The 71,471-nt window shown below is 34.4% G+C and overlaps 6 protein-coding genes and 2 long non-coding RNA genes across 20 annotated transcripts in view; 4 read left to right on the top strand and 4 right to left on the bottom strand.

Annotated features, from left to right (window-relative positions):
- The window catches only part of LOC126877243 (venom serine protease Bi-VSP-like), a 48,058-nt gene extending 45,649 nt beyond the window's left edge, over positions 1–2,409 (bottom strand). For 2 of the 7 annotated variants that reach the window (XR_007694875.1, XR_007694874.1), the window contains exon 1: positions 958–1,375. Coding sequence is in view for 1 of the 7 variants with exons in the window: in XM_050640056.1 (XP_050496013.1) it covers positions 1,870–1,972 (103 nt within the window). In the remaining 6 variants the exon portion in view is untranslated. Of the gene's footprint in view, positions 1–257; positions 451–521; positions 777–872; positions 1,376–1,869 lie in introns of those variants that run through there. The other 5 variants (XR_007694876.1, XR_007694871.1, XR_007694872.1 and 2 more) reach the window with 5 other exon arrangements.
- Positions 2,410–26,271: 23,862 nt separating this feature from the next.
- LOC126877256 (omega-amidase NIT2-like) lies at positions 26,272–28,822 on the bottom strand. The gene is made up of 6 exons (XM_050640068.1): positions 28,738–28,822; positions 28,504–28,683; positions 27,756–27,940; positions 27,202–27,370; positions 26,738–26,971; positions 26,272–26,586 (listed from the first exon to the last, which is right to left on the bottom strand). The coding sequence occupies exons 1-6, from the start codon at positions 28,820–28,822 to the stop codon at positions 26,495–26,497; spliced, it is 945 nt and encodes a 314-aa protein (XP_050496025.1). The 3' UTR covers positions 26,272–26,494.
- An 11,276-nt stretch (positions 28,823–40,098) lies between these two features.
- Positions 40,099–41,277, top strand: LOC126877252 (uncharacterized). The gene is made up of 3 exons (XR_007694880.1): positions 40,099–40,360; positions 40,498–41,144; positions 41,243–41,277. It is a non-coding gene; the product is annotated as an uncharacterized LOC126877252 (long non-coding RNA).
- Positions 41,278–42,290: 1,013 nt separating this feature from the next.
- Positions 42,291–45,793, top strand: LOC126877244 (dual specificity tyrosine-phosphorylation-regulated kinase 1A-like). The gene is made up of 3 exons (XM_050640060.1): positions 42,291–42,600; positions 43,455–43,579; positions 44,647–45,793. Exons 2-3 carry the CDS (start codon positions 43,457–43,459, stop codon positions 45,181–45,183), a joined length of 660 nt encoding a protein of 219 aa, XP_050496017.1. The 5' UTR covers positions 42,291–42,600; positions 43,455–43,456; the 3' UTR covers positions 45,184–45,793.
- A 2,191-nt stretch (positions 45,794–47,984) lies between these two features.
- LOC126877246 (adrenodoxin-like protein 2, mitochondrial) lies at positions 47,985–49,787 on the bottom strand. The gene is made up of 4 exons (XM_050640064.1): positions 49,498–49,787; positions 48,984–49,096; positions 48,687–48,819; positions 47,985–48,319 (listed from the first exon to the last, which is right to left on the bottom strand). Exons 1-4 carry the CDS (start codon positions 49,644–49,646, stop codon positions 48,229–48,231), a joined length of 486 nt encoding a protein of 161 aa, XP_050496021.1. The 5' UTR covers positions 49,647–49,787; the 3' UTR covers positions 47,985–48,228.
- On the top strand, positions 49,780–52,557 carry LOC126877245 (survival motor neuron protein-like). 3 transcript variants are annotated; one of them, XM_050640062.1, is made up of 6 exons: positions 50,361–50,696; positions 50,765–50,844; positions 51,034–51,216; positions 51,342–51,456; positions 51,846–52,312; positions 52,381–52,557. In XM_050640062.1, exons 2-5 carry the CDS (start codon positions 50,800–50,802, stop codon positions 52,106–52,108), a joined length of 606 nt encoding a protein of 201 aa, XP_050496019.1. In that variant the 5' UTR covers positions 50,361–50,696; positions 50,765–50,799; the 3' UTR covers positions 52,109–52,312; positions 52,381–52,557. The 3 variants fall into 3 exon arrangements, with proteins under 3 accessions (XP_050496020.1, XP_050496019.1, XP_050496018.1); XM_050640061.1 differs by having other exon boundaries at positions 50,765–50,853; XM_050640063.1 differs by lacking the exons at positions 50,361–50,696; positions 50,765–50,844 and adding an exon at positions 49,780–49,899.
- Positions 52,477–56,810, bottom strand: LOC126877242 (katanin p60 ATPase-containing subunit A-like 2). Of its 5 annotated transcripts, XR_007694870.1 has the most exons (8): positions 56,228–56,810; positions 55,947–56,154; positions 55,614–55,803; positions 55,214–55,502; positions 54,859–55,027; positions 54,688–54,800; positions 54,282–54,481; positions 52,477–54,131 (listed from the first exon to the last, which is right to left on the bottom strand). XR_007694870.1 is itself a non-coding variant. In XM_050640054.1 (7 exons), the coding sequence occupies exons 1-5, from the start codon at positions 56,229–56,231 to the stop codon at positions 54,730–54,732; spliced, it is 723 nt and encodes a 240-aa protein (XP_050496011.1). In that variant the 5' UTR covers positions 56,232–56,805; the 3' UTR covers positions 52,477–54,131; positions 54,282–54,481; positions 54,670–54,729. The 5 variants fall into 5 exon arrangements, 3 of the variants coding, with proteins under 3 accessions (XP_050496011.1, XP_050496010.1, XP_050496012.1); XR_007694869.1 differs by having other exon boundaries at positions 56,098–56,806; XM_050640054.1 differs by lacking the exon at positions 55,947–56,154 and having other exon boundaries at positions 54,670–54,800; positions 56,228–56,805.
- Positions 56,811–65,474: 8,664 nt separating this feature from the next.
- On the top strand, positions 65,475–67,287 carry LOC126877251 (uncharacterized). Its single transcript, XR_007694879.1, has 3 exons — positions 65,475–65,760; positions 65,824–65,975; positions 67,075–67,287. It is a non-coding gene; the product is annotated as an uncharacterized LOC126877251 (long non-coding RNA).
- Positions 67,288–71,471: the final 4,184 nt, after the last annotated feature.

Genomic DNA, 71,471 nt, shown 5'->3' with positions numbered 1-71,471 from the left:
CTCCCGATCCAGCAACAAGGGGGTTATAGCCGACGAAGTTGCTCTTTCGTAGGGGCTCTTTCGTACAAATGGGATATACGTACCCTGAAAAATAAAAAAATAAATGAAAATGCAGGAAACGAATGACCAAAAGTATGAGAAAGAATTATACACGCTTTATGACACAATATATGTGTACAGTAAGAAATTTCAGGATATGATACTTCAGTAATACTCAATAGCATATATATATATATATATTTGAGGACTTACTCGAAAATGGCACCTCCTCCACCAATCTAAGAATGGCAATATTATGATTGTGTATGTTTTCTATTCCATCCATATGTGCACAATGTGCTGCGGTCAAAACATGCCTAGCCGATATCAGGGAACCTCCGCACTTCCATAGTGGTTTGTCTGGGTTTCGGGGATTACGAAAACCTAATGCAGCGATCCATGGCCAAGCGCCTAAAATGCAATAGTCATAGTTGTGAATATACATAATTTTTTCTCACATAACGGGTAACAACGATTATTACCTATTCGATATTCGATCATACAGCAGACGATAAGTACATACGTACAAATACTCTGAAATAGAGATTTGATAAAGACAGAAATTAAATTTTTATTCCAGTGGAATACAAATTATTAAATAATTCTATATAATTTCTATTTGAACTATACTGAACTATAAAGTTCAAACGTGTAATTTCTGCCCTAACAGTTTTTGATCTCTATCCATATTATTACTCCTATATCAACTTTTCATTTCAAGCAAAAAGATACTCTTCCTAACATGAAGTAAAAGAAAGAAATAATTCAAGTTAATAAGTAAAGTTACTACCGATAAAATCATAGCATTATTATTTAGTCTAATTGAAATGTACATTGATGTGCTGTTTAATGCCTTTAAAGTTCATTCTTTGCAGTAAATGGCTTATTATTAATCGGAAAGAAAGACATAAAACGTACCAAGTTCAGCTGGTTTACCATCGACCACCCTGGTATGAGAGACGCTGCTAAAACCACAGTATGGTGGTCGCAAAGCCTTATACTTATACACAGTTTTTATTAAAATTTCTCTCTTCTCTTTGTTTGGATCGTTCGGACAGCAAACGATCGTAACATTGCCCTGGTATCTGCACACTGATCGTCTATAAAAATCGGTGGCTGTACGGTACTGTATCTGCCATATTTCTTGCAGAGGTTTACATTTTCTGTAGTCAAGGCACCTGCCTTCTTGATTGTCCGGTGTGGTACATTCTGGATCAAACAATTTTAAAACATTTATACAGTTCAAAGATGCGTAAGAAAGCGACACCGATTACTCAACTTTCGAAGTAAAAGGCCGATCAAGTCCACCGGATTGCCCTACAGACACGTATTAATCCGTAAGAGTTAGTCATCATGTTGATAATAATTATCTAAAGAAACTTTTCACGTGAAAATATAAAATTTTAATTGATTAGATATTGTGTTAGCCATACTTAAGAAAGAAAATGAAAATGAATGAAATGAAAGAAAAGGACTACCTTCAACCTCATGTTTTAAATAAACACTTTGTCAGTTTTGCGGTAAATAAATTCTTAGGAATTCAGGACAGTTTTTAGTGTGAATCATTTTGTTTCGACCGTTCGCGGAGAGACGCGATCGCGAGATAGCACGTCAACGAGAGTTGTAAGTTCCCGTTACGATTAAATAATCGACGCCACGAACTGATCGATCCCCTTATTTCGATTATGATAATAAGGGTAGTTCAACGAAATTCCACAGAATTAACACAAATAAATTAATGTTTATTTCAACAACTTATTAACTAGAAAGATATAAATGGAACAAAAAAAATGTAACTGCGTTTTGGTTGATAAGTAATGCGCGACATACCACATGTGTTGACGGTTCGACATCTCGAAAAGTTCTGAACGCCTTTCGATTTTTTTCGTTTTTTCTGGAAGGCGACCCCCACTACGTTCGGATCACGCCACATTCTTTTACGCGAGGTAAAATACGGGCCACGAGTCGACGTTTCTGGAAGTCGCCCTGCTTAATGAACCATGCGCTTGCCACTACAATGTTTGTTTGCCGGGCAGACACGACGATCCATCTGCGACATTATAGTGCCGCGATCGATAGTTAAGAATATGACCTATGGTAAGCCGCATGGCGTAACATTCTCCCCCCGTTGAGAGGGTACCGATCAAACTAGGGAGGTGTGGTTGAAGTTCCCATCTTATTTCGTCTCGGTGGCTAGTTGTTCGGGTTTCTCGAGATCGGGTTGAATTGGCAGTGGGACAAGCCTTTTGACGCCCCGATCCAAAATGCTCTTTGCCGTCTGAACTGTAGCTGTCCGGATGACACCATCGGCGCCTGGATGAATCTTGATAACTCGGCCCAGAGGCCAATGCATGGAGGGAACGTTGTCCTCTCTGAGGATGACGATTGTGCCCTTTTGGATGCTGTGTCCACCCTTGCTCCATTTATTGCGGTTGGTTAGCTCGTTCAAATACTCCTTATGCCAGCGGTTCCAAAAATGTTGTTTAAGCTGTTGGATATGCTGCCATTTGGAGAGTCGGTTCGATGGAATGTCCCTGAAATCTCGATCACGTAAGCACATTAATGAATCGCCAATGAGGAAATGTCCGGGAGTGGGGGCTAGGAGATCATTTGGATCGGTGGAGATAGAAGTTAGAGGGCGGGAATTGAGGACTGCTTCTATTTCTATGATAAGAGTATTACGGTGTTAAGCTCATATGTTTCTGTTTCTCCACTCGCGCTGCGCCATAATATCCTTTGATATTTCCGATCCTCTGGTCGTACGAGGAATTGCCGATACAGGAATTTTCTCGATGTCGCCAGTGAGTACGTACTGATGAGCGCGGAATCTAATTAATATGCAAAATAAATTGTGAATTGATTCGAGAATATAGGATTTCCCCATTTTCATGATTATCGTGATTTTTGTATAAATATATTTTTTAAGATACTAATAATTAGGTACTTATAAATTAGTATTATCAATTATTTTGCATTTATAATTCCGCCTCTAGTATAAGTGTTAATTGAAAACTAACTTTATGTTTGAAAAAGTACTAGCAAAGTCGTTGAGTAACAAGCCACTGATGCTAACACAAATAGCATTGTCGTAATTAAATATTTCTAAATATTCATTTTTCATTTTGAACCTGTAGAAACAATTTATTATATATACTATTAGCTAAGTAATTGCATATTTAATTAAGTCGAAATATAAAACTTAGTTATTTTAATAATTTAAAAAATAAAAAACTGACAAACATTTCAATTTAATTTATGGTTGGAACAAAAGACAGTTATTCTTCATTAATTGAAATATTGCAATGCAGAGTACTTTCCAAAATACGCCGAGAGTATTCCTGATGGTGAAACGAGCGTTGCTTCATCGAACGCAGCTAAAGAAAACAACATCTATGTAGTTGGTGGTACGATGCCTGAAATAGAGGGCGCTAAATTGTACAATACCTGTACTATTTGGGGTCCCGATGGAACTTTGATAGCAAAACACCGAAATGTAAGTAATATATTCCTTTATGGCTTTGAATTTGAAAATATTGGGGTGAAGAAAGTGACTCTATCTAGGAATAATTTAGGAATATACATATGTACATACGTATACTATAACCAATTCTATAATTTACGGTTTATAAAATACGTTATGATACGGGAAACGCCCATTTTTGTTGTAATGTGTTTGTGTTGTATAAATTTTTCACATACTTAAAATATTATTATACTTATTTTTTCTCCTTTTTAAACATTATTAAATGATAGGATTTTTTAATAAAAGAAAGTGATAAAAACGCTGTTATAGTCAGTTATAGTCGCCAGTTGTCCTTGCTAATGGTTGCTTGTTGTCGCTAGTTAGTTCTCGTTATCGTTATGTATTCCATCAATCACGCGAAATTTAACGTATGGGAATTTATTCTTCTTTATTCTTTCTGTAGGGAGATTTTTTAAGACGAGGAAAATATAGAATATTTTAAGACGACGGTAAGGTTTGAATTTAAGTAACTGTTTTATGATACAACAAAGTGGAAAGACGATTTAATTTTATAAAGTTTAGGGTAATTTTTTAAAAAACTTCGAATTTAAAAGATTCAAATAGATATCTTAAACGTAATTAAACCCTCCATATCGTAAGAAATTAAATGAAACTGCGCAACAAAGTTGATACATTTAATGTATTATTTTAAACATTTATTTAAAAACATTTATTTAAAATTTAAGTGTAGGCGTCGACGCGCGCGCGCCATTCGAAGCATTTGTCAGTTCGTTACATCTGCGGTAAAAGTTGTAACTACGAAGAAGCTTAACATATGGTGCGTCTCAAGACGACAGTAAAAAGTATTAAGAGATTTTTCGAGATTTTTTCTTTTAAGTTTCCAAGTACTTTTTCTATTTAACTTCTTTTTTTTTTTTGTTGCATTTTCTAACAATATTCGATAAATAGAGACGAAATATGACAGTTCTTAGTTCGGGGATTTATTGGTTCGAAAGTTACTTGAAAAGTGTTTCTGGAGTTCGTGCGGTTAATACTTTTAAACTTTTACCGAGTACGACTTATTCCGTATGGCTGGACAAATCTTTGTTGATACTGTAAGCGTAACTGTAAGCGTCCGGATATTGTCTTGTGGAGATAGAAAAATACACGAAGTATTGATTGAACTACATATTTTTTTAATTCTTTTTTAATTCTTTTAGTTCTTCATATATTGATAATAAAACGATATTCCGCTACTTTGAGCACAATATAGTAATGTTTAAATAAATAATAAAATTTACGCATTTCGTCTTCATGCGTCGATAAGAAAATGCAAAAAAAGTTAAAGAAAGATGATGCGCAGGCGCGAAGTTTAGTCAGCAATAATATTTAAAACCTCTAAAATATATTGTACACATTTATTTGCAAATAAGCTCAATGAAATTGAACTGTAACTGTGTTTCCAATAATGTCTTCGATGTATTGCTCGCCATTATGTCGGATTAACAGCTCTAAGTGATCGACCTTAATCACTAAATGTCGGCCGTGATTCAGTGGTATAGCTTTACATATGACGGACATCGTAGGCGCTTGTAAGACGTCCATTGTGAAACGTTTCCAATAGCACCGTTTATGCACCGTTTATGTGATGGTGAAATCTGAATATATATATCGCTGAAATATATATCGCTTATCACTTGAGTCTGACACGATCGTTTTTAAATAGAATCACAATTTTTTATTCTTTACAAAATCAGTCTTTAAAGATTATGTGCAAATAAAATAGATAAATAGATAAATGGTTGTAGAAACTTATAAAACAGATATTACAAGTATATCTAAATAAATGATATATTTATAAATTGTAATATTTGATCTAAAGTTTAAATAAATAAAAGAGATACTCGTGACTTACAATAAACGTATTTTTTTTTTCAATTTTTAAACAAAGCAAAAGTGGATAACAATTTTTCAAAATGTAAAAATCAACACAATGGTTGGTTTCTTTAATTAATCAATAACGTTTAAAGTTAATTAATGTCCAGAGTGGTTTGTACATTTTGTATTTCGCCGTATTTCAACGTTCGATGTGTAAATAGAACTTGATGCCTGAAATATCGAAAAAATAATTAAATCCGATCGTTCCGTCGAATTTGCAAATTGTATACTCGTGTAAAATCGAGTGCGCTTGTGTATGCTGATACGAAAAGTGGTAGTATATTTTTCTTTTTTCGATTATCGTTATCACTTTTTGTGTGGAAAAATTAATTCCGTGAAATGGAAGTGCAATCAATACGGCTTATCACGAAATAATAGCACAACGACGGTACATATTGGTATTGACGTCAGCTTCACAAAATTTCCCGAGTATCGCGGTCGACTATTTGGGTTAAGAATTCATTTTCAAGGTTCTACAAGCACGAGTATCTTATGGATATGAAATTTTCAGTGTACATTTTAATAACCATATTCCATATTGCATGCTGCGGTCCAAGAAAAATCCGCAGTTAATATTCTGCTAATCCCTGCTGCTTTTAAAGACCATAAGTAGTCGTCCGTAAGGTTTAAAAGATTTCGAGTAGATTTGTATTACGTATTTTATCTTCTAATTTTTAAAGAGAGGATCGTGTTTAATTAATTGAAAATGACGAAACTGTAATGGGACATTATTATCAAATATTAAACGTGGTTCCATTGGGTACTTTTATGGTCTTTGCGAGATATATATGCATTATACGTTGCTATTGGCAACGCGTAGCGATGAACGATGGAGAGCAATACCTTCGTTATCTCGTCTCGGTTGTGTACATATCAGTAATGCACAGTACTCGTACTAAATATCTTACAAATTCCATACAGATTTTCAGATTAGTTTCGAATAATACCAACACGACCATGATAGTCACAGTACAGTATTAAATGGTGCCACTATGCATAATACACTCCTAAAATGTTTCTACAAATATATTTGTCCGAATATTTTTGTCAGCTACTATATCCTAACCACGATTTATTAAACAATATATAGATTTAAAAAAGAATATATAACGACATTACTTGTTTAGGCTAGATTGGTTTAACTTGTATAGTTTTAGTAACTGTGTAAGATCAAACAAGAACTTATCGTTAGTTTGGCGAGATTTGATTACACGAAGCAACATAATTGCTTTGAAACTCAGGACAGAAAACAATGTCAACCGGTAGACGCGTTTGTCTGGTGAACGTGTAACGCGTGAATAATAGATAGCGACAATCACGCGAACGCTAGTTACAGCTGACTTGGCTTACATTGTAGCATTCAAACTAGAGTATACGAGCCGTAAGCACTATTGAAAGTTCAAAGGCCGACTAGTGAGCTTCATCCTATCTCATTTTTTAATCAGGCGATGGATCGACGAATCGTATTGATTTCGAGGATTATTATAGTTCTGTGGAAATTTTAAAGCGCGGTTTGTCTAATCTTGTCTCGTTAGCTACAGACTCTTTGGCGAGCAGCCTGAAACTTGATCCAGTTTCGAGAAAATGAAAAATTCGTTTCTTCTCTTTGCTTCCCTGTTCCTTCTTTCCTCCTTTTTCCCTTTTTACATCGCGTTAAGACCCGTTAAATAATATTGACTGCCGTGGACGCTGGCTGAGAAGTGCACTTTATAACTAGCTTTAAAATCACTGACGTCGATGAGGACAAAGGTAAGTTAGAGGGTCATTTATCTGAGCTGGTGTTATTCGACCTGAACTCTGCAGCTTTTCACAGTTTCTTTCGTTTTTCTTTTAAGAGCAGAGATGTTAACTGGTCTCTTGTTACGTGTAAGAAAGTACGTGTATGTACTAAAGCTTATTTATCACCAATTGGTTGCTCAAAGTCGAGATATACATACCTATATTATATTAATACGTTACAGAAGATTACGCGTTAGTTAGCTTATGAGAATTTATAGTGTGTCACAGATCACAAAAGCAGAATGACTACTTTTTCATAAACGATATATGTATATGAATTGAAAGTTTAACTATTACGTCACATACTTCTCTCGATAAACGTCGTCGAGTGCATATTGTTAAAGAATATTAGCCATTTGAATTCAATAGTTTCGAAGATACTAATGCTTCTGTGAAGTTTTTGCAGGCTGTTAATTTTTTATTCAGATACTACAAATTTTAAATAACTTCGATTAGAAATAAAAATCACATTACATTAACGCGTAGAATGTAACGTAACGTAGATAATGTAAATATAAATTATATTACAAGGAAACAATACGGTAATTGTAGGTAATGTGAAACATTCTGGTTAAAATTGCATCCTTTGAAGGCTAGGACACACAGTACTTACGAAGTAGATTAAGTAGCAAATGGGGTACTTAAGAAAATTCATGTTGTCATTGTTTAATAAACATCTTCAGCTAATAGCTTTCTGCAAAAGCTGGTTTAAGTTATGCTAGCTTATTCCTTATTAATTGCAATTATATTGTTCGTATCTCCTAGAGGATTAACAATCCATTTTTATAATGGATAATAAAAGTAAATTCCTATTAGGTTGTCCCAAGTTTCTTTCGCTTTATAAAGAAATGACAGTTATGTTATTCTATATTATTTTATATTAAATTGGAAAAGTGCTAAAATATTTGATAAAAATGTTAAGAAATTCTGATATTGATTTAAGCGTATCGATTTATCTGCTCTTCATATTTGATCAAACAGAAATTGTTAATTATGATTTCCACTTAAAAGCGGATTGCATATTATGAGGATAAATTATCAAATTCATCTCTAATATACACATTAGAGAATCATTCATAGCCGTAATCCTGTTTACCGCTAACATTCCTGGTACTCAATCATTCATTAGGAGACTGCTCTAGCCGCACAGAATACACCTGTAAATAATTAATCGCCATTAATATTCCATCGACTTTTGAAAATCCCTCATGTGATCTATTTCATGCGATGAGAATATGTATAAATTGAGATTGCGATCGACCATCCTCAGTCGGATAAATCGAGTGATTCAAATTATAACACAAAAAAAAGTTAAAACTAGTTACATTATCTTTTTCAATTTTTATGTATTATTTGGCGGAAGAAACTTTGGTAATTAGTAAGTAAAGTTCACCTCCTTAATGTTAATGATTTTAATATGTTATTAAGCTCAAAGTTCTAAGGAATTTTCTATATATATATACATATACATAACTGTGTGCGTATATATATAATATACGTATAACAGCCAAAGTTCAGCTCTCAAGTGTACGCAAAACTTTTATGTTCATTTTACGCTATACCAGTATGTTTCATGAATTTGTTTGCTAACAGTATCGAAACAAATAACAAGCAGAGGACGAGCTATTCATGAATTGTTTTGCCAGCGTGTACGCTCCCAATATTTTCTATTTGAGAAAACATACTTGTTGCTATTGCAACTACAAATATTTTTACAGTCGACGCTTTTGCCGTGAATCATTGGCTAACATGTAAAATCGAGAAAAAACATGGTTTATTGTGATGGAAATGTGGAAAACCGCAAAACCGATATAGAAGGGAAAATAAAGGAAAGGAAGGTAGGGATAAGTAGAAGCTTGGGGCCAAGTTTAATTCACTGAAACCGAGCTGCTTGTATTATCACAAAACAAAATTGCCAGTACGTCATTTCCGTACTCTCGTCCTCGCGAAAATGGTTTTGCTCGTGAAGAAAAAAACGAAGAGACAGGGAAGAGAGGAAAAAGCAAACGGAGAGCGCTTTTAAAAAGCTGGCGAACCGTGTGTTACCACAACGAGACACGCGGTGCTATTTGTCGCTTTAAATTGTGTCGCAACTCGTTTTTGAGATCTTTGCCAGGGATGCGTTAAAACACGCTGCAAATATATTTCTGGCTTTTCTGGGGTTTAACTGAAATATGACAAATAACGTTGTAAAACATATGTACTTATGACTTACAGAGTAATTGAGTGTACAAAATATAATAGCCAGCGATTTAGGGCTTTAAAAGATCAAAAGAAAAGAAAAGAAAAGAAAAGAAAAGAAAAGAAAAGAAAAGAAAAGAAAAGAAAAGAAAAGAAAAGAAAAGAAAAGAAAAGAAAAGAAAAGAAAAGAAAAGAAAAGAAAAGAAAAGAAAAGAAAAGAAAAGAAAAGAAAAGAAAAGAAAAGAAAAGAAAAGAAAAGAAAAGAAAAGAAAAGAAAAGAAAAGAAAAGAAAAGAAAAGAAAAGAAAAGAAAAGAAAAGAAAAGAAAAGAAAAGAAAAGAAAAGAAAAGAAAAGAAAAGAAAAGAAAAGAAAAGAAAAGAAAAGAAAAGAAAAGAAAAGAAAAGAAAAGAAAAGAAAAGAAAAGAAAAGAAAAGAAAAGAAAAGAAAAGAAAAGAAAAGAAAAGAAAAGAAAAGAAAAGAAAAGAAAAGAAAAGAAAAGAAAAGAAAAGAAAAGAAAAGAAAAGAAAAGAAAAGAAAAGAAAAGAAAAGAAAAGAAAAGAAAAGAAAAGAAAAGAAAAGAAAAGAAAAGAAAAGAAAAGAAAAGAAAAGAAAAGAAAAGAAAAGAAAAGAAAAGAAAAGAAAAGAAAAGAAAAGAAAAGAAAAGAAAAGAAAAGAAAAGAAAAGAAAAGAAAAGAAAAGAAAAGAAAAGAAAAGAAAAGAAAAGAAAAGAAAAGAAAAGAAAAGAAAAGAAAAGAAAAGAAAAGAAAAGAAAAGAAAAGAAAAGAAGAAAGATAATATGTTGCGGCAGTTTAAGTCGATCTAAGAAAATAGATAACGGGAGGGGGGGGGGGAGGGCAAAGCTAGTTAATCTGGAAAGAATCCAAGCGTCAATTTCAAGCATTTACAGAGAATCAAGCGGGCTGGTTAAGGTCGTGAGTTGAGCAATTATCCCGCGTTAGGTTCAATCAGGTTAGTCCCACGCGAAATTGATCCAACCATGCGAAAACGAGTGTATTCTGATTTCTGTTGCAGATATTTCTGGATTGTTGATTTGTTTCCGCTTGTCATCGAAATTTTTTACCAACAATGAACGTGTACGTGAAAGCAATCATAATTGCGGTAATCATAATAGTGTCGGTTCTTCTTTATATTTTCCAGTTTGCAAAGATTGGTAAGTTGATACTGATTAATTATGCGATCGAAATCCTATATAATGGCTACAAAAAATATTTGCATCATTATTCTCGTTTCCTAATGAATCGCTGTTTTAATCAAGTTTTATATTGCATCAAATTTCTGTAGTTACACGAAAGTACTAAATTATAGAAAACTTGATATACACGGATTTAATTAATTGATAAATTAGCCAATATATAGGCATTATTATTTATTATATTATATATTATAGGCATTATATATTAGTAATGTATATATACACTTTTGAATTTTAGCCTTCTTAGCCTTCTATTCTTATATCCTTTAAACGTCATTTCAAGCTACAAGCTACTTTAACTCAAATAGCTCGATTTCAAGTTCTAACGTATACTGTAAAGCACACTTGCGAAGTGAAACAGTAAACACGATATGAAAACTCTCTCCCCAGTAAGAAATCGAATATCCAATTTCAATCGTGCTTCATCGATGAAGCATCAATGCTACGTAAAAGCATCGTGGCAGCCGCAATGCGGATCCGTTGAACAAAAATTTCCTGGCGCGATCGTTTTCGTAACGCTATTAGCCGTTTCAGTATCAGGGATGTTTTAAAAATCCGTATCGGATTGTACCATGAAGCGCAATAGCGCTTCGTTTATTTATTTACGAGAAGTGCCGATCAACTCGATTGCACTGCTCTTTTTTTTTTGTCGAAACATACCGTTCAACGCGTTCACGCTTCACTTCATCAGCTATATCAGAAACGTTACACTAAAGAGTCAAAAGGTTGCCAAATATTCGTGCTTTACCTTTTGTTTGTGTGACGTTCTGTAATTGGTTTTCCAATTCAAGAGGTAATTTATACATTAGTTTTTTCTTTATTTGGTTTACGATTATTTGAAAGAAAAGTAATTACGAGAGGAAACTCTGATAGACTAGCGGCAAGCTACGTTCGGAACCGAGCGCGTTGTGAATTGACAATCGTAACCAAACATCGCGACACAGTTCACCACACTACGTGTACAGCATGATCACGCTGAGTGGCGTTGAAACGGTTAACGTAACTGCGCGTACGACCGTCGAATGGCAAAGATATTCAAGCTGAGAATCGTTTTCAGATGTTACAAACAGCTGTGTTGACTTTCAAGGAGAAACCATTCGACATGATCTTACGTTTGAGCCGGGACCTTCGGTTTGCAGTTTCTGCACCTGCTATAATTCGAGGCTGAAGTGGTGCCAGTCGATCGTATGCGACCCGCCCGTAGTGAGTATATGCTCATTACTTAAACACTTAACACAACCAGAGAGAAACTAAAGCACACCGTTAACGCTTGCACGCTGGTCGTTAAAGCACATGCTACGCGAATAGGGTACACAACGATTCATCTAACTTGCCTTGAATTACTTTTACAAAGAGAAACATGGACAGGAATAATTTTTTGTTACGAGTCGTTTAATTTATTCGTTCGTTAGAACGATTGGTCTGACAAATTCAAAGTCTTGTTCCGTATAAATATTTTTAAACAAGTACGTCATAAGCTTTGTATATTTTTTTTATCGCAACGAAACTGTTCAGAGAAATGTTGAAATTATTAATTACAAAAGAAGACATTTACGTTGTAAAAATGTTAGCGAAAACATTTGTGAAAAAGTTACTTTGTTATAAATTCTACAAAAAGAAATATTGAAAATCACGCGCCATTTATTCAGTTGCACGTATGAAAAGTATTTTGCATTCGCGCAAAAGAATCCCTTAAGGATACATATTTTATAATAATTGGAGTGTCAAAGTTATTACGCGGATTGGCGTATACGTGCCTTTTAATGAAACTAGGTTATTCATTTGTTATTCGTTCCTAACTTTCAACTTTATGATTTTTGCGGAATAAAATTTTATATTCCGGTTCAGTTTATAAATGATTCATTTTGAATTTAATAAAATTAGAGTTACAGCAGTGCAATTTAATAAAGAACAAATAATCATTTGTACTTTATTAAAATGTTCTTTTAGCGTCTCGTTTTAATATTTCTCTAATAATATTTTGTTAACCGTTATATTTAAATGAAGGTTTTCAAAGCAGAGACGTACTTTAACGTAGGAAATGGACGTACATTTATAATGAGAATTCAGAAGCAAAAATATTTCATACAAAAATAAATATTCCCCATGTAAATAGGTGTAAATAGCTACGTTATGACTTTTATATGTATCTAACGTTTTTCCATGCAAGCTAACGTATATTTGCTTCTTCGCTTCTTCGATTCTGAGTAGTAAAACCTGGCATTCATGCGGTTGATAGGTAGTTACGCGCTGACAACGAAAAACATAAAATGAATAAAAAGCATGAGCCATCCTATAAAAAAAATAAAGCTGCTTTTATCTTTCATTATATATTCGTCAGAATATTGTTAATAAATATTTAAGTTCAGATTTCAGCTTAAATAAATGCATAGGATTGGACATTTATTTATATATGTATCTGTGAACGCTTTTTGACATAAAATTTTTATAACGACTAAAATGACATATTCCGATATTAAATTAATTTGATGAGAATAAAAACTGAATTTTTTAAACGAGATTTTGTATGAAGTTACATTTATTGGGAAAAATTCATTCTTTTATAATATGATAAAACGAGACTCATAGTCTGTATAAATCATTTCATGGAATATTATGTGTATGTACATGTGTTCTACGCTTTTATTATAAAAATGCTAAATGAACATAACGATCAAACGCATCGACAAATGCATTGAACATATCGATTGTTATTTTGAAAAATTGATTATCTTTTATTTGTTTCGAACTACAAATTGATTGAGACATTCGTGTTTGCTAAATTGCGAATTTAACGCAATGAAGTCGTCTGAATCCCTTGCGAGCATGTAAATATAGCGTCGAATTAACAGGTCAATTACTTGAGGTTGGAACTGAAAGAAAGAGAAAGATGGAGGAGGTCTTGCCTTTGAATGCTGGACACTTCTAAAGCCCACAGTTCGCTGAAATTGCCAGAGAATTCAATTAAATGGCAAATTAAACCATTGAACTGAATCTGTTTCCAATCGTGAGCTTGGAGGTTCTACCCTTTGAATTTTTAAACCAGTCACCCTTCTTTTGTACGTATGGTAACGAATATAATTCATAAACTAATGAAGTGTGTAATTCAATTGAAAGCTCTTTTCACTGAATCCAGTTTAGACTAAGAAAAATGATATAATAACGAAATTATCAATTTACAATTTATAGAGCGTATACTTTATTCGAAAGTGAAGTTTATTACTGCAAATATTAGTTGGCTATTTATAGCCTGTTTGAAAAGGTGATTTAATTTCGATTGATTTTCGATAAGTTTTTGTTGGTTTACTCAGGTTAATTAATCTCCAATAAAATAGAAATACCAATCCGGTAGTATAATTGCTTTCTTGCTTATTACCTTTTTACTAATTAGCGATGCACGATTCCAGACCAGTAAATATTTTTCCATCGGGAGAAGTCAGGTCGAGAGATGCAAGATTTATACGCTCGTTCTGTCAGTTATCCCAGTGTCTGTTACGCGATAGAAAATGAACGAACTGAATAATAAATGCATTATCGGCATGAAGATTGCTTGATGTAGGCCACCGCTTTTTTTTCTATCCTTCCGATACCATTTTTCTTTTTTTTTCTTCTTTTTTTTCTTTTTTTTTTTCTTTTTTTTTCTTTTTTTTTTTTTTTTTTTTTTTTTTTGCGAAACACTTTGCTAGTCGTGAGAAGCAGCAATTCGGTAATACGAGCGGTAATACGAGCGGTAATACGAGACAAAGCGATTCAGAACTCGAATTCATTTGTTGGAACGACGCCATGGGCAAAAGTAGATAATGGAAAACTTTCTTCCAAAGACCATTTGATAGCGCCGACGTAATCAAGAGTGTGACGATATTGCCAGAGACGTTTCTGCAAATAGAAGACTAACTTATTTACGAATTGCCGTAACACGATTGCCGCTGGTAGTATGGTTAGTAATCGCTTTATTGAATTTTCGCTTGATGTGACATCGTCGAGAGTTTCTAGCGAAATTCTTCTCCCTGTAAAACTATGTTTCTACAGCAATGGCTGTAATTTTCGAGTTACCGTTTGCGAAGAAATCTTTTTCTTTGTTACGTGTAATAGATTATTTTTAAGTTTTAAGTTTTAAATTACATTGGTAACCTTCTATAATTTATTACTCGAAGGTGGTAATTTTTTCTTAAATAGTTTGTTTTTCCTATAATTTATTATAATATATTTTACTACAGAATCCTCAAAAACATGATGTATGTATATATATCCTGAAATATTATCAGTCTATTGTCAAGTTATAGAACATTATGGAAATTGCCAATTAAAGTCATAAAAAACAAAAAATAAGGAAGTTCGTTAAAATATGTGATTTTCCAATCAAGATATAGAATTTATTCGAGTAATATAGATTACGGTAGAGATGGTGACGGTAACAATGAGTGGACTGATTCTTCGTGCGAAAACAAATTGGAAGCGCAGAGCGATGTATTGTTTCAGCGAATATCGATTTTAAAGCACGGTTTTAAAGTACGTGTGCGTTTGACTAGGTGTGTTAATTAATATTGCTGTCTGATTTTCGATATGTAAATACAATATCTACATATCTTTAAACTTATGATAATTGAACTAACAATTATTTTAAATTTAAATTAAACATGATAATTGAACTAACAATTTTTTTAAATTTAAATTAATATTTATCCTTTTAAATGCAACAATTTTTTTTAATAATAATTTCACGCGTAAGTCAGCTGCGCACATATTTGATCGTTCTTTAAAGCTTGAATCTCTGCGAAGAGAAAAAATCTTTCAACCAACAAGAACTGGTTCTACGTTTTCTATCCATTTCCTTCCAGATAAATCTCTCTCTATCTAAAATCCTTATTTCCGTATTTCCTTGAAAAGGTTAAAGTCGTTTTGTATAAAATCCAACGTAGAGAAGAAGGAAGATCCGCAAAAGATTCTTTCAGCTTTCCCTATGTTTGAGCTCGAATCAAAGCAATCCTATTCCCAATAGGGTGACTATGCGTTTAACTTCTCATAGAATCTCTCTGATTCCGTGTGATACCTTCGGTGTTTTTGAAGTATGTAATTGATGTCGTAACGTCGACGCTTTGCAGTGCGAATTCAATTTTGAGTTGCAATTTCCCTGTTTGCGTGGCAAAAGCATAAAATCGATAAACACGTTTTCTTTGCCGATGGCGCACTGTAAATATAAATATTTGAATAAATATCGCGAATTTCATGTTGCTAAAAGATTTATACTATTTATTCGTAAATAACTGTTGGATATGTTTAAGTTGAAACCACTGCATTAGGTCTTTTTTCTTCTTTAAAATTATTTGTATTGGTAAATTGAATGAAAGTTCTAACATGTAATTTGTTCTTCTCTTATAAATAGTTTACGGAGGATAAAGCGTGGGTAACTCACGACTGTCGCGATCATGACACTATACATACCTATGTATAGCACGTATACTAAGCTAACTAAAATAGCAAGTCAGAGAAATGGAAACTTAGGAAAATCTAAAGGAAGATAAAACGTTCGAGCCTTGCCAGGAATATAAGATGCTAAGTAATCTTCCTAAGTAATCTCCTCCAGCTTTTTCTAGTTTGATCAATAATTATTAGTACATGTTAGGAAAATAAATAGAATTTTTGTTCTCAAGCGAGGTATAATTTAAATTTTGTATGTACACAAAAATGTTAAATATCTGTAATAAACATGGTATAATCAATTTTTTTACATAAAATTATATTGTATAGGCTATTGTTATTTAAACATTTTAAATTGGATGAAGGAAAAAAATGACGCAAATAAAACGTAGGACATTTTAATTAAAGAGACTAATATAGAGATTTATCTACTTAACTGTGATTAAATCATCTCCACTTAACGCTCTACCTCTTCTATTAATTATGCTTCGTTAAACTATGATTACAGAGGATGGGTTTTTTGATAAAATGACATTCTGACAAATATATATAGATCGATATATATAGATATAGATAGACAAATATATAGATTCTTACAACAGTAGTTATGAATGAACAGTAGTTATTGTATCAATTCCGTTCTTCAGAAGCTTCATTTGTGAAAAGACAATTCGCCAGAATATGGATTCACTGTAGTTATAGCTGTAGGATTTCAATCTAGTTGACAGACTTGCTTTACGTAGAGAATATCTGTCTCTTGTTCTACCTTATCGCGATTCTCTCCTCATCTTATACGCTTTGTCGAGCAAAGTAATATTGGCATATATCTCGGCTCTGGTTACAATCATTAGTTTCCGCCTAAACGGTTAGAATCACATAGCTCGCGCTCTACTCTCGTTTATTCAACATTCAGGCCATATGGTCGCATGCGACGAGTTTTATGTTAATTCCGACCGATTACAATACCTTTCTTTCGTTTACAAGGAACGACGAGACTGGCAGTTGCGTGATTTCCAATGCAAAAGCCGCGATATCTGCACGATAACCTAACCTCAACCGATTTTGTTGTACTATTCTTATGTGGACTTCGTTTGTACCACAACTTCGTCGTAACAAAAATAGAATACGTAGAACACGGCATTCCGTTATGCGATATTGTCGATTCCTAACATCCGAAAAATCAGAGATAATTTTTTCCCTACAGTTGTACATTTGTGTGAAAAATTACGAACGTAAAGTTGTTTGGTGCATGCACAGTCCTCCCCTCCGCTGCATTTGCGTGGACATGCTAGAAAGATTCACTTTTCCACGGTGAAACTGTATGAAATGTATTATAATTTCATTTTTACAAAGGTCGAACATCCTACTATGCATAAATTTAATATTAATATAAGCAGGTTTCGTGTTAAGTATTACATCTGACGTATAAGCACACGTGTGTACGAGCCTTGGTTTTAAATGTCTTATAGTAGACACCGAAAAGATTATTCAGTTGGATATCTGACTCAACATCAATATTTTACTAGGAGATAACATGTTAAGAACACGTTGGTGGATGGCATGGGAGATGATGAATGAAGACATACTTCTGTGAGATACATAAAATAGTAGTCAGAACGTATTTTGGCGCTTGGGGACAGCAACAGCTGGTGATACTGTCATACACCTCCATTTATAAACTTTCGAAAATCGATGTGACCTTCAAACTTTAGTGTATTCTGTTTCACAGCACAAAATGTTTCCGAAACGTACGTTTATTGTTACAATGAACTTGACTAATGGCTCTGAAATACTATCCTTGAAAAAACAATGGGGGAATTGGAGCAAAAAAAAGAAGGAAATAAACAAAGACCTTGTTGGTTCGTAAAAATAAAATATGCTACAGGAAAAACTTTTTCCAACGGATTGAGATGCGACGAGCTTTAAAAGCTATGACGCGAATCGAGCGTTTGTCTACAAGAGCGCATTTTCGGTGGATATATAGATATACATGTATATGTGACGAAATATACTAAAGCAATATTGACCCTTTGTCGCTGAAAGTATCAAACTACAAAACTTCCTTTCAAATTTTCAGAATAAGGAAATCAGGATCATGATAAATAATTGGAACATAATTAAAAATAATATATCTTCTCTATAAGATAATGAATACATTGGTTCATTTAATTTTTATGGATATTCAAACGCTTCTGTGAAATAAAACGTCAAGATTATAGAGTATAAAATTCATAGCTATGAAATAACTAAAACTCTGATGTATTATTAAAAATATACGTTAGGTTGTATGTAGTGATACATACAAAGATTACATGTACAAACCCATAATTAACACAATGCTACCGCAACCATTCTGCAATCTACCTTGCCCAAAACACTCTTCCAGTCACCTCCAAACTCTTCAATTCTCTCCACCTAATCACCCACAAACCATTCACAAACATGCAATTCTCGACAAAAGAAGAACTTATCGTCAGTTGTCCTTAACATCTCGTTCATTCATTTGGTCCCTATCCCCCTATTTCCTCCCACCGTGATGATCGCACTACATTTTTCCACATTTTCTACATTTTTCTCTATTCTATTCTCTGGATGACCTGAATTCTCGAGCAGTCGAGTGACGATTGATCTGTACAATTGATCGATTTCTTTTTACTACAGCCATGCAGAAAATTTCGCCTTGGAAAAGAATGTTGTGATTTCGAATGTCTGGATCACCTGAAGAACGTTACCGGAAGTGGTAAAATTTATGTCCTTGATTATGATGAATCCTCCAGCTCCTCGACTCAGCGACAAACGCTACTCTGGGTGATGAGCGTAATGGTGCTATTGCGGCTTGTTTAATTTTTCAACAAGGATCCAGATGGCGCCGTTGACGGAATTCTTTCGCTATAAACGTCAACGATCAACATCAGCCATCAGGCAATTTCATATTTGTGACTTATTTCTTCTGTGTTATTTCTTCTAATTTTATTGTTAGTTCTTCAATTTGTATTCCAAAAGATTGAACTCTTTTTACGTGCGTGTGTGTTTTTCTTTTTTTTGTAACTCGTCGAGTTGCAATTCTAATTTTTGCACTTCCTCCTTCATGTCCTCTATGTGTTTCTCGAACTCTTGTGTCGTCCTGTCTTTGTCGGAACATTCTACTTGAAGATCAGCGAGTTGATGCTCGGGATCGTAATTCAATTTTTGGTCGTTAGCAGTAATAAGCTCACGTAACTTCACTTTTGAACTTGATCTTGTTTGGTCTTGATTGTGTTTTCGTGGTGCTTGTGGTGTTCTAAAAGTAATCGTCACGTTACTTGCATTTTTAGTGCACATTGATACACTGCACTCTGCAGTTCTCCTATTTTCAAACTTGCTTCATTTAAGGTAACTTTATGAATTTCCGATTGATGCTTTAACATTTGATGTAAGCCTTCTATTGCTGTTTCACGTTCTTTCAACTGTTCATTAAATTCGTTGTTTAGCATATCCACTCGAGAAATTCCGAGTTCTTGAGCATCGTTTCTTCTTTTAGAAATTTGGCCTATTTTCTCTCGCCTGCTGCTACATGTTGCTGTCATTTTATCAACTTCTTTCTTCTTTTTTTTTCTTTTTTTTTTTTCTTGAACTTAAAATCTTGATTTAAGGTTTGTGTTTCACTATATGATTTATTATTATTAACTAGTTCAACATTATTTTCAGTAGATTTTTTTTTCGCGTGATTTTTATACTTATTTAAATAGTTTTACACGAACAAATGCATCGTACGTCAGATATACCATTTTTAATAAATTGTCGCCTTTACAACTCGAGTTACCTCTGAACGAGTCGCATGATTGATCAATAAGCCATGAGTAATTATGCAAATTCAGTTTTTTTTTCATCTATCTATCTGAATATTATAACAAAGACTTTACATTGAATATTTTATTAAAATTGTAAGTTTTTCATAAACGCTTCAAAATCCACAGTCTATTGATCAACTCCTCTATCCTTTCTCTTTCTCCTCACTAAAATAGATAAATTCCTAATGTAGTTTGTGGATAATATTTCGTTTTTTTTTTTTTTTCTAAAGCAAATCACATTTATCATCTGATATATTTTTTTAAATAATTTCTGTCTGTACATTTTCTTCTTTTCCCTTACTCCTCTTTCTCTTTCTAATGAATTCTTTTTATTCCGTAAAATAGTTTTTGTATATTCAATTTTGTTAAGTGCAATCCTTATTTCTGATAACTTACTTTTATTAGATAATTCTTGTGAATCTTCTACTACATCTTCCATATCATTTTGAGTGCGGCTTCTACCTTCAGTAAATTTAATATCTTGAACCGTATCATTAATTTCAATAGCTCTTTCGGTATCAAGTAAATCGCACTTATTATTTAATATACCTTTTGAATTGACTTCTGTCTCTGTAGTTTCTTCTTCTGTATCTTCTTCGAGTTTTCTTCGTTCTTCTAATCCACCTTTCTCATTTTCTAGGATCTTCCTTGTTGTTACGCCGCCTAAAACATCTGCACGCCAGCCCGCGCCAGCTCGCACCACCGGACAACAACCAGCCTGCGTAACGTCACTTCGACCCTCAATAAACCTAAGGACCCACCATAACTTTCACTTCCCTGTAGTGTTTCGCCATGTGTCTTCAATCCGTTTGTCTTGAAGAATTTCTAAAGCTTAAAAATATTCTCGAAACACAGTCGGTTTTTAGAGAGGTCCTTGGGTTTATTAGACGTACTTAAAACACGGAGAAAACGGGTATGCACCCATTAGGAAAATCCGAATAGCCCTCTAATAAAACAAGCTATGTTTTCCTCACGCACACAGTCATCTATCCACCACGATGGTAGGAGACTTCCTACTCATCCCTTCGAGCAGTAGTGCAGGTCATGACCAATCGACACCGCGGTTCGTTACCCTCACTTTTCCTAACGAAAGTGGGGACAACGAATCCGCGTTCTTTAGGCACAGGGGCATACCCACACCGAACTTTTCTTCTGTATTAGAAAAAGAGCGACAGTCAGTCTAAAAACTAACGCCTAACGCGGCAGTCTACACATAGCGCGAGAGTCGCATACTTTACGAAAATCTTTTGTCGGTTCTCGGTGTTGTCGAACATACATCTTCTCTCCTAAATATATTATAGTGCTAAGTACATTAATACATTAATCTCCATTATAAGAGCCCTGCTCTAGCGTACATATCTATCACATCTTCGTGCGACAAGTTGTTAACTATTTATTTCTCTACGTCAGTGTAATCTGTAAAGTGTTGGAAATATATAATTTATAATTCAGTGAATCACAGTGTTATACAAACTCAATCACCCCTATTATCTCAACGGAAATCAGGGGATCGATCAATTCGTGGTGTCGATTGATATAATCGTACGACCCCCGTTGACGTCTCTCCTCGCGGTTACGTCTCCCCGCAATTGGTCGGAATTTACACTTGTATTTTCATCTTCTTTAACTTCGACTTTATCCGATCTCCTAGGTCTGCCTCTATGTTTCGCTTCATCAGTTGCTATTACACCCGTTACTGCATTATCATTTTCTACAGATTTATACCTATCGCTATCACTAGCTGTGTTCGTTAAAAGAACTTCCCTTCGTTGACGAACTTATCAGTTGTTTCGTTTTCACTATCTGAAATTGATTTTTGTTTAACACCTCTTTTTTCTTCTTTGGCAAATTTATTTTCTACATTTTCCGATGCCTTTTGTTTATTAATTATTTCAGACTTGTCTTCGATTAATTTCGTCTTTAAAGCGCTTCGCAAAATTTTATTTGTGTTTGATTGTCTGGTTTGATTATAAACAATTTCTTCAAATTTTGGCGAAGTAGCAGGCTTTGCAGCAACATTATAACGACTGCTCCGTTTACTACTATCTAACATAGATGGAGATGGATTCTTGTCATCTTTATTCTCTAAAGACTTCTCTTGTGTATTAGCATCTAAATTTCTCGACATAAGATCTGCTGAAGTTTTTTATTCTGTAGTGTCACACGCATTTTTCGCTGTCATCATTTGGTCTTCTTCTATAAGCAAATGTTCATTATTGTAAGCATTATCTCTTGCTTTTTGTATGGATTCTAATGATATATTTTGTTCAACGTTGTCTATTGATTTTGTATCATTTTCAGCAGTTGATTTACTAACTGCTTCTAATTCCTTCGTTTCAATTTGGTTTTCTTTATTTGTATCGCCGTCCAAAATATTTCTCATTGAAATATTATCCTTCTTGTTATGATCTTTTTCTGCTTCTCCTAAACTTTTACTTTTTTTGTCGAACCGTTCTTGTAAATTTTGAGTATCTTGTGACGAAGATGGTGACAAATCATTATACAATACTGCAATATCTTCTTTCCTTCGTTTCACAGACTCTTTCTGGTATTCTGTTGAGCTATTGACATCAAACATTAAGTCTGTTTTAATGAAAATATAATCCTGTGAAGCGGTGTCAATTGATACTTTCTTTTCATAAGAATTTTCTACATTAGACTGCAATTCTTTTGAAAATTCTTTCAAAACCATTTCTTCATTTCCTACAGTAACGTCTGTTTTCTCCAAGCTTTTGTTCAAATTATTAGAAACTAAACTACCCTGATAACTCCGACTAGTCGCTACTTTAATAGTCTCCTTTAACAGTTTTCTTAACTTGATTTCGTTCTGCTTCTGCATAGCGTCTAGTATGGCCCGAATATTTGGATCCACACCAGTAGCCATAGCCAAGCCGGTGAAAATTATCCTTTGTTCCGTGGTATATATAGGGTAAAACGAATGGTAGACCGCAGCATAGTGGTTTCCAACGATCCACACTTGTTCTAATTCCTCACTCAACGTCTTTCGTGTCCATTGACGTAGAAAAAAGTAAGTTATTGTAATATCGGAATATATTAAAGGTGTAATTTTGTCCGATTAATTATAATTTATTAATAATGGATTGAAAATACAGATATTACAGACAGAAAATACAGACAGAGAAACGATGTTTGATTAACAGGAAAACTAAATGCAACGCTCGTATTTACATCAAATAACTTGACAACTATTTGGTAACTCTCTCTCTCTCTCTCTCTCTCTCTCTCTCACTAGCAACTCTAACACTCGACAACACTCGCAACTCAATTCTAACGACTCTATGCTTCGACGTCTCGATCAACTCTGAACCTCGCCAATGCATTCCTGCTCGGTCCTGCACGCACACACACGCACGCACACACACACGCACACACACACACACACACACACACACACACTTTTCGGCTCACATACTCTGGCCTCTCGATTGCCACTCCTTGAAATATGAAACCGTACTTCTGTTTTGACGCTGCTTATCTTTTCTCGCGTCACTGTTACTAGGCGCTCTTGGATGTAAACAAACCACAAAAAGACGGCGTACACGGTGTTTTCTAATTTCAGCCGATCTCCAATCAAAGCTATTCTACGATATTACATTATCGTATAATAATAAGCTTTTAATCGTTTAATAATAACTCGTCAAGTAGAAATTCCACACGAAGCATTGTGAAGAATAATACTTGAAGAAGATCTATGTTCTTACGAGATTGGCTGTCTACAAGAACTTTGTTGGATAGATTGTATCGTTTGACGAAAATTTTATTGTTGAAAGTTAAGAAAGTTGGAAAGAAAACCCACGCTGTCTCGAAGATGTCTTGTTTTTCAGATGCTGTAAATTGACAAATAACTAGATATTAGTATTGACATTATTTGATGTCATATCTGACCTTAAAGTATAAATAAAATCAATCTAGGAATTAATGAAATTTCAAACATTTTTTCTAAGAAAACAGAAGTTTCGTTCCTCCTAATGAGTATCACATGATGCAATAGAAAAATAATTTGACATTGAAAATCGTGTCAAGATCAATTTCGAAGCTATAAAATCGTCTTAAAAAAACGCTGTGATAAAAAATTTTTTGACACCTTGTACAAAGGTGTATATCAACGTAAGTGTACCTGTATGTCTATATTCGAGATTATTTATCTATTCAAGATAGCAAAGTAAAAATACTATATAGAGGATTTAATTAATGTGTGGATCAACGTATGTATCACTATATGTAACAATAATATTGACTGTATATGTACGTGTGTAATAAAAGATTTCCGGTTTACAATGTTTACGATACTGATATAAAAATACCATATAGAGGATTTAATTAACGTGTATATCTACGTATATATCATTATATGTAACAGTAACATTATGTGCATATGCGTATAATATTGGTTAAATGTTAAATGTTAAATGTTAATATTGGTTAAATGCGTTAAAGTGAAATGTTATTTACCTATTCAAGATAGCAAAGTAAACATACCATATAGAGGATTTACTACTGTTAACACTCGGTATTCTCGTATTCAAAGTATTTAACCAAATAATTTGGGAATCCAGCGGACGAGCTTGTATTTAATATGATTATATTTAATATAACAACTTTACTCAATATACGCGTAGCATTTTAAATGTCATGAGGGTTGCAGCGGACTCAATTTTAATGTACCTCGATATCTTAGCTTCTTATAATATCCTAATAAAATGTTATTTATCGATTACAATTGTCCTGTCGTATTTTATAGTGTTTGCTTTATAAATGTGAACTTTATTCAAAAAGAGTTCATCGATGATTATCCATTACAGGTTGTTAATAAACCTGAATTATGCACAAAGGAATTGCCGTTAATAACTTAAGATTCTCTGCCCGTCGTACAGGGTACATATAGTAATTATTCTCGACGATCGTAACGTTTAAGTCCAATTCGAGCTTATAGTCCCATGCGAGTTAAACAACGACAATAGTTTGAATTTCTATTTGTTCGTTTGTCGTCTGTTTATACCCGGAGCACCTGCTGTAAACCAATACAAAATTTATTAGATCTATAAATAACACATATAAAACTTATTAATTTATAATTAATATAAAATAGGAGAGCACGAAACTTCCTATTTTATGGATATGTTAAATCTTTGTAAAAAATACCATATCATTAGTATCATTTTAATCGTTCTAAAGGATTTAGCCGCATAAAGCTGTGACCCTTGGAAGAATCGATGTTCACGCGTGACAAATTGAAATTGTGCGAAGGTTCCGGTACGAACATCACAAGCCGAACATCGATACCAGGGGCACAGGCACATGTTCTGGGTTCATTATATATTTATAAAGGGCTGACGATTCAGTGGATGGTCCGGGTAAATTTAAATTGTAAATGAACGCATTGCTGGTTTCAAGTAAAAGCCTGGATAAGAGCGGATATGGTATGAGAGTCTGTCGTGGAAAGGGGAACAGGCCGCTTTTATTTGTAAAGTTTGAATCTCCTCGATATTGAAGATGTTGAAGCTGCAAGTATGTATTTCATTTTAATCCATTCGAGACCGAGATTTAATTGTAAAACGATACCTAGGTGTCGGTACGATCTGAATGTTTAGTTAGAATGATTCTGTGTTTTACTCTCTCCAGGGTATCCTTTTCATACTTTGATTTTAAATCGATGACAATCTTAAATAGTATGCCTCATATTTTTAAAATATAAAATTATATACTATGTTATTCTATAATGTATTAGGTACAGTTATATATATATATATATATATATATATATATATATATATATATATATATATATATATTATATTATATTATATTATTTATTACATATATATATATTATATATATATATATATATATATATATAATAATATATGAAAAAAATATGAAATTAACATGATATATACATTACTACATAAGTTATATATAAAATATGTATACTATACCCTTGCCTACTGACTGATATGAATTTCTTTCGGTCTCGAATGCGTTAAAAGAGAGCGCAAAGAAGACGAAATTACTTATTGTAATTAGTAAAACGACCTGAGAGGCAGACAGGTACAAGAAAGAAGGAATATTATATTAGCGGCATTATCATGTTTTTGCTCTCTTTAAGTCTTTCATCGAGACAGACAATCTACAGGTATTAATCGACCAATTTCTCCAAGCTGATAACTTCGAATTGATGTTTATATATAAGAAGTGTTATGTGTTAATCTGTCTAAATGTTTAAAAGGTGTTATAAATTAAATGTTGTTAAACGATACGTAATTGCCTTTTGATCGTAAATTTTACTATCAAGGGGTCTTTTATGTATGCGTAATCATTGTGAATTATAACAATTTATGTGATCGATATTAAAGGTGTTTAAAAGCATGTAGTTTTTTTCTATATTACTATTCTCCTATATTATTATCCTATATTATTATAGCATTCCTATATTATTATAATATCCAATTACATGTTGATACACAAGATATACAGATTATTATTTATAACGTTTTGGTTTTCTTAATTGAGTCATTCATTTAGTACAAATGATAAGAAATTAGTAATAATTCACAAAAAAAGGATATCGTAGTAGAAATATTATAAAAAAACATTTTCTGTTTTAGTGTAGAGTTACTCCTTCTTACAGACAGTGTCGTACAAATCTGTACGTCTCTGAGAAAATGTAGGTATCTGAGCCCTTACTTCCTCAACAACTTTTAGATCTGATAGAAAAAAGAAACATACGAAGTAATAAGTAATGCTTACTAATAAATTCAACAAATACAGAGGAAGATGGCTAAATCGATAAATTAACGAGACTAAAAATTAATTACATCATGGATCTCTCGCTTTTAATTTTAAGCTGTAAATTACCGATATCGGTGACTGCCATATTCTCTTGAGTTTCCAAATCGTAAAGAATCTTTCCCCAGGGATTGGTCAACTGTGTATGTCCCCATGCGACGTAACTTGCTGAAGGAACACGAGCCGGTGATATGCAAGCAACGTATAATTGATTATCATTCGCTCTGGAACGCTGAAGTAATGACCAGTGCAGTGGTCCAGTGGTCATATTGAATGCCGCTGGATATATCAGCATTTGGCAACCTAACCCAGAGAAGCAGGAAATATGAAGCCACCGAATACCAATTAACTTCGTAGTTGCACGGTTCACATTCCATCATTTCTGAATATGCGAGGACAGTCCTCTTATTGTGCTTTTAATTCTTTTATTTGTTTCATTTTCAGCAAATATACTGGTTTTTTAAATTAAGCTTCTTTTTATACAGATATTTAATTTTTTGCTAGTTAAGTATTGATCGATTAAGTTACTGTACCTTTGTTCCGATAAATGCGTGCCATTTCCTCGAATCTAATATCATAGCATATGCCAATACCTATTTTGCAGCCCTTCACATCGAACGTCGTTAGGGAGTTACCAGGACTGAGTGAATCACTCTCTCGAAAAGTAATCTTATTAGGAATGTCGATGTCGAATAGATGTACCTAATAACATAAAAATGTAGTCGCTAATTCTATTGCTGCAACTTTTGTAATTTAATATCAAAGTTACCAACTCCTAAACTTTAATTATTTTTTATTTAATAACTGACAGCGTTTTTATCACTTTCTTTTATTAAAAAATCTTATCATTTAATAATGTTTAAAAAGGAGAAAAAATAAGTATTTTCGTATGTGAAAAATTTATATTACACATTACAACAAAAATGGGCGTTTCCCGTATCATAACGTATTTTATAAACCGTAAATTATAGAATTGGTTATAGTATACGTATGTACATATGTATATTCCTAAATTATTCCTAGATAGAGTCACTTTCTTCACCCCAATATTTTCAAATTCAAAGCCATAAAGGAATATATTACTTACCTTTCGGTGTTTTGCTATCAAAGTTCCATCGGGACCCCAAATAGTACAGGTATTGTACAATTTATCGCCCTCTATTTCAGGCATCGTACCACCAACTACATAGATGTTGTTTTCTTTAGCTGCATTCGATAAAGCAACGCTCGTTTCACCATCAGGAATACTCTCGGCGTATTTTCGAAAGTACTCTGCATTGCAATATTTCAATTAATGAAAAATAACTGTCTTTTGTTCCAACCATAAATTAAATTGAAATTTTTGTCAGTTTTTTATTTTTTAAATTATTAAAATAACTAAGTTTTATATCTCGACTTAATTAAATATGCAATTACTTAGCTAACAGTATATATAATAAATTGTTTCTACAGGTTCAAAATGAAAAATGAATATTTAGAAATATTTAATTACGACAATGCTATTTGTGTTAGCATCAGTGGCTTGTTACTCTACGACTTTGCTAGTACTTTTTGAAACATAAAGTTAGTTTTCAATTAACACTTATACTAGAGGCGGAATTATAAATGCAAAATAATTGATAATACCAATTTATAAGTACCTAATTATTAGTATCTTAAAAAATATATTTATACAAAAATCACGATAATCATGAAAATGGGGAAATCCTATATTCTCGACTCAATTCACAATCTTTATGGAAGTATAAACGGTAAGGTAATTTGTCTACTTTTACTTTTTTCTATATAGTTGTTACACACATGGTAAATTATTGAAAAAAAAAACAAATTATTACGTATTCCATATGGTGAATTAAAGCATTCAGGAAGAGCTATAATATCAGCATTGCGCTCTTTTGCGCTAGAAATGTAGGAAACTGCCCGCTCTACATTTTTGCGTTTTACTTCATTTACTTCAAGTTGTACCAACGCCAAGCGAAATGCTAAAATGTTGGAAAAGTTAAATACATTCGGTTATATATTTCCCATACTTTTTATCTATAAATACTTTTTACATAGTGAATACTTACTCGACATCGTTCGCACTACTTGTTTAGCGATGTTTGTAAGTATCATAATGTTGAGGTTATGTATGGTACTACTCAATATCAACATTACGTAAGCAATACGCAGGGATTTTTAATAATTCTTGGTAAAGTTTAGGACATTAATTTTGATGTAATTGTAAACATTATTTGTTCACAATTTGTCCATTTACTTTGCAACAAAAAGAACGCATCTGCAAGCGTGTTAATCGGATAACGACGAACTTCATTTCGCAAACACCGACACGTGAAACATTTTGAAGTTACGTCGACGCGAGAGTAATTGGTTCCCTTAAATTCCTCAATTTCCATTTCTTTCGCCATGTATATTCGAGTATTGCATTTGAATTGCAGAGCAGTCGAAAGTAGAGGAGCACCTCGCCGATATATCGACAGGAACATGAATTTTTTTTCATAGGGCGAATATTTTTTCCATTGAATTATTAAACCGAGTCAAATTTTCAAACTCAACCACTTAATTTAATCGTTTTACATAAAACATTTCAATCTTTTTTCTTCTAAATACTTTACCTATATTTCATCTGGCTGAATATTCCATATTTTTAAAGCTTGTTGATAATTACAAATACGTAATTATCATTCTGAAGCTAGAAATTTGAAGTAAAATTGCTCTGCGCGAAAGGAAATAATTCAACGTTTTATATATAGCTGTTAAAATGATATAAGTTTCAGTAAAATAGCTTCACTAAAATTTGTGGTTTTTTTCCTTTTCTATTTTTTTTTTTTTTTTTTTGGTTTTATGTGTTCAAGGGCGAACGTTCCCTCTCATTTCCTGTATTTTTATGAGGAATTTAGCCTTTTTACACCACGAGAGCCTCAACGTTTTCATTTTCACGCTTACGCTACGCTCGTTAAACACGTTCTAATGAGACCATGTGCTGACATTGCGAGTTTTATTATTATCGCACAATAATTTATCATTTTAGATTTCAAATATTACATTCATACATTTTTCGTTGTAAATTTCTTTCTCTATTTAAACAATTTACCATTGTTGCTACAATAAATCAATTAATTAAATTAATTGATCAGTTTAAACTTAAAATATCATTTCATAAGTTTTCGTCACTTGAATCTAAAAACAACAGAAAACGGATCATATTCAACGATCACAAAACGATAATAGGACATTGTGTTTCTTCTGAAGGGCATGAAATTGTCAGGAGATTATGCCATAAATGAAATTGGAAGCTGGCTGGTCAAAGGGATTAAACTCGGTTAAACTCAATTGTGCTATATTGCACAAAGACTTGAGAACTGCTACCAAATATCTACTAGCTTAAAGGTGTGCTGATTACACCTTACAAATTGTAATTATATTTCAAATACAATCTCCTAAGTAATAAGTAAATTAAATTAATACTTTACCTAGAATCTGTGATACATTAATATAACAAAAATACATTTCTTAAATTATTCATTAATTTGCAATGTAATTAGAATATTATCTTTATTTTCTGGTGTCTTTATTATTCTTAAAAGATACGCTGCTTGTTTGCAAATTTAACACTACGTATGCTATTAATAAATCATTTTATATTTAATTTTGCAACCTTCAATCATTGTTAAAATTGATTGATAATACCGTTGGTTAATAGAAATTTGAAAATGCTCTCGTTTCCACTCGATTAAAAGGTAATTGCACAAACTGTCACAGTGTTGACTACAAATCACGTGTGTCGTTCTATTAAATTTATACACAATAGTATTTATTCTCGTTTTAATTTAAAATGAAATGTGTTATTGTATTTTTTTTTTTTATTTATTTGTTGAGATTACAATCAATTCTCGCGTTGAGAATTTTCAGTAATTTTTCTGGCGTGGCGCAGTGACATGGCTGTTTATTTACAATAAGTTAATACTTATTATAGATAGGTATAATTTATAAGTAATATAAGTAAGTGCATATGCTTAATTTGGATAATTAAATGAATCTAACGTTTAGGTCTAGCGGGTAGTGCCTCTTCAGCCTGCGAATCTGGTCCGTCGTATCGAGTAGTCCAGTGATTAGGGGGTTTCGGTGTTTGTTGATTCTTTTGCTATATCTGTCGCTATATTTTGCTATTTCCTCTTTGACGGTGGGTATCTTGAGGTCGCGGTGTATTGTTTCATTGGTTACATACCAAGGTGCGTCAATTAGGGATCTTAGCGTTTTCGATTGAAAGCGTTGGAGTATTTCAATGTTGGAGTTACTTGCTGTTCCCCATAGTTGGATTCCGTAGGTCCAGACAGGTTTTATTACGGTCTTGTAGAGGGTAATTTTATTCTGTATATTTAGTTTGGAGCGTCGGCCCGTGAGCCAATAGAGTTTTTTTAGTTTGTCCTTTAGTTGCTTCCTTTTATCTGAGATGTGTGTCTTCCACGTTAGTCTCCTGTCCAGGGTCATGCCCAGGTATCGGACTGTGTCCCTGCTAGGAACTGTTGCATTGTTGATGGTGACCTGGGGGCAGGTTTGTTTTCGGAGCGTGAAGGTTACATGTGAGGATTTCTTTTCGTTGACTTTGAAGCCCCATTTGTGAAACCACTTTTCCATGGAGTCGAGACTTCGCTGGAGAGTGGATGAGGCTATTACCGGGTCTGCGTGGGTAGCCAATAGCGCTGTGTCGTCTGCAAATGTCGCTATTGTTATATCGTTTGATATAGGTAGGTCGGCAGTGTAGATGGAGTACAGTAGGGGTCCGAGGACACTACCTTGGGGTATGCCGGCTTCTATTGGGAATGTTGCGGAAGTGGCGTCTAGGCATTTAACCATGAATTGTCTATTGGTTAGGTAAGATTTTAGGATGGAGTAGTAGGGGTGGGGTAGGATCTTTTTAAGTTTGTATAGTAGCCCTTCATGCCATACTTTATCGAATGCCTGTTGGATGTCTGGGAAAACCGCTGAGCAATATTTTTTCTTTTCGAGTGTTTGGCTGATCGTATGAGTTAAGCGGTGGATTTGCTCTACTGTAGAATGATGTTTTCGGAAGCCGAATTGGTGATCTGGGAGTGTTTTCAAGTTCTCTAGGATTGGAAGGAGTCGGTTCGTGAGCATCTTCTCGAATAGTTTGGACAGGGTAGGTAAAAGACTGATTGGGCGATAGGAGCAGGTTTCGTATATCGGTTTACCGGGTTTAGGGATGAGGGTAATCAATGAGATTTTCCAAGCCTTAGGATAGTGTTCCAGGCGAAGGATAGCATTAAAAATCGATGTGATGAGTGCTATCCCTTTTGTGGGAAGTTCCTTGATTGCTCTATTGCCTATTAGGTCGTGTCCTGCTGCTTTCTTGGGGTTTAGGCGACTGATTGTTTCTATAGTCTCTGCAGAGGAGAAGGGTTCGATAGGAGGGGACATTTGGAAGGGGGTGTGCAGGTATTCAGTAACGTCCGCGGCGGCTTTGGGGGAATGGGGTTTGAATACTTTTGACAAGTGTTTTGCAAACAGGTCGGCTTTTTCTATAGGGCTTCGCGCCCATCCACCTTGCGGACGGCGGATAGGTGGGATTATTTGTGGGGGGCGTGTGAGTTTCCTGGAGGCCTTCCATAGTGAGTAGTTGGCGTCGGCTGTGGGGGATAAGCTGGCGAGGTATTTATGGAAACAGTCGTTTTTATAGTTTCTTAAGGTTCTGGATAGCTTTCTAGTTGCGTTGTTAAGTTTGCGTTTGTCCTCCGGTGTTCTATGGGTCTGCCATACTCTTCTTAGTCTACGTTTTTCTGCTATTTTTTTTTTAGTATGTATTGGGGATATTCTTGTTTGCTGTTAGATGGCTTTGTCGGTGTGGAGAGGCGGATTGCGTTTATTATGCTCGTGTTTAAGTATTCCGTGGCTGCTTCGATATCTTCCTTTGTTTTTAGTGGGGTGAAGGCTCTGAGGTCGAGTGTGTAAAGACTTCTCTGAAGAGCTGCCAGTTGGTGTGTTGGTTGTGAATGGAGCCATTAGGTGTATTCTCGATGATTGTTGAACTGACTGTTGCTATCACGGGAGAATGATCAGAGGAGAGATCAGCCGAGGAGTTGATCTGGACGTGTCTTGATGGGATATTTTTAGTTATGAAGAAGTCGAGAAGGTCGGGTATTTTGTTGGTGTCAGTGGGCCAGTATGTGGGTTCGTATGTGGTGAGGTAGTTGAGGTTGTTGTTTATTATGCTGTTTAAGAGGTTTTTGCCTCTTGCTGTAACCAGTCTGCTGCCCCATTGGATGTGCTTGGCGTTATAGTCTCCTCCAACTATGAATCTATTGCCCAGGGTGTCCAGGAAGTTATCAAAGTCTTCTTTGGCGATGGAGTGTCTGGGAGGGCAGTATACTGCTGAGGTGGTGATTGAGCCATGACAGTCTTCTATTGCTACGTTTGTTGCTTGGAGGTAGTCTTTCTGGAATGATGGAAGTTCGTAGTGCTTAATACTTGCTTTGATTATTATTCCGGTGCCACCGTGGGCCTTTCCGCTGGGGTGTTGGGTATGGTAGAATTTGTAACCATTTATTTTCAGGTAGCTCTTGTCGGTGAAGTGGGTTTCCGATACGAGCATTACGTCGATTTGCTGGTGTTTTAAGAAGAGTTCTAGTTCAAGTTTGTGTTGCGCTAGACCGTTGGCGTTCCAGAGTGCTATGCGCCTTGGTTTTATTTTGAGTCGGGGCGTGCTAATTTTTCCACGATGAGTGTTAGTAGCGATAGCAAGTGATTTATTTGCTCCGATTGTTTCTCTATTAGCTTTTCAAGCCTTGAGGAGTTGTCTGTGTTAGGTGGGTTGGGGACACTGTTTTGGGGAAGGTTCCTTTGGCTGTTCGGGTTATTTTGGATGCCTTGTACTGCTTGGGCATAGGAGGTTGAGGTGGAGATGAATTTGGAGATGGTAGGACTGGGTGTTTGGTTGGTTGAGGGGGTTGGGGTAGTCGTGAATTTCGGCGGGCTGGGTGTTTGGTTGGATACCTCTTTTGCTCTGAGCTTAGGGTACCTGTTCGTGTATAGTGTTTTATATGCTGGGCAGCCTTTGTAGTTGGCAGGGTGGTCCCCTTGGCAGTGGATGCATTTCGCTGGGGTTTCCGGTGATTTGGCGCACTGGTCAGTGGAGTGAGTGCCTGCGCATTTAACGCAGCGGAAAGTATAGTTGCAGTATTTCTGCGTATGACCGTACCTTTGGCACCTTTTGCACTGCACTATTTCTTTTTTCACGAGCGGTGGTTCGATCTTTACTATCGCGTTCATTAGGCGACTGATGTTGTAGATTTCCTTATTGTTCGGCTTTTGTTTAATGTCTAGGAAGAATAAGGATAACGGGTCTTTCGAGACTCTATGCCTTATATTACTTACGTTGATGATTTCGTGGCCGAGTTTTGAGAGTTCGTATTTTAGTTCGTCTATGTCTGCTGAGTGGTGTATGTTTCGTAGGACCACCCGGAAAGGCCTTTCCTGTTTGAGCTGGTAGGTGTGGAAGTTGGCGTTCAGGGTCCTGAGTGTCTTGGTGAGTTTTCTGTAAGCTTCTGGGTTCGTCGGTAGTATTTTTACTTTGTTGTTGCTTATCTTAAGGTTATATTCCTCCTTGCTGATATCTCTCTCTAGGGACTTGATCATTGTCTGTATGTCAATGACGTCGTCCACAAATATTGGTGGGGGAGGGGGGATTCTCTGTGAGTGTTGGTTTGGTGGCGGTTCTACGATTTCCATGGCGTCGTTTGAGGATTCCAATACGGCGAACCTGTTGTGTGTGTTTATTTGCGTTGCTGTTTCTATTTTCCTTTTCTTTGTAGTGTTAGCGTCGTTAGTGCGGAGAGTTCTGCTACACTTCTGCCACGGGGGGGGGGGGGGGGGGGTAGCACGGGGTAGCTGCGAGTCTGCTCCGAAGAGCCTGGTCGCGGTTGCTGGGCCATCATCGAGCTAGTTAATTCGGAATGAACAACTAGTCGTGAGGCTGTGAGGCTAGTATTCGGGTTGGGGTTAGGTGCGTGGGATTTTCTTCTCCCTAAAGGGTAAGGGACACTTAGCTGTGTTCTCTTTCGACTCAGATTTCTCAGATTTCTTGAACGATAAATGTTTATTCACTCTAATGTCAATGAGTACACTTGATGCAGGATTCGCGATTGTATTCGGTTCGCGAATGCGCGGTTATTAGATAGAGCTTGGATAGCTACGATTCGAGATACGCTGCGAGTGCGGACAATGATTGCACGAGATGTCGAGAGCTTAGATAATTATTCGGCTCGAACCGTGTAAGTATAACGATCGTGATATACTGCGGTAACTCGCGGTAATAGACTGACATTTTTGTCGCGATGCTGCTGCGGAGGAAGACTCGTTGGGATGTGTCTAAGGATGCGAAGGCATCGGATTCGTTGAGAAAAGCTTTGGTTCGGAAAGTGAGGGAAATGTACGTTAATGTTTATTGGCTAATTCGTGTTGGTCGTTAGAAAAGGATGCTAGCTGCCCTTGAGAGGGTGTTGCTAGCGGGCAGCGTCGTATGTGAGAGATAGCAGATTTCTCGTGTGTCCCCGTGGTAGGTGGTCGACTTCGAGACTGATAAACAAAGACTGTTTGTCTCTTTGGAGGACCTTAGCTAAAATAAATCCTAAGATTTATAGCGGTCCTTAGGCTAGCTGGAAATATTCGGTACGAATGTATCGACATCTGGCAATCATCTTGTCCGCAGGTATAGGGTCTTTGTGTCGTGCGTCAAGCGACGTAAACTGTTGGGAAGTTTACTGTCAAGTGCCGCCACATGTTCAAGGAAAATGTATCTGCAGCCGGTTATAGCGGTATTTACGTTACGGATGATCTATGGGAAGATTCACACGAACAAACCTTTATGGACTAACCAAATTTATTTTGTTATTAAAAACGATCTACAGAACCGATCGACGACTGGTGTTCAATTTAAAAATTGCTTCTCTATAAAAGCAAGAAATCTAATTTACATCGTGTTCTTCATCTGTCGCCTCCATATACATCCTGGTGGCAATAAAATTCTGAATTTACGAGAAATCCGTATTTCGACTTAAGCTTATCGATGTTACCGACTGGACAAAGCCTTCGAGAGTTTAAATTAACCGATCGACCCTTCGATGAAAGGGCGAGCAAGTGCCAGGAAACTATCGCGGGAACGCTCGTAAAAGCGCGCAATGGTTCGGCGTGGTAACCTAGGAAGAGGAACAGGTGCGACTGAATCGTAACGGTTGTCGTGGCCCCTTTCAAACGATCCGTGGCCACTCTTCAGTTTCGGCGTCATTAACCCTTCCCTTCTTTCTTCCTGGTTCACTTAGAAACGAAGAAAATTCCGGAGGTAGTTTGCTCTTAGCAGCTGTCATTTTTTTTTTTTCTTTGTTTAGTCGACACGAAGCATTTTGGAGAATTTCTGTGATTGCTTCGCGAAGGTACAGAGGATAAGAAAAAGCGCTCTTTGTTCGTTGACGACTTTCTGTCAATTAGAAATAAGAGTAAACGGCATAACAGTTTTCTTCTTTGCCACTGTATACGTAATTTTTGTTAGACTTTAACAACTCGTATTTTTCGTGAGCAAATACTGTCGAGTGGTTATACACTGTATATGTGAAGCTTCGTTTTCTTCGCGCGAAATATCCATGTTGTTCTTTCTATACTTGTGTTCATATATCATGACGTTCAGCCTACACGTGCCCGAGAATGTAATGTAACAGATAATTGGGTTCGAGCTGTAAATCTTTCATTTGCAGCATGACGCGAATCTAACAACACTTCTTTCCTTGTTCAGATCATGAATATTTTTGTCGCGTGCAGGTAGAATCATATGTCTAGAGTATCCACGGGTTTCGTGTTTACTTATTTCTTTAACTAACTTCGGTTTTAACCAACTTCCTATTAACCAGCAAATTAATCAAATACTTTCAGAATCAATGACAAGAATATACCGAAAAGTGTCGAAAGAATTTTAAAGAATTTTACAATCATTTTCCTAAAAGTTATCTTGAGACGTATTGTATCGTTAGTCTCATAGAGTTAATCACTTTTCTCTAGAATAATGCTCGAACACAGCTGTAGCTTTCTATAAATTTCCTCGATATTCGATTGAATTTCCCGAGATCGTTTCCAATGACGAGATCGCAGCAGTTGTTACGAAAAATATCGGAAGAGCGAAGAACGCGTATGTGTGTCTGATCCATCATTCACGATAGTCTCTACGGTCCATGCGTATGATCCATCATCTGCGTAACCGTTTTACAATCCTCACCGTGGAAATGCCGATCCGCGATGCTATTCTCGCGCGCACTCGACCGCTTAAGAGCATCGTCCAGAGACGTTTCCATCATACACAAATAACTTTGTTTTTCTTCTTGCAGTCGGAAGCGTGGAGAATTCGATGTTTCTGGCTGATCTGTTGTTTTATCATTTGCGCGGCATTTTTTCGCGGTTAGAAGAAAGATGAGATTAATATCTTTGTGGTATTTTGATACTTATCGATCTGCCGATAATGTCGGTGCTGGTAGGGGAAAGCGTAGTTGAGAAGAAGCGCGCTTTTTCGATAAATTATGAATTATGGCTAACGGTAATTCACGCAATTTACATAATCTAGATGGAACAGACGCTTTTCAAGATCGCTTGTCGACTCATTTATGTTTATAATTTTCAGGAGAAGAAAATCTAAACCTTGAATATATTCAATTCGAATATGTACTGTAGCCTAAATTCGGGTCTTTTTTCGGCTTTCAACGATATCGATTTTGTCTCGATTGACCTCCTGCCGGTTTACGTGCTTTTATTCTTCCTCCTTCTTCTTCTTCCGGTGTCCAATGATTCCTTTGAAAATCGACGCGGTTCGTACCGAAGCGTACGCTTCCGATGCGGAAAGTACGCGATCGAAGCGCGTGGCTTCTGACCGGAAGCGTAGCCTTGCAAACGCGATTAGATTGCATTAGCTACGAGACTGAAATTAAATCTCGAGTCGGAATTGTATTTAATTTTCTTCGGGAAGTTCGATGCCGGAATCGAAAATTAGACGATTGAATAGGGATTCCTAGTTGATTTTAGACGTCCCTCTTCCTGTAACTCCCACCGAACTTGCATTGGGCGTTGTTCGCAGGCTTGTCGTGCGGCAAACCGTTTCGCAAGAGCTTATTTGCATTTCCTCTAACTGCGGTTCGCATAAGACGCGTCAAAGGAATATTGACTACTATCTATTAGGTCAGATTTTTTCACTATTTTCTGCTTCTCGTAGGATTGTAATGTTACAGTACCGGTAACACGAAGCTTGATCTACGGCAAATAATAAAATATCTTTGAGATTAAAAAATATAAAGATTTGAAAATTAGGACATTTGAAAGTTTGTGCTTACTCGACTGAATTGCTATTAAGTGACGTTTAAAAATTTTAATCACAAGGTTGAAAGTAATATAGTTGGTAATTCTAAGGAACACCTATCCTCAGATAGATTGGTATACACACGCGAGTCGACCGTATTCTCCGGAAATGAAAACAACTACATCCCTGGAACCTGGAACACGTGATTTTCCGCATATCCATTAAAGCAACATCGGTCAGTGACTCGTCTACGGTGCAGTCGCTAGACTCAATTAATGACCACGTTCTGGTCGTAAATATAGAAAAGGCAGCGAGATATTTTAGTTTGTTGGCTAACTGGGCTGAGGTTGGGTCAATGTTTCTGTGGATTTCATTTACCTCTTCCGGCCTCCTTATATTTTCTGAATTCTTACAATTTCCGAGATACCAGTTCATAGCAAATTGATTCTTATTATGGCGTAGGATATAGTAAATCTTATTGTCTAAAAATACAGGAAAAGATTTCATAATTATTATTTTTTTTAACATTTTATTCAAGCGTTTCTTAAGACATTTGTTCAAAGAGATGTCAGGTTATAAAAAATTGAATCAACCTCCCCAAAGCTCCTTAACCTCTTGTTATTTTTGATAAATCAATAGCATTACGCAATATATACCGTGTGATTTCCCTAGACGATCTAGTAGCACTCTTTTTTACAACCTTCTTTCAAAACGAGAAACAAGAAGAGGATTGACCAAATATCATTGTCATCGAAGCGCAGAGACGCTCCGGTGATTCTTATCTCCATTCATCTCTCCGAGTGAAACTATTTGACGTCGCCTTGAATAGGCTCAGACAGTTTTGTCGGGGGTCCGTGTCGTCGCCTGTAGTCAGCTCGCACGATCGTGAATGGAAAGACTCGTATAAAATCAAAGGGCCGACAGACTCTTCCTGCTTAGACGAGATCAACGAGATCTCGTTCAATAGAGAAGTTACCTTCTCGACCGCCGGCGCCGTATTACCCTTCAAAGTCACCGGAAAGTCATATAAGCCAACCGATGCAGCCTAACCTTTATCCTAGCCTAACCTAGATAAAATAGGTTTCTCTTATTCCATCTGAATTTCTAAAGAAACCAAGACTTGATTTCAGTCTGGTTAAAAGCTTCGCTCGATTAAAGCTGTTTTTCAAGCAATAACCTACTTTGTGAATTTCATGCACGCGAATCCAAGTATGTATGCGGCAGAAATGAAGCTTTCGTGCATGTCTAATTGTAAGTTGATGCGAAACAATGCGCATGCGCCGAAATCCCACCACTTTGCGGACCCACATTGTGCCTTTTATCAAGGCGCCTTGTTTGTTTACTCTGCTCGAGCTAATTCTTCACTATTATTATCTACATTATTTTCACTGGCTAACAACTGGTTGGTCTGCAATTGACGAACCAATACAAATTTTTCGTTACGTGCATATATTCGAAAGAATTCGAAATTAAATTATCATGTATTACGGGCAGTTACGATAGAGTGACACAAAGCAATCTGTGTTTGAATGCCTCCACTCGTGGACAATATCGATATAACCTAAATGCGATAAATCGCGAACGTTTGATTCGACTCATGGGAAATTTACGCGTTTTTGAATCGTTCCGAGTCGCACGCGAAATGCAGGTCAGAGAACCGTCTAATATTTATTGTTGAGATCGTGGGCTTGATCTTAATGGCGCGGCGGCACGCGATTCTTTACCAACTATGCTCCTTAACTCCAGCTCTCGACCTTCTTCCCTATTCAACTAGCTCGAGCAGTGAAATTGACTCTGCATGCCTGTGATTTTGGCAGGGAATGGGAGTCGAGTTCGTAGTGAATGCACATTGTGTATACGTGTTTTAGGCGGTTTGTGTGAGTTTGTTGCGGAGATTCGAGACATTTATTTAACCTCTTTATCATATTCGAGCCTGTGCGATATAACCATATCTTAAATGTAATAAGTTTTATTTTTTATTGCAAAGTTCTTGAAATATATAATGCACACAATAAGTGTATAATATTTTATATATATATATATATATATATATATATATATATATATAAATTATATTTAAGAAGTTTGGGATAGTTTAAAGATGAAATAAATTGCTTTTTAAGTTTAATCTCTTACTCTCGACGAAATCAAGTTTCTCTGGAATTTGGTGGAGTTTAAGATTTGATATCGGTGTCGTAGGAGTTATGTGACACTTTAAGGTGGAATAAATCTAGCGAGGAGTTTAAGGTGCGGCAAAGGAGCGTGGAATGTTGCAATAGAAATTTATTGCAGTGTTAGTGCATTGGTAGATTGATCAAATTTACGTGTAGCGTGGGTAACCAATGGTAAATATTTTGCAATGTGTATAATTTCTCAGTAATCTGAGGTTTATAAAATCTATCGACAACTAATGGAAATTGTTGATTTAACAGATCAATTTTAAATTCCTCGTTAATCTAAATTTTTTTAATCCTATTTACAGCTAAACCTTACGACGAAAAATTAACGAAGTGGAATAAAAATGGCATTGTGATTCTTCTCGTCGTGTATCGGTGTCACATCAAATTTAAGAGACAGTTTTACTTGCGGATGCTGCGTGTTACGTTGGTGAAGTCGACGAAAGCGTAAAATAGGAGCTCGTCCGAAATACACTAACGCGGAAGGTTAAATTTAACGCAAAAGGCCGAGAAATTAGTCTAGAACTCGAAGTTTCATTGGTACGACGCACTTGAAACGCATTCAAAGAGGTCGGCGACCTCGAAAGGGGATGAACGCAACTGTTTCGTGGGAATTTCTTATTGTGGCTTATTTGGATGAAGCTGCTTTAAAATCAGCGCTGGATTCGTCTGTTTTTTGCCCGGAAATCATAAAATGTTTAGGCCAGGCGACTCCATGTACAGAAAATGTTATGTCCACTTTTTACGTCCGTAGAATTCAACTCTTTACTACTATGCACTTCTTCTCCAAAAAAATATCGCGTTTCAATATTAAAAAAAGTTTCAATAATATACTATCCATTAGAAGAATGATAACATGATAACCTTACAAATTATTAGTATTAACAAATTCTTATTGTCGTATAGAAATGCCAACTATTGCTTCGGTAAAACAAACAAAGGAATTTTACAGGTAAATTTTACAAATTACAAGTCATCTTATAACGCAAAATACGACGTGTAAAATTGTCTCAATTTATTAATAGTATTAATAAATTATTATGATAAAAGATGCAGGAATCTTAGCCTCATGAGAAATTAGAGATGAAAATTAAAGATTAAAGGGAAAAGATTAATCACTGGTCCTCCTAAAAAGATGCAGTCCCATGGATGGATGGTTGTGCGAGTATTAAAGCAGCGCAAAACCGTTCCCCGAATTCTCATCCCGGACGTCGTACGACCAAAGACAAAAACAACTCACTCGAGGGCATTGCGGAGAGACATTCATCGAGGACACAATAGTATTATTCCAGGAAGTGCTAGTTCTTCCTAGATTCCGGTTACAATGTTCTTAACGCGTGGAAATTAGTCTTGACCAGGAAACATCTATAACGGCATGTATTTTCTGCCGTGATTGTAAATCTGTTTGGAACATGCGGTTTGTCCGTTAATCTAGGCGCTGTTGTTCAATTGAGTCAATATTATTTGTTGGTAGATTAGTGTGTGCAAGAGCGCTCTATCCATTATTGACCAATTCGAGCACGTATTGGTAAATTTCACACCGGCAATTACGGTGAAATCGTTCGTGGTCGCTGGAAATTAGCAGTATCGTTTGCGGTCGTGAGCTGATTGACACTGCGTGAGCGGGGAATTATGTGAAGCAGCTTTGCTTTGTCGTTTCATGCATTTAATAGGTTTGCGGCGGTGGACAGAGTTTGTAAAAAATGAAGACAAGGTAGAAAAAGATTATTTTTCATTTTTTACTATTAGATTATTTTCAAAGTGATCATTTCAGTGAAATATGATTGACAAAAAATAAGATCTATAATTGAATCATTATAGAAAATAGAATAATATTGATAATAAAGAAATAAAAATCAATTATAGAATAACATATAATAATAATAATAATAATAATAATAATAACAACAACAACAACAACAACAACAACAACGACAACGACAACGACAACGACAACGACAACGACAACGACAACGACAACGACAACGACAACGACAACGACAACGACAACGACAACGACAACGACAACGACAACGACAACGACAACAACAACAACAACAACAACAACAACAACAACAATGTGGATAGACTTTATGTTTACTTTTATATGTATAATGATACTGTTTGATCCTTGAATTAAAGTTAAGATTAACGTTGCGATTATGATTATCCTTTGTCTGACTAAATATATTTGAAGTATCAATTACAGTAGAATTTTTGAAAGATTCTTGGCTGTTAAACAAAAAACTGGTTCCTTTATATTTCGCTCAATTATCATAGAATCGTGAAACTGACTTTCACTTCAAATTTTGTCTGTTTCAGGAGTAACAAGTACCTGCAAAAATCATCCATCAGCCGGATATGTGCTGTCGGAGGGTTTTTCATTAGCATTCCCGTCTTTCTAACTGGTAAGAACCAATTCCTTCAATTCTGTCAACTTTAACCTTTTGAAAGATACTAGTACATAAGTTATACGTTTAATTTTTCTTGAATTCAGGCATGAATCTAAAAGATACTGTGAACTATCTCTGAGTGTATGAAATCAGTTTAGAAATCCAATGGAAATAAAGTTAATTTTAACGCCGAATAGTCATTATTTTTCTTAGAAAAATAAAAAATGATCGTCTTTTAGAGAAGTTTTAACAGATTAATTTATAAAGAGCTGAAACAGAATATTCATGTCATGCATGAATACGGCTGGTGGATGGATCGAGATCTAATCTAAAGTTTACGTTGTGTCATGCTAGTTTACACAGCTATCATTCGCTCGATCGATCGTTAAGCTGTTGAACTCGATTCAAGACGGACATTTTGACTCTGTTCAGAAGAAAACTGCGTTTTAATAAATTTGACGGAATAGAAATTATGATAGACTACAATGTTTTTTTAATTATATCATAAAATTTATTTATTTTTTTTTAATGTCATGTTAGAAACTTCAAATACTGTCCAAAACTTCGAACGTAATCGTTTTAGAAATTTGTAAATTACTTAACGACCAAAAATATTGAATTCTCTATTGTCTGAAGATAGATTCTCTATAATTTAAGTAATTTATTCGTCGAGAATTGATATATAAAGACTTAAATAATAAATTAATTGAAAAATAATTTGCAACTAGTATTGAAAATTTCAATTAAAAGCATATGTATATAGTTTACGCTTCGAGAATTATATGTATTGAGAATATGTATTTGCGCCGATTCTTTGTCCCGCTTGTTATGGCATACGTGTTATAATGATCCTCTAACAATGCTTTCAGGTATGATATTGTATACATTCATCCAGTTTCATTCGACGCCGGCAATCGTTACGTCGGTTTTCATAGGCCTTGGCATCGTGTTTTGTGGATGCGCAATGGTCCATAACGTCTTCGTGTGGCAGAGGGTAAGAACATATCGCTATTAAAAAAGAAAACGAACACGTTCAAACACGTCTAAATCATCTTTTATGTGTATTTTACCCGGAAATCATTTTATCGTGAAATTTTGTTTTTCAGAGTTACCATAATTTATCTGGTAGAGTTCATAAAAATTTTTCTGAAATCAATTGCAAGCTTTTAGGAAACCAGGATTTTTCACATTTTTAAGAAGCGTTATAATTATATTGCGGATCTTTATACGTTCGTGCGAAATTGAAAAGTACGCAAATGGCGCAAAATGCATAAAATGCGCTAAAATATACGTATATAAGAAAACAAATCTCTATTAAAATTTTATTTCTTTGATTATGTTCGTAAAACTACAAACTTGTATAAAAATACGCATTCTAGTTATAAATGTTAAAACATTCGATCTAGTCCTTATCACATTCATGAAAACCTCCATTTAACCATTCGTTGTATCAACAAACATTCATATGCAAAACTTACCACCTACCACATCCTCCGCGTATTAATATAATCCCCTTTTATAAATTATACACTTTAGAGTGGACTGGTTGGGTCAGAGTGATATAAGCTTACAAGTTCTCGAGGAGATCTACCGAAGTTACATTTACGTTTGCATAATTTCACCGAAAAAGATACTCTGTAGAATGACAGGTTCGTTTGTTTATGTGATCCGCGATCGCAACTATTTCAAGGGGATTTTATAAATAACCATACACACGATATTCAGTGTATTTTCGTATTCTCGTTTATTTTGGGGAGATTTGTAAAACTGTTGAACAAAATAATTGAGTAACGATTATATTTGCCGAGAAAAAGTCTTTTTCTCTGTACCCCTCCTTCTACTTCAAGCATGTAGTATAATAAGACAATAAGATTGACAATGGCTGAAAGTAATCCAAAAGAGTTTTCACCATGGTTATCGGTAACGAAAAAGATTTGAATCATCTTTAATACTTATTCGTAACTAGAATCATTTCAACTAAAATGTAAATTCTTATATTATAACTTTTTTAATTTGTTATGGCCCCTGACTACAACCTAACCTATCATTCTTATTTCGTAGGAGAAGACGAATGCCGTGAAGGCGTTAGCGCGCGAACAGTGCGAAGCGGCGGTACAGCTGCAGCGTCAGCAGCAGCTGCAACAGCACCAGAACCAGCCACAGCTACAACAGCAACAACAACTACGTGGCCCGTTAACCATCCACCATGCTGGCTGCCCAACGAAAGTCGGGCCCGTGACGAACCAACTAAATACCAGCCACGCAACGCACGGCCGAGCTGCACAGTACCAACACTATCATCACCATCATCATCATCGACACGTGTCAATGTCCCCACCGCCCTTGTTGCTCTCATCGCCAGCTCCGATCGCGGCGACGCACAATCATCTGAACGTGAGCGGACACAGAAACGTGGTTACGCCACCGGATACACCAGCAGATAGATCGCCACCGAGTCCTGGAAATAAGCTAAATAGATCGCAGCATTTGCCACGGGAAGCAACCGGCAGCGTCAGTCCTGGTCTTCCGGCTGCCACATTGGATCTAAGTAGCGCAGCAACCACCAATAGTCCGCATGAATTGTCCACGTTAGTTTAGAAATTTGGTCCGAACATTATATCTTCACATAGGATTGGAGATTAATAGTTGATAGTTAATTTACACATCGATCTTTTTATTTGTAAATTGGGTCGTGGTTTAGAGTTGGTTTGTAAAAATTCGGTCCTAATTGTTAAATGATGAATATTGATTAAGAATAATAGGCATTGATGTACCAATCTTTTTTTAACTTATATACTTGAGCACACGCATTGGAGATTTCACTTTTATTCAGTGAAACAGCAACTTCATTACTCGCTTATTCAATACGGCAATTGCATATATTTCATGGACATTTTAACAATGTTTTGAATAATTTCTAACGGTACAATTGTGATGAAGTGAAAAAAATCGTGATAAGAAACAGAGAGAAAAGTTGCTCGTTAATGAATATTGACCAGAAATAAAGTAATTTCTAAAGAATATCCCGAAGACGTCGTAGATATTACGAAAGGAATGATTAATTTATACCCGCGTGTATCTTGCCATTACCATACTATTATTATTATTATTATTATTAATATTGTTAGTAGTACTCGATTACATTATTATTAATATTAATATTATTGCCTTATTATTATTAATGTTATGGAACCTCTAGTCCTAGGTTACTTTCGCTGCCACGAAAGGATAAGATTTTCGAACTTTTTACTATTACGTGTAATTCAAGTTTTCCTGTTGCGCATGCGCAGTAGAAAGAAAGTTAGCGGAACTCAAATCTCGAACTATAGAGAGTTGAAAAGTAGTAAAAGTAAAAAAGCACGAAGAACATTTGTATTTGTGCTGGATTAAGTTTGATAATTGAAAATTGAGTTTGATGATAACATTTTTTTCGTATTCGCTTTGGTAAATATTAGTTTTATTTAAAATTGAACAAAGCATTTTATGTTTTTCAAATACGGTACATAATCGTAATATCGAATTTTGTAAACTGATAGTAAGAAACTCTATAATTCGAGACTGGAACTTTGATCAAGTTCACATTGAACGTAAACTGACTTAATTTTGTTATTTAAGCGTGTATACTATACGTGTTTGTTCCTTCTTCTCTTGTGCGCAGGCTATAGCTTAATTACTTCCAATAAACGCAGTTATATCGAATCAATGACCGATACAAATTTAGATATTAGGATTATTTAAACAAGAGATTAAAAACTAAAAAGTATTGTTTTTATACTGCATATGTACATATGCAATATGAACGACAGTTTGTGTAATAATATGTACCCCTCTTCTTAGTTTACTTTTGTATATTTTGCGACATTTGATATTAATTTTATGAGCAACGTACTTACACTTTATCTTTGTAATTAAATGTGAAATGAAAGAAAAGAAATGACATGAGAAAAGGAAATTCGATGTACGAGTATATACGAATTGACGGAATTAAAATTTAACGCTATATTTAAATAGAAGACGTGAAATATCTTGTCATCTTAAAATAACTTCCTAATAATCATTCCTATTCTTTTACATAAAAACATTTTTCGACTGTAACTTAAGAAAAATGTCTGCTAACGTGAAACGTGCCAGAAAAAATTAACAACTTCCATTAAATTGGCAAATTTCTCATTAATATCGTAAAACTCGCGTTTACAAAGATCAGATCAGTGTACATAATATACAAAACAAATGCAGAATATATAAATATAGCACATACGTTCTGAATTATATTCGAATTGGGCAGGGTAACCAAGTGAAAATATGTAAATTTCACGATGTGTAATGTACACTTTATCGAACTTGTAAGTAGTGTAGAAATAGAATATTTTACACGTAACAAAATATACAAACGACAATACACAAGTTAAATTATTTGTTAGATCCATGTATAACAAGCATAGTACAAAAGTGTTTTAGCTTTATGTACTGGTAATTATGAGAAATACCAACTTAATAGATGTATTTGGTATGTACCTAGTTAAGAAAACAATAAATTATTCTGAACAGATAAAGCGTTTAGTAGCTTGTAAAGTATGAATTTTCGAAAACGTAAGTATTTTATATCTAAGTAGTTAAGAAACGCGAGCAAGGGAAATCAAACAAAGGAACAAAGTTTTTTTGTTTAAAAATATTTAATTTGTTGTTCTATTATCCGAGGTTAGAAGCGATAATGTACAAAATCTGAATAAATAAGATTCCTCAATATTATTGAATTTTAATTCTAGGGTAAAGTAATATATCCGCATATTTTATTTATATACAATATGTATAAATAATGATGTGATTTGACTAATTTTGTTGAAAGAATATTTGTACTTTTTACATAAAACTTCAGTCTTTTACAAACTTTCTTGTAATTAATAAACCAGTAAAAACAATATTAATAAAATCTATTAAAATTATAAACAAACTCATAAGTTTTAATTTTAGTCCTTAAAGGTTGAAATATTTTGCCCCAATGTCGAGACACTTGTTTCAATCCAAAACATTACTATACTGAATCGATAATGTTGCATGTGCCACGAAAATGATGATAGTGTCAGATAACTTGTTGTGAAACGAAAAAGCATTGCATGTACATTTCTGTTGTTTTGTTGACCATGAGTTTGATGATCTTTTAAACTTGCCCACAGCTAAGAAATCAAACAGTATATCTAAACGAAATTAATTTCAAATTATTTTTTAGGTTCTAAGCTTTTATCTAATCTTTCAGAAGTTGCAAAATTTATTCCACAAGAGTCTTTTTTATCATAACCAAGTACACATCTTAAAACCATTTAAGTCTTCCTTAGTAATTTCTTCTTATCTTTAATAGTAACGAAAATAATTTAGATGAACGTTTTAAAATTGACACCCTGTATATTAAAAATAAAAGATATATTTTCTTCATAATTGGATAGGCTTTTTACAATGGCAATGTACAAATATCAAAATTGCAATTATACTATATAACATATGTATATATATAAGCTTCACATTTAAACACAAGATTCTTTATTATATTTTTTTAATACCAATATTTTAATAATTATAACAAGGGTTTTTTAACAAGAGATGTATAACATTGTATACAAATTTTCAAAAACCTATAGATAATTTCAGTTATGCTCTTGCATCATTAATTGTTGATGGAACTCTTACCTCAATTCCATCTAGTTCCTTAGACATTACTATTTGACAGCCTAGCCGTGACCTGAAATTAAATATTATATAACTGAATATGTCAATAAATATATTTATTGCTATACAAATTAATACTAATACACAATAAGATTTCTATTTATCCATTTGAAAATCAACATTGTAAATATGCTAATTCCAACATAGATTCGTAATGATTATAGGGTCATAAATAAAAAACTATGAAAATTTATTATAATTTCAGTTTCGTAGTATTCAGAGATAGCGATTTGAAATTCTACATTGAGATGCAGATTTCGAAATACCCAATACTAACCTGTTTTTACATAAATTTACAAAGAAAAATTCACTTTATAAAATATTAAAAGGTAATAGAATTAATAATGTGAATGATTTGATACTGATTATTATGAACTCACGTATCTGTTAATTCATATGCTAAATCCAACATGTCTAATTCTTCATCTGTTGGTTTGTCAGGAAGTGCATCATAAACTTCTTTCGAAAATATTAAATGGCACGTACTACAAGTTAATGTTCCTTCACAAGCACCTATATCAATTATATTTTAATATTACAACATACTTATATAATAAAGTATCAAAAGTTAAAAATAATAAGAATATTAAACTCGATAAAAATGAAAATTTTCAAATATTTTCTACCTCAAAATTATTTATTTTAAATTAAGTAAATTATGCTTCTTTAAAACATACCATATCCATCTAAATCAATTTCATTATTTACTACTATGTCTAATATAGTATCTCCAACTTTCCCTTTTGCTTTGATTCTCTCTCCACTTGCTTTAACAAACGTTATATTTACTCTGAAAATAATATTTATGAAAGATAAAAATTATCTCAATATAATTATTTTCCTTATTTTTTGTGTTTCTTCAATTAATCTTCTCTTAATTATACCTTAATTATATGTATCACTTATGATAATAGAAATAATTTAAAAATAAGATATACTTGTCTTAATAATACATAAATAAAATTCGTATATCATATATTTATAACAGTGTTATATTTTTAGTTGTTCACTGTCAATGTTGTTCTTATTAATACTATGTTATTTTTCTAGATGTTATACTCCTACAAAGAGAAAAATTTCTTAGACATTATTATTAGCATTATTATTTTGACACCAATTTTATATTGGAAGGTAAGTACTGAAATTCTATTAAAAAAAGAAGGAAAGCACAAGAAAATTTGTATCACTTACTCTTGTTTTTCTGAAAGTGGTTGCGTGGTCGATATTCCTCTTGTTGCCTGCAAAAAGGGTAACGTTGTGTTGCTTGTATATTTTGAATAATTTGATGCAATACCGAGAATTGATCTCGAAAATTTTTGTAATTGATTTACTAACGCCATTCCACTGTCATAAATATCATGAGTATGGGACACCCTGACCGAACATCAGATAAGTATTGCGGAAAATATCAATTGTAGATCAATTGTACTTTGTACAGAAACTTTCACGGCATTCTTCGGCTGCTATACTGCCGACGTTCCTTTACTGTGATAGGTTATAAAACGGTTCCTAACACAAGTGACGTATCTCTACCGGACACGTGCTCTTCGGGCCACACGTTTTATGATACAAGACCAGCAAAATGATCAATATGTAATTTTACATATCTTACATTTTTTCCAAATGAAATATTGTTTTTATTAAACGTTTAAAACCTCAGGCAACATTTATTTCATCTGATTTCAGTTTTACAAATATATATCTATAATACATATCTGTATAAATTACGGTCTGGTTATATCAAACAGGGACCGACATTCGCTAGGGAAAACTGCCCAAAAATTGAATCGTAAAAACCAATATGAAAGACAACAAATTTCTCGTTCTGCGGAACAAATAGAAATGAGCAGAGTATCTTTATCTTTATCTGAGACATTCAAAGCGTATCACGCATACGCTAAACCTGAAGAAAACTTTCTTGTCTTCCATGTTCATTTTTCCCTTTTCATTTCCATATAGAAGAAACCATATAGAGGTTTCTTCTATATTTATTTATATGTTCGTGATTGATGCTATTGACAACATACAACTAAGGGGAAATACGAATAGTAATAAATAGATGTATAATTCATTATGCAATTTTATAGAATTAAATCTTATTTATCTTCAGATATAAAAACTATATTTACCAGCTGAAACACTAACGCATATGCAGTATAATATAATCTACTTAACAATCTCGTTTTAGTTATAATATGTGATTAATTCTTTTGCTATTTCGCTATAAACAGTTTTTTGTGCATACAATATTTTTTTATAGTATTCTAATATATTGTTAGATATTGTAAAGAAAGTAAAATACAGTTATTGAAGTGTGGGAACATTCAATGTTAACCTTGCTTCAAAAAATAATCTTTCGAATGAATGGGGAATAGATTTTTAGTATTATAGTTGGTATAATGTCATCATTGTTTACAATGTGTTAGAGTTAAAGAAATGAGACAAATTAATATTTCAGAAGCAAATTCAATATTTAAATGATGTTATTTTAAAATGGCAGATGATATGAATGTTCTTTTTATACGAGGAAATGGAAACGTATGTATGGTAATGGAAACGTAATGGTTTTAACATTATTTTAGTACAAGATCTTAGCATAATAGTAATTAACAGTATCCATTACCTTTTAGTCAATTTTTGAAAAATGACATATATGATAATTTGCAATAGTTTGATAATAAAATACTTGTATCGATATTAATAACGTATAATTTGCTATCTCAAAAGGATACAGACACAGCCAATGATAATGTTTGGGACGATAGTGCATTAATAGAAGCATATGATAAAGCAATAAATTTAGCAAAAGAAGAAGTTATCAAGCGAATGGGAATGGATGTTGGAAATTCTCAACCGAAAGAAAACCTACAAAATCTTAAGCAGCCTAAACACGCAAGTAAATTACACAAGGTTGTGATTTTGATAGAATATTACAAATTTGATACAGAATATTATTAAATATATTGATTAAGAAGCAAATTATTTTATTTTGCTATTTACTTATATTTATTTGTATACACATCTTTTCTCTATAGAAATGGATCATAGGAGCACCTTGTCGTGCAATATACTCAGAGGATGGAGAAATTTATGAAGCTATAATATCAAAAATTTACGAAAACAATGGCACATGTGTTGTAAAATTTGTAGGTAATACCTTTAGCATGATGGTTATGTCAATTAAGAAATGTACTAAAAATACATATATATATATGAAGTAAAGGCTTTCGCATAGTCTATCACAGTGTCATTCAGCAGGTTCTTAACTCGGCAGGAGTACCTGTCAATGTCTATGGAGAGACCCGTGGGATATAGGGTCATGAACCATAAACATGCATGTTACTTATTGTTCATTATTAGCTGCTTGGAATATAATTCTCCTCATTAGACGAGTGATTATTACTACATATATCAAGGCAAACATTTATACATATACATTTATGCACGGGAAATTCTAGTACATTGCCTGTAAGGACAGTAACTGAATGTCACTCAGCCATTCTATTAAATGACAAAAATTTCTTTTACTCTGTGTTTAGGCTATGGTAATACAGAGAAAGTCGAGTTGAGTTCTCTTTTAGAATCAGAAGGTTTGCAAAGTCAAATAGCACAACAAAAGAAAGCTTTGGAAGAGAAATTCAATGAAGAGAACGACGAGACTTGTGAGACTAATTTTTCTACAAATGTAAATTCGAAAAAATATAATGTAGAAAAAATGGATTGTGCACATCACTTCATATCGGGACCATCTTTCAATTCGATGACTGATATAATGCCACCTGCACCTCCTTTACCACCATAATTAATGGCCGAGTAAGTACAATTTAAAAATTCTAATGAAATGCTGAATACTTCTAATATTAATAAGTAATTTGGAATAAGTTTAACATTTTATTTGGAAAAAAAAAATACGAAATTTTAATAAAATGTACTAGATTACCAGATAATGATACAGACGCACTTTCAAGTATGTTGATGTCATGGTATATTAGTGGTTTTCACACAGGTAATTATTTCATATAAGTATTTTATTGTATATTAAATTTTCAATGGACTATGTTATTTCTTTTGTAGGTTATTATCATGGTTTGAAACAAGCAAGAAACAATCAAGAGAACAGGAAGAAGTGTTGATTATATCAATTTTTTCAATAACAATATAACGATAATATAAGATATAATAAAATATAAAACTCATTGTATTTATTTACTTCAATTATTTGAAATAAAGAACAGCTTTATTTTCATATAAGACTTTATTTTTTTAAAAATAATTACTAAGATAAGAAAAACTAAAAAACATATTTTTGATAAAATACACTCACATATATATGTCGGGTTATCATTAGGATTTAAGGCGCGTAATGATCCTTCGTTTGAATTAGCCATTGTTTTACGAAACAGAGAATATATTTACGCGAATAAACAAGATTTTACAAAATATTATGAATAATGAGTTTAATAAATAATAAGATTAACAAACGATAAGTTTAACTAATAATTAGATTAAAGATTAATAAGTTTAACGAACAATAAGAGGAACGAATAATATGTCTTACGAATAATGAATTTAACGTATAATGAGATTAACGATCGATAGGTTTCACGAATAATGAATTTAATTAACGCTATTAACAATGTTCCGGGGTTCAAACGAATCCACGGTCAACGGGATAACTCTTTACTATGTGTAGAATAATTTTAAACACAGAATACAATTGCTGAGACACTCGGTAAATTGCTCGATGTATCACTTTCCAAGGCGATCACACGAATGAATATCTGATGAAAATCTTTTTCGCTATCCGACTGCATTTGTTTGTTATATGCTCGCTGGAAACATCGAGAAGGTTCCAATCGTTGTTGCTAGGCAATTTCTGTCAAAAGTTTGTTGTATACTCTTTGGAAACATCGAGAAAGATTCAAACGCCGTTACTAGGCAGTTTCTGTCTGGAGATTGATTCCTAATACAACGTGTGTCCCATTATATCGACATCTCTAAAGTACAATTCTATGCGATTTCTAGGGAGAACAATACAACCGATCCACACCTTCGTCAGGCAAAACGTTTATCCCGTGACCGTGGCTACGTTCGGCAACCAGTTGTCACCTCGAACTCACTTTCGCTTTCACAAATATCAAACAATTACAAATGACAATTGCTTAATTACAGTTATGATAAAATCTAGGCTAAAGCATTAGAAGGCTTCCTCAAAATTGCAAAGGGAAGGCTCCGGTTTTCCTTTCATCTCCGACATATATAATACAAGGATATAATACAACCGAACATTTTAAACTTAGCCTATAGCGTGTGCGCGCACACACACGCACACACACATGACACACACGACACACATGCGCGCACACACATGCGCGCATACACACATGCACACACATGCGAATGATTTCTCGAACGATAATCCATTTATTTATATTTTTCAATATCTGTCATTACGATTGCGTATTTATTTGTTCCGCGTATCATATTTATCTATTTGCATAACTGTAGGTGACATTTTTTTTAACAATTTTGCTAATATTTCATAACTTTTTAATTCATATTTCAAAGTGGTAACAGGTGTTTCTTTCTTTTCAAGTCTCCTCCATATCGGGCTTATTTCTAGTAGCCACGCTTGCTTACAAAGCAATTTTATATCTGCACAAGAATATCTTTCAGTACATTTTACTATGTGGTTTACAATATCTGTATTTTCTAATAAGTGGTTGCTAAGGTATAATTTGAATATACCAAGTCGAGCAACTTCATTGGGTAATGATACGTATATTTGCTTTTCGAGACGCCTGAGTAAAGCTGCATCAATGCCCCTAATAACATATTTACAATAAATATTATCGTTCTATTATACTAATAATAATGAAGGAATACTTCAAACAACACAATAACATATTTGGAATTTGGAGAAATATTACGATATTTTCTACTTAGAAAACATTGAAATAACGTGATATACGTACCAAGGGGAATTAGTTGTAGCCAGAAGAACTACATTAGAATTCTCATTAGACACTAATCCATCCAATCTAGAAAGAAGTTCTGATCTGAATCTCTTTGCAGGTTCAGACAATATACAGTCTCCTTTATTTGTGGCGATCCAGTCAATCTCGTCGATAAAAATAATTGTAGGCGAATGACTATAGGCAAGTTCAAATAAAACCTGTTCAGTTTAACAAATGTATTATTCATTAAATATTATATTCGAAATTCCTTAAATTCATTGCCTCATCGCGAATATGATATCATTTCGTTTTCCAAACAACTATTCTATTTATATATAAATGACGAAAAATAAAAATTTTATACCTAGAATCTCTCCTTCATAGACAAAGGAACAAAGAAACTTACATAGACAAAGCAACTTACACGTATATACTTCTCGGAATCGCCTCTCCATTTGCTGACCAATCAGCTGGCAGTTATGTTAAAAAAGGTGCAATGGCATTCTGTCGCGACTGCCTTCGCTAACTTCGTTTTCCCTGTTTTGTATATTTCTTGTAAACACGTACAGAAATGAAAAGAATACGAGTATCTTACCTGTACCAGGTGGGCCGTACAGCAAAATACCTTTCCATGGGGAAAACGGGCCATCAAAAGAGATAGGATACTTAAGGGGATACACAACGGCCTCCTTAACAGCGGTTTTACATTCTTCTAGGCCTATAACGTCATCCCAATGTACATTTAATTTGTTTACTACGATCTCCTGTGACGATACAAAGATATACAAAGATAAAATGGCGTCTTCTCTATATTAAGTAAGCGTTACGTAATTTGATATTTGAAGCGTTACCGAAATCACGTCATCGTCGATATACGTTGGACGATTTATCGACGGGAATTTTATCGTTTAAAAGCTTTACGATACGTATATTAATCGAAAATAACTTACGCATGAGACGTCCTCAGCAATCTTTCGTAATTCCGTATTATCTGAATAAAGCTTTTCAATGCATTTCAATATCTTCGATTGCATGGATTGTTCCATTGGGACGTTAAATAGCTCTTCTGATGAACGTCCATCACTCTCATTGGGGAATATTGACGTCACTGTCATTGCGAGATTAATATGATTCGTATTGTCATCAGTTATCTTCTGCTGTAGATTCGTCTCTTTCACAGGCTCACTTCTCGCTTGTTTACTAAAAGATTTGGCTTTTGTCTCAATACTTCTACAAACACTGGATCATATTGTAATACGATACGTTGAATTTGATACGTTGAATACGATACCGTTGAATAGGATACACGTTGAATACCGTTTAATATCGTTAAATAATTTAAATTCTTACGTTTTGCTTGCATTTGTCACTTCCCTCGTCATTTCCCTTCCAGTTATTTTCTTACACAATATGGGATATTTTTGAAATTTCATCTTGTAATAATTTTCATACTCTGCAACGATAATTTCCAAATCGATGTTGTCGCAAACCCGATGTTCGGGAGATAGACGAGCTTCCCGGAATAATACATCGCTAACGTCTATATATCTAAAAAAATGTAGTTTTTAATTAATTATAGTTTTTAACTGATTAAAAATATTTTTCGCAATGACTGAACACTATAAGATAACCATCAAACAACTGTTTTATCTCTAGGTAAGACAGGCAAAAGAATGTATTTACTATATAAATCCTCGAAGATAATTTCTTGTCTTCTGCTCTTTAATTTCCAATTTTTAGATGGATAAGAATAATTTGAATTTATATTTCATATATTTGTTTATAACTAGTTAATCTACATTATCGATTGAGTTATTCTTAACTACTGAATTACCGATGTCGAATTTTCAAATTTGGTTTCGCCTTCTCTTTCCATGATGTCCACTGATTTCTATTTCGATTGGTCACTGACACTATTCAAAAGAATTGGAACTAGGAATATATTTTAATTATAATATACTCACCCATTGTGTTCCAAATAATCACATACAAGGTATAATATGTTCCGATGACGTTCCGAAATACGACTCTCCTCCTAATATAATTATTTTTTCATTACAATAATATAAGGTTTTTCATGTAATTTTTTGTTACATTTGCGAATTCAACGAGTTACACATGATTTTTCATGAAACACGAACGTTAAAAATATTTGATACAGCCTAATTATAAAAATTGTTAGAAGCAAAAGTCATAGATACTATGTGCGAGTATCGCATGAAACGAACAGCTATTAAGAGAACTGCAGCAATATTACAAATCAAATAACAAAACACACTCGTCTGTGACGTGGAAATTCTAAAATCTAAAATCTAGAATATTCCTTACCTTTTTTCGCAGATTATAAAATATCTTATTCATACTACCTTGCATCGATAAATCACCGTTCATAGTGACACTTTCAAATCGCCTATCGTTTCTCAATGGATACGAGAATTTCCGTTTATTACTTTAAAAACAACCCGTCCATTACGTTTCTCTTAAAAAATTCTTTCAACTCCGTTGAAAACCGAGCATCAAACAAGAGACAAACGATTTGTTGCCATGGAAATGTTTGGTTCACACATAAGCAACGCACAAATATAATGATAGAATAGCTGAGTGTGTGTACTGTATAGTAAGATGGATGCAACATGGAAATAGAAAGAGAACACCATGTATAGATACTTCCTGTCCTTGTTTAATCAGGCATGCACACTAGTGGACACTGACGCTGCTCGTATACCGCTGTTACATATTTCCTGTACAAGTGCGCGTCAATAGACAAGGACGGAACATCCTCTCTCTACTTCTCTATCGCGTTTTTAGTTCGCTCACGCGCTCTGTACTTATATCTATTACATTTCCACCATAAGCAGCGGCCGTGCAGTGACTTACAAAAGTTCCGAACGGTTCCATCCTGGGCGGACGGTTAATTGCGTTCGGTACTTCGAGGCAGGAAGGTGAGTACAGAATCGCTCCTCTTAGTACTCTTATTAGAAGTGTTATCATCGAATATAAGTTTTTTCAATAAATTCTTATCGTTTTACAATCTTTCTAGAATACAATGACGTCAGCAATCGATCATTTTCGCGAATTTATTGTAAATTAATTGGGGGAATATCTGGAGTTCTTTATCGGTTTCGACTGTAAAATCAGCAACTATTCGAATTTTTCATTCATAATTGTGACATTTTCGACTCTTCCGTTGTCAAGACCCACTTGAGAGATTTTTGGCACGTTCCATCACCCTTGTTAAACGAGTGCACATTGGTGGATATATTGATTTTAAAAACCAATACGTGAACGAGGTTTATTATCTCACTGGGACAAAGAAATCCGTTTTATTCGCGAATTTTCCGTGTTTCTTCTTAATTTTCGTGAGTGTCTGGCGCGGAACATTATTTGAATGAACTTTTCATCGTTCAGATTATATTTCGCTTAAAAAGATTGAAATTGATGTCGAGAAGAAATGAAACAAGGTGCTCGGGCATTCCATCGTTTCCCGGGGAAAGAGAAATATGAAAAAAACGGTCGTTCTTCCTTCTGCCATTTTCGTCCATTACCAAAATGGTATGACCCAAATGTCCCGGGCCGTGAATCAATCAAGCGAATTTTGAATAATTTTTGAATAATATCCAGTTAATAATTTGTGAAACAAATTAATTTCATTTTATTGTTGGAAACAAATTAGTTGGATTTTTCTTTCTTTAACAGTTTTCGCCGGAGTTGACCTGACGTGCTACTTCAGTTTCCATCTTCGCTTCTCGAAGCTTCCAACGTCCTTGGTGTTGGAGTCTCCTTGCTCAGGTGAGTACATAGCTTCTAGATACTCGTCGCTGTTCATCCCTACGAGCCTCTCGAGCTTTAGTTGTCAATTGTTATCGTTAAAGGAAGAGAAGCTGGCGACAGATGTTATCGAACAAATCGTTTGTTCTCGAAAAGTTCGAACTTGTTCGTTGCGTTTGAATATATATGGACGGACGCCATTTTTCATGACATCTTCATGATTTGTCATGTCGTGAGTATAGCTTCTGACTACCATATGTTTGTGATTTATGTGAAATTTGACCACTATACCGTGATAGAAAAATATTTCCAATGAATTATAAATATTTTACATTGTGAATTATAAATATTTGTTACAAATTATATCGTACTTGAGGTGAAAATGAACCATATATCTGCTTATGGAATACGAGGTAGTAAATCATTCGAAACATAATAACGATTAATTAAGCACATATACAATAACGTTTACGAATGAATATTGCGAATTATTGTATGGCTTTAATGCGGTATTTAATGTTTTGATTGCGGTCTTTGAAATGGTATCATAGGTGCTGATATAATATCGCGCGAAAAAGGAAAGACCAGTGGTTAATATTGCAGGTGCACCAGTGCGTTGCGCTCGTCGGGGGTGGTTTTGACGCCGGTGCCGAGGAGAGACGCAGAACGTGTTCGATCGACCCGCGAACGTAGCCCGTGCTCATACTGCGACAGAGTTCGTTTCAGTTAGGCTCAGTCGCTGTTTGTCCGTCGACAGCGTATAGTCGCGTCGGCCTACGATTCCTTTTTTCTTCTTGTTTCTTGCGAACTCTCTCGCAACAGCCGTTCTATACGTACGCCGCCAGTATATCGCGTGATCATCGTTCCCGTTGCTTCCCTTACCCTCTCACGTCCTTCGAAGAAGACCACCCTTTGGTTTTTCCTTGTTTGGAGGGAATTCATCGCTCGGACACATGGACTGCGAAGCACGAGGGTTGATCGAGGCATCAGCGTGATGTACTTTTCAGGTTTCATATTTTCTCTATGATACTTTCTAAGGAGAATTTGAAAGATATACATTTTTAGGAAATAAAGGTTTTTATGGAGTCATCGATAGGTTAGAATTTAATTAACTCTCTTATAACAGGTATTCCAATTTTTTAATATATAAATTTAGTTTCCTCTATGGTGTTAGAGAACATAATGCGGGCATTTTATGATATAACGAATATATTCGTATATATTTTAGTTTATTCATTCGTCAAATTTCCCTAGTAGGCCGGCCTGCAGCTCACATGCAGCACTTAGTAAAAATTTGTTTTGTTAGAGGTTGGCCATTCTTCTTGCTATAAAAATATCGTGAAGTCATATCATATTGTAATATCGGAAAATAAGGATAGAAATTTTTTCCCGATTACTTACAATTTATTAATATTAAACTGAATATACAGATATAAATTGGACAGAGAACGATATTTATTTAACGGAACTAAATGCAATACTCGTATCTATATCAAATAACTTTACAGTTATTTGATCACTCTCGTCACAACGAATCTAACACACACACTCTCTCTCTAACAACTCTATCAATTCTCACGACTCTACTCTTCGACGACTCGAAACCTCTAACGACTCTACTCTTCAACGACTCGAAAACTCTAACGACTCTACTCTTCAACGACTCAATTAGCTCTAACGACTCTACTCTTCAACGACTCAATTAGCTCTGACTCTCGCAACACACTCGCTTTTCGACTCGCATACTCTGACCTCTCGGTCATCGCTCCTTGAACCCGAAACCGTCCTTCTGCTCTAACCTTGTTTCTTGTTTTTCTCATGTCTCTGTAAGAACTAGGTGACTTTAGTCACATAGGCGCTCTTAAATGTAAACGAACCACAGAAGGACGACGTACACGGTTTTTTCTATTTTCAACCGATCTCTAATTCAAATTTATTCTACGATATTACAATATGATAAAGCACCTTCTGAAAGCTAGATGCTCGATAACGAGCCTAATGATTCTCGGTAGTTTGTAATGTCAAGCTTTGAATTGGCGAGATCGCTCTGCTGTCAGATCGCCGTCCAGCGGTGACCACATTCTTTAACCACGTTCAAGAGGTATATCACGCTACAGAAACCATCAAAGAGTTTGCAAGTTAGTTGCCTTTTAGAAGTGGGGCAGTTGGTTGTTACATGTAATCCGTAGTTGCTGGCTGTTCTCCTTAGTCGCCATACATCATAGAGACGACAGTTATAGTCGCCAGTTGTCCTTGCTAATGGTTGCTTGTTGTCGCTAGTTAGTTCTCGTTATCGTTATGTATTCCATCAATCACGCGAAATTTAACGTATGGGATTTTATTCTTCTTTATTCTTTCTGTAGGGAGATTTTTTAAGACGAGGAAAATATAGAATATTTCAAGACGACGGTAAGGTTTGAATTTAAGTAACTATTTTATGATACAATAAAGTGGAAAAACGATTTAATTTTATAAAGTTTAAGGTAATTTTTTAAAAAACTTCGAATTTAAAAGATTCAAATAGATATCTTAAACGTAATTAAACCCTCCATATCGTAAGAAATTAAATGAAACTGCGCAACAAAGTTAATACATTTAATGTATTATTTTAAACATTTATTTAAAAACATTTATTTAAAATTTAAGTGTAGGCGTTGACGCGCGCGCGCCATTCGAAGCATTTGTCAGTTCGTTACATCCGCGGTAAAAGTTGTAACTACGAAGAAGCTTAACATATGGTGCGTCTCAAGACGACAGTAAAAAGTATTAAGAGATTTTTCGAGATTTTTTCTTTTAAGTTTCCAAGTACTTTTTCTATTTAACTTCTTTTTTTTGCATTTTCTCACAATATTCGATAAATAGAGACGAAATATGACAGTTCTTAGTTCGGGGATTTATTGGTTCGAAAGTTACTTCAAAAGTGTTTCTGGAGTTCGTGCGGTTAATACTTTTAAACTACTGAGTACGACTTATTCCGTATGGCTGGACAAATCTTTGTTGATACTGTAAGCGTAACTGGTCCGGATATTGTCTTGTGGAGATAGAAAAATACACGAAGTATTGATTGAACTACATATTTTTTTAATTCTTTTTTAATTCTTTTAGTTCTTCATATATTGATAATAGAACGATATTCCGCTACTTTGAGCACAATATAGTAATGTTTAAATAAATAATAAAATTTACGCATTTCGTCTTCATGCGTCGATAAGAAAATGCAAAAAAAGTTAAAGAAAGATGATGCGCAGACGCTAAGTTTAGTCAGCAATAATATTTAAAACCTCTAAAATATATTGTACACATTTATTTGCAAATAAGCTCAATGAAATTAAACTGTAACTGTGTTTCCAATAATGTCTTCGATGTATTGCTCGCCATTGTGTCGGATTAACAGCTCTAAGTGATCGACCTTAATCACTAAATGGCGGCCGTGATTCAGTGGTATAGCTTTACATATGACGGACATCGCAGGCGCTTGTAAGACGTCCATTGTGAAACGTTTCCAATAGCACCGTTTATGTGATGGTGAAATCTGAATATATATATCGCTGAAATATATATCGCTTATCACTTGAGTCTGACACGATCGTTTTTAAATAGAATCACAATTTTTTATTCTTTACAAAATCAGTCTTTAAAGATTATGTGCAAATAAAATAGATAAATAGATAAATGGTTGTAGAAACTTATAAAACAGATATTACAAGTATATCTAAATAAATGATATATTTATAAATTGTAATATTTGATCTAAAGTTTAAATAAATAAAAGAGATACTCGTGACTTACAATAAACGTATTTTTTTTCAATTTTTAAACAAAGCAAAAGTGGATAACAATTTTTCAAAATGTAAAAATCAACACAATGGTTGGTTTCTTTAATTAATCAATAACGTTTAAAGTTAATTAATGTCCAGAGTGGTTTGTACATTTTGTATTTCGCCGTATTTCAACGTTCGATGTGTAAATAGAACTTGATGCCTGAAATATCGAAAAAATAATTAAATCCGATCGTTCCGTCGAATTTGCAAATTGTATACTCGTGTAAAATCGAGTGCGCTTGTGTATGCTGATACGAAAAGTGGTAGTATATTTTTCTTTTTTCGATTATCGTTATCACTTTTTGTGTGGAAAAATTAATTCCGTGAAATGGAAGTGCAATCAATACGGCTTATCACGAAATAATAGCACGGCTTATAACGACGGTACATATTGGTATTGACGTCAGCTTCACAAAATTTCTCGAGTATCGCGGTCGACTATTTGGGTTAAGAATTCATTTTCAAGGTTCTACAAGCACGAGTATCTTATGGATATGAAATTTTCAGTGTACATTTTAATAACCATATTCCATATTGCATGCTGCGGTCCAAGAAAAATCCGCAGTTAATATTCTGCTAATCCCTGCTGCTTTTAAAGACCATAAGTAGTCGTCCGTAAGGTTTAAAAGATTTCGAGTAGATTTGTATTACGTATTTTATCTTCTAATTTTTAAAGAGAGGGTCGTGTTTAATTAATTGAAAATGACGAAACTGTAATGGAACATTATTATCAAATATTAAACGTGGTTTCATTGGGTACTTTTATGGTCTTTGCGAGATATATATGTATTATACGTTGCTATTAGCAACGCGTAGCGATGAACGATGGAGAGCAGTACCTTCGTTATCTCGTCTCGGTTGTGTACATATCAGTAATGCACAGTACTCGTACTAAATATCTTACAAATTCCATACAGATTTTCAGATTAGTTTCGAATAATACCAACACGACCATGATAGTCAACACTATGCATAATACACTCCTAAAATGTTTCTACAAATATATTTGTCCGAATATTTTTGTCAGCTACTATATCCTAACCACGATTTATTAAACAATATATAGATTTAAAAAAGAATATATAACGATATTACTTGTTTAGGCTAGATTGGTTTAACTTGTATAGTTTTAGTAACTGTGTAAGATCAAACAAGAACTTATCGTTAGTTTGGCGAGATTTGATTACACGAAGCAACATAATTGCTTTGAAACTCAGGACAGAAAACAATGTCAACCGGTAGACGCGTTTGTCTGGTGAACGTGTAACGCGTGAATAATAGATAGCGACAATCACGCGAACGCTAGTTACAGCTGACTTGGCTTACATTGTAGCATTCAAACTAGAGTATACGAGCCATAAGCACTATTGAAAGTTCAAAGGCCGACTAGTGAGCTTCATCCTATCTCATTTTTTAATCAGGCGATGGATCGACGAATCGTATTGATTTCGAGGATTATTATAGTTCTGTGGAAATTTTAAAGCGTGGTTTGTCTAATCTTGTCTCGTTAGCTACAGACTCTTTGGCGAGCAGCCTGAAACTTGATCCAGTTTCGAGAAAATGAAAAATTCGTTTCTTCTCTTTGCTTCCCTGTTCCTTCTTTCCTCCTTTTTCCTTTTTTACATCGCGTTAAGACCCGTTAAATAATATTGACTGCCGTGGACGCTGGCTGAGAAGTGCACTTTATAACTAGCTTTAAAATCACTGACGTCGATGAGGACAAAGGTAAGTTAGAGGGTCATTTATCTGAGCTGGTGTTATTCGACCTGAACTCTGCAGCTTTTCAGAGCTTCTTTCGTTTTTCTTTTAAGAGCAGAGATGTTAACTGGTCTTTTGTTACGTGTAAGAAGTATGTACTAAAGCTTATTTAGCACCAATTGGTTGCTCAAAGTCGAGATATACATACCTATATTATATTAATACGTTACAGAAGATTACGCGTTAGTTAGCTTATGAGAATTTATAGTGTGTCACAGATCACAAAAGCAGAATGACTACTTTTTCATAAACGATATATGTATATGAATTGAAAGTTTAACTATTACGCCACATACTTCTCTCGATAAACGTCGTCGAGTGCATATTGTTAAAGAATATTAGCCATTTGAATTAAATAGTTTCGAAGATACTAATGCTTCTGTGAAGTTTTTGCAGGCTGTTAATTTTTTATTGAGATACTACAAATTTTGAATAACTTCGATTAGAAATAAAAATCACATTACATTAACGCGTAGAATGTAACGTAACGTAGATAATGTAAATTATTACTTTCTTATAAAACGAAAGAAACTCTTGGAACAACCTAATATTTCTCTACTACGACGCTTCTACAGTGTTAAAATATTTGATAAAAATGTTAAGAAATTCTAATATTGATTTAAGCGTATCGATTTATCTGCTCTTCATATTTGATCAAACAGAAATTGTTAATTATGATTTCCACTTAAAAGCGGATTGCATATTATGAGGATAAATTATCAAATTCATCTCTAATATACACATTAGAGAATCATTCATAGCCGCAATCCTGTTTACCGCTAACATTCCTGGTACTCAATAATTCATTAGGTGACTGCTTTAGCCGCACAGAATACACCTGTAAATAATTAATCGCCATTAATATTCCATCGACTTTTGAAAATCCCTCATGTGATCTATTTCATGCGATGAGAATATGTATAAATTGAGATTGCGATCGACCATCCTCAGTCGGATAAATCGAGTGATTCAAATTATAACACAAAAAAAAGTTAAAACTAGTTACATTATCTTTTTCAATTTTTATGTATTATTTGGCGGAAGAAACTTTGGTAATTGGTAAGTAAAGTTCACCTCCTTAATGTTAATGATTTTAATATGTTATTAAGCTCAAAGTTCTAAGGAATTTTCTATATATATACATATACATAACTGTGTGCGTATATATATAATATACGTATAACAGCCAAAGTTCAGCTCTCAAGTGTACGCAAAACTTTTATGTTCATTTTACGCTATACCAGTATGTTTCATGAATTTGTTTGCTAACAGTATCGAAACAAATAACAAGCAGAGGACGAGCTATTCATGAATTGTTTTGCCAGCGTGTACGCTCCCAATATTTTCTATTTGAGAAAACATACTTGTTGCCATTGCAACTACAAATATTTTTACAGTCGACGCTTTTGCCGTGAGTCATTGGCTAACATGTAAAATCGAGAAAAAACATGGTTTATTGTGATGGAAATGTGGAAAACCGCAAAACCGATATAGAAGGGAAAATAAAGGAAAGGAAGGTAGGGATAAGTAGAAGCTTGGGGCCAAGTTTAATTCACTGAAACCGAGCTGCTTGTATTATCACAAAACAAAATTGCCAGTACGTCATTTCCGTACTCTCGTCCTCGCGAAAATGGTTTTGCTCGTGAAGAAAAAAACGAAGAGACAGGGAAGAGAGGAAAAAGCAAACGGAGAGCGCTTTTAAAAAGCTGGCGAACCGTGTGTTACCACAACGAGACACGCGGTGCTATTTGTCGCTTTAAATTGTGTCGCAACTCGTTTTTGAGATCTTTGCCAGGGACGCGTTAAAACACGCTGCAAATATATTTCTGGCTTTTCTGGGGTTTAACTGAAATATGGCAAATAACGTTGTAAAACATATGTACTTATGACTTACAGAGTAATTGAGTGTACAAAATATAATAGCCAGCGATTTAGGGCTTTAAAAGATCAAAAGAAAAGAAAAGAAAAGAAGAAAGATAATATGTTGCGGCAGTTTAAGTCGATCTAAGAAAATAGATAACGGGAGGGGAGAAGGGCAAAGCTAGTTAATTTGGAAAGAATCCAAGCGTCAATTTCAAGCATTTACAGAGAATCAAGCGGGCTGGTTAAAGTCGTGAGTTGAGCAATTATCCCGCGTTAGGTTCAATCAGGTTAGTCCCACGCGAAATTGATCCAACCATGCGAAAACGAGTGTATTCTGATTTCTGTCGCAGATACTTCTGGCTAGTGCACTTCTTTTACGCTTCTCATCGCGATTTTTAACGACTAACGAAGATGTACGGCAGTCTGACCGTCTACATGAAAATGATCATGATTGCGGTCTGTGTACCGCCTGCCCTTCTTTATGTTCTTCCGTTAAAGACTGGTAAGTTGATACTGATTAATTATGCGATCGAAATCCTATATAATGGCTACAAAAAATATTTGCATCATTATTCTCGTTTCCTAATGAATCGCTGTTTTAATCAAGTTTTATATTGCATCAAATTTCTGTAGTTACACGAAAGTACTAAATTATAGAAAACTTGATATACACGGATTTAATTAATTGATAAATTAGTCAATATATAGGCATTATTATTTATTATATTATATATTATAGGCATTATATATTAGTAATGTATATATACACTTTTGAATTTTAGCTTTCTATTATTCTTATATCCTTTAAACGTCATTTCAAGCTACAAGCGACTTTAACTCAAATAGCTCGATTTCAAGTTCTAACGTATACTGTAAAGCACACTTGCGAAGTGAAACAGTAAACACGATATGAAAACTCTCTCCCCAGTAAGAAATCGAATATCCAATTTCAATCGTGCTTCATCGATGAAGCATCAATGCTACGTAGAAGCATCGTGGCAGCCGCAATGCGGATCCGTTGCGGATTCGAACAAAAATTTCCTGGCACGATCGTTTTCGTAACGCTATTAACCGTTTCAGTATCAGGGATGTTTTAAAAATCCGTATCGGATTGTACCATGAAGCGCAATAGCGCTTCGTTTATTTATTTACGAGAAGTGCCGATCAACTCGATTGCACTGCTCTTTTTTTTTGTCGAAACATACCGTTCAACGCGTTCACGCTTCACTTCATCAGTTATATCAGAAACGTTACACTAAAGAGTCAAAAGGTTGCCAAATATTCGTGCTTTACCTTTTGTTTGTGTGACGTTCTGTAATTGGTTTTCCAATTCAAGAGGTAATTTATACATTAGTTTTTTCTTTATTTGGTTTACGATTATTTGAAAGAAAAGTAATTACGAGAGGAAACTCTGATAGACTAGCGGCAAGCTACGTTCGGAACCGAGCGCGTTGTGAATTGACAATCGTAACCAAACATCGCGACACAGTTCACCACACTAGCGTACAGCATGATCACGCTGAGTGGCGTTGAAACGGTTAACGTAACTGCGCGTACGACCGTCGAATGGCAAAGATATTCAAGCTGAGAATCGTTTTCAGATGCTATAAACAACAGCTGTGCTGACTTTCAAGGAGAAACCATTCGACATAATCTTACGTTTGAGCCGGGACCTTCGGTTTGCAGTTTCTGCGTCTGCTATAATTCGAGGCTGAAGTGGTGCCAGTCGATCGTATACGACCCGCCCGTAGTGAGTATATGCTCATTACTTAAACACTTAACACAACCAGAGAGAAACTAAAGCACACCGTTAACGCTTGCATGCTGGTCGTTAAAGCACATGCTACGCGAATAGGGTACACAACGATTCATCTAACTTGCCTTGAATTACTTTTACAAAGAGAAACATGGACAGGAATAATTTTTTGTTACGAGTCGTTTAATTTATTCGTTCGTTAGAACGATTGGTCTGACAAATTCAAAGTCTTGTTCCGTATAAATATTTTTAAACAAGTACGTCATAAGCTTTGTATATTTTTTTTATCGCAACGAAACTGTTCAGAGAAATGTTGAAATTATTAATTACAAAAGAAGACATTTACGTTGTAAAAATGTTAGCGAAAACATTTGTGAAAAAGTTACTTTGTTATAAATTCTACAAAAAGAAATATTGAAAACCACGCCCCATTTATTCAGTTGCACGTATGAAAAGTATTTTGCATTCGCGCAAAAAAATCCCTTAAGGATACATATTTTATAATAATTGGAGTGTCAAAGTTATTACGCGGATTGGCGTATACGTGCCTTTTAATGAAACTAGGTTATTCATTTGTTATTCGTTCCTAACTTTCAACTTTATGATTTTTGCGGAATAAAATTTTATATTCCGGTTCAGTTTATAAATGATTCATTTTGAATTTAATAAAATTAGAGTTACAGCAGTGCAATTTAACAAAGAACAAATAATCATTTGTACTTTATTAAAATGTTCTTTTAGCGTCTCGTTTTAATATTTCTCTAATAATATTTTGTTAATCGTTATATTTAAATGAAGGTTTTCAAAGCAGAGACGTACATTAACGTAGGAAATGGACGTACATTTATAATGAGAATTCAGAAGCAAAAATATTTCATACAAAAATAAATATTCCCCATGTGTAAATAGCTACGTTATGACTTTTATATGTATCTAACGTTTTTCCATGCAAGGTAACGTATATTTGCTTCTTCGCTTCTTCGCTTCTGAGTAGTAAAACCTGGCATTCATGAGGCTGATAGGTAGTTACGCGCTGACAACGAAAAACATAAAATGAATAAAAAACATGAGCCATCCTATAAAAAAAATAAAACTGCTTTTATCTTCCATTACATATTCGTCAGAATATTGTTAATAAATATTTAAGTTCAGATTTCAGCTTAAATAAATGCATAATATTGGACATTTATTTATATATGTATCTGTGAACGCTTTTTGACATAAAATTTTTATAACGACTAAAATGACATATTCCGATATTAAATTAATTTGATGAGAATAAAAACTGAATTTTTTAAACGAGATTTTGTATGAAGTTACATTTATTGGGAAAAATTCATTCTTTTATAATATGATAAAACGAGACTCATAATAGACTCTGTATAAATCATTTCATGGAATATTATGTGTATGTGCATGTGTTCTACGCTTTTATTATAAAAATGCTAAATGAACGTAACGATCAAATGCATCGACAAATGCATTGAACATATCGATTGTTATTTTGAAAAATTGATTATCTTTTATTTGTTTCGAACTACAAATTGATTGAGACATTCGTGTTTGCTAAATTGCGAATTTAACGCAATGAAGTCGTCTGAATCCCTTGCGAGCATGTAAATATAGCGTCGAATTAACAGGTCAATTACTTGAGGTTGGAACTGAAAGAAAGAGAAAGATGGAGGAGGTCTTGCCTTTAAATGCTGGACACTTCTAAAGCCCACAGTTCGCTGAAATTGCCAGAGAATTCAATTAAATGGCAAATTAAACCATTGAACTGAATCTGTTTCCAATCGTGAGCTTGGAGGTTCTACCCTTTGAATTTTTAAACTAGTCACCCTTCTTTTGTACGTATGGTAACGAATATAATTCATAAACTAATGAAGTGTGTAATTCAATTGAAAGCTCTTTTCACTGAATTCAGTTTAGACTAAGAAAAATGATATAATAACGAAATTATCAATTTACAATTTATAGAGCGTATACTTTATTCGAAAGTGAAGTTTATTACTGCAAATATTAGTTGGCTATTTATAGCCTGTTTGAAAAGGTGATTTAATTTCGATTGATTTTCGATAAGTTTTTGTTGGTTTACTCAGGTTAATTAATCTCCAATAAAATAGAAATACCAATCCGGTAGTATAATTGCTTTCTTGCTTATTACCTTTTTACTAATTAGCGATGCACGATTCCAGACCAGTAAATATTTTTCCATCGGGAGAAGTCAGGTCGAGAGATGCAAGATTTATACGCTCGTTCTGTCAGTTATCCCAGTGTCTGTTACGCGATAGAAAATGAACGAACTGAATAATAAATGCATTATCGGCATGAAGATTGCTTGATGTAGGCCACCGCTTTTTTTCTATCCTTCCGATACCATTTTTCTTTTTTTTCTTTTTTTGCGAAACACTTTGCTAGTCGTGAGAAGCAGCAATTCCCTTCTGCGAATCAATTACGGTTCACGAGAAATTGTATTATAGCCTGGAACGTATTCAAATTATCTTCAATTATTCTCGGCTGTTTCCATTTCCATTCGTCTCTTACGTAAGTACTCGTTTGATGTACGTACATAGTGAGACAATAATCGTTAACACCTTTAATGTCTTCAGTATTATAGAATAAGACGCGAAAATACGTTGAAACCTGACTTTTAGATTCGCGAGACTCTATAAGGCTTCGAAAGTCTCTTGTTTCAGGCCGAATAAAAAATTGTAGATGAAGAATTACATTGCGAGGTCTGTTAAGGAAAATTTTAAATCGTATCGTTGTAATAGGATTATTTCAGCGAGGGAAATTACGTGTTGCGTGCGAAGCCACGAGCTTTCTTTCAGGCTAATATACATAATTGTCCTATCGAACTTTCCATCTAAACCGTTGCGCTCACACGTGGATTTTGCATTTCAATTTTCTTACTTACAGTCCAGTCCAGTGAGACCAAGTTAAATTTTTCAGCCCTCCGAGGTAGAATATGTTTTATAGAGAGACGTACAACGCCATGAAGGGGAGACAGATCAATAAATTGGGTTATCTTTAAATTACTGACAATCATTTCATCGACGCGGTTTCACCGACACCGAGTCCCCCGGCAACGTCTGTCAAAGCTTATTTACCGATACACTGAAATCAACCACAATCATTTTACCGACCTCTTCCTTTGCTGACAGTTATTATACTCGCTATCATATGTTATCGTTGATTATACATCTTTATTTACAAATTCGTTCCTGTGTATAACGAAACAAAGGAAGAAACGAAAATGATACGTTTCATGACGCATTGTTAAATTATTAATTAACGAGAGTTACATATCTACATGAATGCTTTGAAATGTCAGTTATAATTCATGAAAATGGATACAAGCCATTTTACTATACATAAATAGAATTATAAAGACATGTTACGTACTAATGCTTTTACGAAATATATTTCTGTATACGTTTGACGTTTCTGTATTATTCCTTATGTGCTTTCTGCTCTTGTGTTTAGCTCGTCGGAAGTAAAAATACGTTAAGCGAATCAGCTAATCTATTCGAGCGTTTCAACGGCTCAGTCTTCTCTTATGCAACTACCAAAAGAGAAGATAAGTCTTTGGTTATACAACATTTCATAACGTCCAAAGTAACGGGGCACTAATTAGTTGAAACTTTAAGACAGACCAGATATCAGTCATCGTCCGTAAATACATTTATTACGATCGTTTAAAGTTTAAAGAAACACCGTTATAAAATCGTAATACGAGACAAAGCGATTCAGAACTCGAATTCATTTGTTGGAACGACGCCATGGGCAAAAGTAGATAATGGAAAACTTTCTTCCAAAGACCATTTGATAGCGCCGACGTAATCAAGAGTGTGACGATATTGCCAGAGACGTTTCTGCAAATAGAAGACTAACTTATTTACGAATTGCCGTAACACGATTGCCGCTGGTAGTATGGTTAGTAATCGCTTTATTGAATTTTCGCTTGATGTGACATCGTCGAGAGTTTCTAGCGAAATTCTTCTCCCTGTAAAACTATGTTTCTACAGCAATGGCTGTAATTTTCGAGTTACCGTTTGCGAAGAAATCTTTTTCTTTGTTACGTGTAATAGATTATTTTTAAGTTTTAAGTTTTAAATTACATTGGTAACCTTCTATAATTTATTACTCGAAGGTGGTAATTTTTTCTTAAATAGTTTGTTTTTCCTATAATTTATTATAATATATTTTACTACAGAATCCTCAAAAACATGATGTATGTAT

The sequence above is a fragment of the Bombus huntii genome, unplaced genomic scaffold, assembly GCF_024542735.1.
Source record: "Bombus huntii isolate Logan2020A unplaced genomic scaffold, iyBomHunt1.1 ctg00000137.1, whole genome shotgun sequence".
Classification (NCBI taxonomy): domain Eukaryota; kingdom Metazoa; phylum Arthropoda; class Insecta; order Hymenoptera; family Apidae; genus Bombus; species Bombus huntii.
Note: the sequence above shows the minus strand (reverse complement) of the source record. Positions and strands in the feature narration are given on the sequence as shown.

Bases quoted from the DNA above. Each gene is read 5' to 3' on its own strand.
- LOC126877246 (XM_050640064.1), bottom strand. From the start codon at position 49,646: ATGGCGTTAGTAAATCAATTACAAAAATTTTCGAGATCAATTCTCGGT. The intron at 49,097-49,497 runs GTAAGTGATACA...TATTATTTTCAG, and splicing joins CCACTTTCAGAAAAACAAGA to AGTAAATATAACGTTTGTTA. The intron at 48,320-48,686 runs GTGAGTTCATAA...ATTTAATTTCAG, and splicing joins GCATATGAATTAACAGATAC to GTCACGGCTAGGCTGTCAAA.
- LOC126877245 (XM_050640061.1), top strand. From the start codon at position 50,800: ATGGCAGATGATATGAATGTTCTTTTTATACGAGGAAATGGAAACGTA. The intron at 50,854-51,033 runs GTAATGGAAACG...CTATCTCAAAAG, and splicing joins GAAATGGAAACGTATGTATG to GATACAGACACAGCCAATGA. The intron at 51,457-51,845 runs GTAATACCTTTA...CTCTGTGTTTAG, and splicing joins ATGTGTTGTAAAATTTGTAG to GCTATGGTAATACAGAGAAA.
- LOC126877242 (XM_050640054.1), bottom strand. The intron at 55,503-55,613 runs GTAAGAATTTAA...AATATGATCCAG, and splicing joins GTGACAAATGCAAGCAAAAC to TGTTTGTAGAAGTATTGAGA. The intron at 54,801-54,858 runs GTAAGATACTCG...TATACAAAACAG, and splicing joins GTACGGCCCACCTGGTACAG to GGAAAACGAAGTTAGCGAAG.
- LOC126877244 (XM_050640060.1), top strand. From the start codon at position 43,457: ATGATATTGTATACATTCATCCAGTTTCATTCGACGCCGGCAATCGTT. The intron at 43,580-44,646 runs GTAAGAACATAT...CTTATTTCGTAG, and splicing joins ACGTCTTCGTGTGGCAGAGG to GAGAAGACGAATGCCGTGAA.
- LOC126877256 (XM_050640068.1), bottom strand. From the start codon at position 28,822: ATGTTGATATTGAGTAGTACCATACATAACCTCAACATTATGATACTT. The intron at 27,371-27,755 runs GTAAGTAATATA...TTATGTTATTAG, and splicing joins TGATAGCAAAACACCGAAAG to GTACATCTATTCGACATCGA. The intron at 26,587-26,737 runs GTAATTTACAGC...TTTTTCTATCAG, and splicing joins TATGGCAGTCACCGATATCG to ATCTAAAAGTTGTTGAGGAA.